At 41.6% G+C, this 72,089-nt stretch overlaps 1 pseudogene; it reads left to right on the top strand.

The window, feature by feature from the left end:
• The first annotated feature begins 27,282 nt into the window (after nt 1-27,282).
• Nucleotides 27,283-59,136, top strand: LOC131291219 (uncharacterized; annotated as a pseudogene).
• The last annotated feature ends 12,953 nt before the right edge of the window (nt 59,137-72,089 follow it).

The following is a 72,089-nucleotide window of genomic DNA, read 5'->3' as shown; positions in this document are numbered from 1 at the left end:
TCTGATCTGCTCCATTATGATCCTAGTGACGCCATTACCCGTAGCGGCATGGCATTGGAGTACGATTATGCTCTTCTGATCTGATCCGATCTTTGACTGAGAGCAAATGATCTGATCTGCTCCTGAAATTTTGGAGTTTTCTCATCACTAGGCGTCGCCGCTAACACTTTGGTGGCATTGACCTTCCAGGAGAAACTGGTTCGGTACTTTAGCATACCGGTTGCGGTGTACTTATCGCATACGTAAACCTACTTAAATTCGGAGAAAAATAAACCGTTATATAAACTAGGTCACTTCAATATCCTCCTCATGTTCTGCTTCGTTAACTGGCTAAAATTTGGAGAAAAATAAACCGTTGGTAAAACTAGGTCACTACCATATCCCACTCTTGTACTGCTACGTTTACTGGCTAAAATTCGGAGAAAAATAAACCGTTGGTAAAACTAGGTCACGGACATATCACCCTCTTTTACTGCTTCGTTTACTAACACCAATTGTATAGATCGCCCTTGAATTTGGAGTAATGTGGAGTCACCCTCTTAACAGTGCGACGGAGAAGGGGGGTGGGAGGGGGGGGGGGGGGGGGGGGGTTGAAAGGATGGAAGTTTGGTGGTCGTGGCTGGGGTCCTGCACTACTCACGGGGGGTACCTGGGCACCAGCTGGGCTCAAAACACCGTTACGACCAACCTTCCCTTAATCTTGGGCCGAAAAACTGCTTGTTGGGACAGAAATTTTATTTTATCCCCATTGACAGGAATTTAATTTTATCCCCATTGACAAAAAATTTAATTTTTCTGGTACTTAAGTTTTTCACTCATTGTTTCGTCGGTTTTGCTTCGATCCACTTGCGGTTTGCGCCAAAAATTTTGTTTTATTTTTCCGCGTCTTTTGCAAACTCACAAGACCGTAAAATCGTGAAAAACTTTTCCTAGAATTTTCCGACTGACAAGTTATCAAAAAGTTTTTCACTCGCCGTTTGGTTAATTTTCCACCGATTTGTTCGCAGTTTGCACCGAAAATTTTCTTGTATTCTTCCGCGTCGTTTGACATCTCACACGACCGCAAAATCGTGAAAAAAATTTCCACGAATTTTCCGACACGAGAGGTACCTTAAGCTTTTTTGACCGTACTTGGGTGCATACCATGAATCACCGATAACTCCACTTTGGAGGCAAGCAACCGCCTTGGCCCCAAATACTTTTTTGTTTATTATGCCACGACAAGCCTAAAAATATTCACTTCTAGGTTTCTATGTCATACCGCCTCGATGGTATTCTCGGTCCAAGCGCCATTTCCAGCGACTTGGTACCCAAGTTCCTCCATATTTGCCTAATAGCTTTGCACAGCTACATGCCAATATTTTATTTCCATTTTTACTCAGTAGTCAGTACCATTCAACACCTTTGAAAATCAGTGCCACACTTATAGCTCAGTACCATACAGGCTGGACAATAATTCATGAAAGGTACCTCACCTTGATACAAAAGTGGTCGGTCCAAACCATCAACCTACCATATGACCGACTTGCAGCCCTCTGCCCGGGTTGTCCCCAAATAATAAAAGGTGCGTCTCCGCCCGCCCAACTTTAAAATATTCTGCGATAAGCCGCTATCTTATACCACCTGGCCGCTATTCGTGATTCAAGGGTGATTTAGGCCAAGTGTCGGGAAAGGCGCATTTTGTGCACACTTTTTGTCACATACGTGTATCGGCCATATCGCCCTTTTGCGTACCTCGGATCGAAATGCCATATTTGGACGAAAGATAGGCCTCGTGGCGATAAACATTCGTGCCGAACATTGCTTTCCGCTAGCTCGTACGAAAAAGTGAGTTTTTGGGTATACGGCAGTTTACCATGCATATTTACCTCGCCTTTTGCTCACCATGCATATTAATCTTGCCTTTTGCCCAAATCCCCGAATATCGTCTCCGCGTTACCAGTTAGCGCTTGTAAGTGTTCGGATCAAAGGTCCAACATGATAAGTACTTGCCAAAACTGTGCTTGCCATGCCGGTCCGGGAATTACACGCGGTGGCGCATTTTGTGCACACTTTTTGTCACATACGTGTATCGGCCATATCGCCCTTTTGCGTACCTCGGATCGAAATGCCGTAAATGGACGAAAGATAGGCCGTTTGGCGATAAACATTCGTGCCGACGATTGCTTTCCGCTAGCTTTTACGGAAAAGTGAGTTTTTTTGCAAGAGGCAGTTTACCATGCATATTTACCTTGCCTTTTGCCCAAATCCCCGAATATAGTCTTCGCGTTACCAGTTAGCGCTTCCTGGTGATCAGAGCAAAGTTCCAACCTTGATCATGTTTTTACCTCTAGTTCAAGTATCTTATGGAAACCTTACCTTAAGTCTTAAGCACCTTGAAAAATGACATCTGTCAGAATCGACCACGAGGTAGATTCTCTTTTGCATCCGACCTCCGACCAGTACGGACGATTTTGAAAGTGAGTAACGTGAAGTGAAAAACTCAAGTGATTTGAGAAAAGTGAGTGAATGTTTAGTTAAAACCGCTTCCAAAGCGGTAAAGATTTGCCGAATCTGATGTTGATTTTGTTAGAACGAGGCAATGTCCTACCCCTCAAACTGTCGGTTGCTCACGTCACTATGACGTATGGGGGGGAATGTATAAACCTGAAATTTATGTATCTTGGTATGAGCAAATAAAACGCACGACGATCGTACGTCGCCGTGCAGTCGGAGTTGATCGACAGAACGGAAAACACCATTTGTGTCGGTTATTGCAAACCAGTATCTTAACAGGTTATGGGCCCAGTACCCCGACAACTGAATAAAAATGGTGGATATCAAAAATAGTTCTGTGGTGCCGGTGTTCAACGGAAATAACTATGCGGCATGGAAGATTCGTGTGCTGGCGCTCCTGGACGAGCAAGATCTCGTGGAGTGCATTACAGAAGAATCGACTGAAGAAGAAGTGACAAATGCTGATGACTCGGGCGTCAAAACAAAAGGGAAACTTCCCAGATCGAAAAAGGACAAAAAGTGCAAATCGTTATTGCTAGGTGCTATGTCTGACGAGCAAATTGTGAATATCCAATTTTGTAAGTCAGCATACGAAATATGGTCAACTCTGTCAGAAGTATACGACCGAAAAAGTGTAGCGAAACGATTGCACGTGGCAAGAGAATTAAAAGAATTGAGGCATGAACATGGAAGCCTCCAAGACTTCTTTTTACGTTACGACTGTTTGGTATCTTCCTTTGGAAGAAGTGAAATATATCCAAACAGCAAAGAACGGGATTACGTTGAGTGCAAAAGAACGCGGAAATATTAAAGCAAAGTGGAAAGAAGAAAACATAGAAATAGTGGACGTGCTATTATTGAAAGATTTAAGCATAAATCTATTATCAGTGTCCAAAATAGTTGGTGCAGGAAATGAAATAACTTTTGAAAATAATACTGTGACAATTCGCGATGCTTCAAGGAAGATGGTCGCAAAAGGCAGAAAAAGTGGATCCCTGTACAAGTTAGATTTACGTATTGTCTCTAATGCAATGGCGTGTACCAGCACTAGCGATAATGATATGGACCTTTGGCACCAGCGATATGGACACATCGGAAATGACAACTTTAACAGATTGGTAAGAAACCACATGGTTGACGGCATAAGCAGCATAAATACAAAATACATTCAGAAACGTTTTTGTGAAATCTGTACTAACGCTAAGCAGACAAGAAATGCATTCAACAAGTTCGGAAAAGTAAACTCCTCAAGACCTCTTGAGCTCGTACACTCCGACGTTTGTGGACCGATCACACCAGAATCTTGGAACGGGATGAGATATTTTGTGTCATTTACAGATGATTTCACACATGTCTGCAAAATTTATTTAATGCGACATAAATCAGAAGTTCTGCGGTATTTCAAGCAATATGTAGCGATGGCAACTGCACATTTCGAAAGGCCCATATTGCGACTCAGGTGTGACAACGGTGGAGAGTACAAAAGCAAAGTGATTTTTGTGAAAACAAGGGAATTCAAATCGAATACACGGTACCGTATACCCCCGAACAAAACGGTGTAAGCGATCGCCTGAATAGAACAATAATGGACAAAACAAGGGCAATGATTATTGGAAAAAGAGTTCCAAAGAAACTGTGGGGTGAAGCTATTGAAACAGCGGCTTATTTGCTTAACAGAAGTCCGACAGCTGCAATTAAACAGAATAAGACACCCATAGAACTGTGGACTGGGAACCCATAGATTAAAATGGGCTCATGGAACGTACGCACTACAAGAGACCTCGTCGCACTACAAGAGATACGCTGGCTAGGTAGTGGTGTGCAGAATAGGCGTGGCAGTAGCTACGACATCTACTATAGCTGCCACGACCGCCACCACATGCTCGGCACGGGCTTCGCCGTAGGTCAACGCGCGAAGTCCGCAGTCATTGATTTCAAGGCTATAAACGATAGGCTATGCTACCTGCGCATGCGAGGCAAATTTTATAATATAAGCCTCATTAACGTTCATGCCCCTACCGAAGACAAAGATGAAGAGGAGAAGGACCTGTTTTACGGCCGCCTCGCGAAACTCTATGAAAGTTGCCCCAGGTATGACCTCAAAATCATCCTGGGGGACTTCAATGCAAAAGTCGGTAGGGAGTCGATGTACCGCCAGTACATCGGAACCCACAGTCTACACGAGCACAGTAATGAAAACGGTAGTAGATTGGTCCAGTTCGCAGCAGCGAGCAATCTGGTCATCGGAAGTACCAAGTTTGCGCGACGGGACATCCACAAAATCACGTGGGTATCCCCGGATGGAGCCACTTCCAACCAGATCGACCACGTGTTGATAAATCGCCGCCACCAATCGAGTCTGTTAAACGTCAGAACTTATAGAGGGGCCAACATCGATTCTGATCATTACCTGGTTGGCTTAATGATAAGATGCAGGATCGCCTGCCCACGAGCCAATGTGGGTAGAAACAACACGCAGACACGATACAACACGGACTCTCTTAAGGACAGTCGAGTCCAACTCTCCTACCAGGGAGCCATAAATGAGTCTCTACTACTGCAACAAGGAGAAACAGATACGAGCGGGAGATGGGATGCTCTAAAAACAACGATCACGAACTGTGCCAAAAACATTTTAGGAGAACGTCGTGGCAACACCAGATCTGGCTGGTACGACGAGGAGTGTAGACTTGTGAATGAACGCAAAAACTGCGCATACCGAGCAATGCAGCAGAAACAAAGAACACGGGCATGCGCAGAAGAATATCACCGGTTCAGACGAGAAGAGAAACGAGTTTTCAAGCGAAAGAAGCAATTGTGGGAGGACGCCAAAATGCGAAAACTCGAGGAAACCAAAGTGCGTTACGGACCCACAAGACAGTTTTACCAAGCGATAGCAGGCCACCGAAGCACCTTTACTCCGAAGGTGACCTGCTGTCGCAGCAAGGATGGAGATCTGGTCAGCAACCAGCCAGAGGTCCTCTCGGGGTGGGCTCAGTACTTCGATGCATTACTAAATGATCAGTTTAACGAGCAGCTGGAGGCTCCACCAGCAGATGAAATCATGCTTCAGCCACCTAGCATTGAAGAAACACGAAAGGCTATCCGCTCAGCGGTTGTAGCGCCACATAAGTAAGTAAGAACTGTGGACAGGAAAAAGGCCAAATGTTCATAATTTGCGCGTGTTCGGCTCAAAGTGTTTTGTGAAAATTCCAAATAATCAAAGACAAAAGCTGGACAAAGTTTCAACAGAAAATGTGTTCGTCGGATATGGCCAGTGTGGTTATCGTGTATGGGATGGACATAAAGTACGTACAGTGCGAGATATAGTTTTCCGAGAAAATGACAATGATGAAGGTGCAAAAGAAATAAAGACTAACGTGGAAGTGCATGAAGAACCAGGAATCGATTGTGTACGTATTGATAATTGTGGTGAAGAAACATCTGTACACACTCCAGACGACGAATGTGCAAAAGAAATAAAGACTATCGTGGAAGTTCCCGAAAAACCACGCAACGATTGTGCACGTATTGATAGTGGTAGTGAAGAAACATCGGAACACACTTCAGGCGACGAAACAGTGTCGGAAAGAAAATCCGTGGAAAAAGAACAAAGCACCAGACCAGTAAGGCAAAATCGAAATAAACCTGCACGTTTTTTTGACTATATTCTAGGAATGTCTACGACGGTACCAAATGAACCAACAAACTACAAAGAGGCTATTTCTAATGTAGATCGAGAAAAGTGGAAGCATGCGATGGATAGCGAGATCCAGTCGCACAAACAGAATCAGACATGGGAATTAGTAAAGCTTCCTGAAGGAAAACGAGTAGTTGGTAGCAAGTGGTTTTTCAAGATGAAACGAAACGAAGCGAACGAAATAGTTCGTTATAAAGCACGCATCGTAGCACAAGGGTACAACCAACGATATGGAGAGGATTATGATGAAGTTTACGCTCCAGTAACAAAACATTCTACATTGCGAACATTGTTGACTTTGGCAGGAAAGAAGAATATGTTTTTGCAACATTTAGACGTCCGTACTGCCTACCTGTATGGTGATATCAAAGAAGAAATATACATGCGACAGCCAACTGGCTACGAGGTACCAGGAAAGGAGGAGTTGGTGTGTCGCCTTCGTAAAAGTATTTACGAGCTAAAACAGTCAGGTTACTGTTGGAACGCAAAGTTATCTGAAGTTCTTGGGAAACTAGGTTTTAGAGCTAGTTCCGCTGACCCTTGCCTGTACATAGCAAAGAGAAATGATGAAACGGTGTACCTTATTGTTTATGTCGACGATATTCTCGTAGGATGCGAAAACGAGAAGGAAATATCAAATGTTTATAAGCAGCTGAAAGAGCATTTTGAGATCGTTTGCCTTGGAGAGGCTGTTAAGCTGTTTTTGGGACTAGAAATCCAAAAGGAAGAAGGTGTTTACAGCATCAGTGTTAAACACTACATAGAGAAGCTCGTTGCAAAAACAGGGCTTAGCGAGGCGAAGACGGCAAAAACACCAATGGACACAGGTTTCCTGAAGATTACAAATGATAGTAAAGTGCTAGACGACAGCACCAAATACCGCTCCGTTGTGGGAGCATTGTTGTACATAGCTGTTTGTGCTCGACCTGACCTTAAGACAACCAAGCATGCCTTTTGTTCGCTCAGACGGAGAAGTTCAGTAAGCGGTCCAAGCACATCGAAACAAAAGACCATTTCGTGCGGGACCTATGCCAACGAGGAGACGCATGCCGGGCAAGTGACAACTCTGGTTTTACCAGAACACACCCTACACCCCCGCTCAAACCCAAGCCCCACCTATTTCCTCCCCAGGCCTTAGTCAAGGGTTTATCTGAGACAGGAAAAAAAATAAAGAATTGGCCTGCGTATATCGAGCAGCGTTCATGGATGCATTAAAGGCTGTTTATAAAAATTAAATGAAAAAATAAATTTTCAAAACAAAAGTTTTTCCCTAAACTAACTAAAAAATATAAAATAATGTATGTTAAATGACATATGCATTTATGTATCAGTTTTTCGTCTTTATCGTTATTCGCATTACATCGAGATTGCTCTCAGTTCGATCGCCATCTACGATGCTATGCGAATAACGACAAAAACGAAAAACTGATACAAAAATGCATATGTCATTTAACATACATTATTTTATATTTTTTAGTAAGTTTAGGGAAAAACTTTTGTTTTGAAAATTTATTTTTTCATTTAATTTATTTTATACTTTTACGTATTACATCAACAGAGAAAACAGGAATGATTCTTTTATATGAAAATTGTCATTTAGTTAGTTGAGTCGGAGTGTTATAATTCATTATCAAACTTAAGGAAGGAGTAGAAATCCACTGCCTGTTACTGCAGGATCTGGCGCAACTCGTTTTGCTTTTCTGTGAACAGGATCGCGATGTCCGAGTACCAATTATCAAGGAGTAAGAGTAGGGCTGCATTCTGTTTTAACGTTTGCTATGAGTACTGAAGAAGTACTCTCGTTCTACTGCACTGCTGCGAGAGAACACAACATGCGATCTCTCAATGTCACACAGCGCTCTCCCGAGAGAGCTGCTGAAGGAGACCAGCACGCTATCTGTTCAAGTGGGCCAGAACGGGATCGCCAACGCACAGTCATAATCTGGGAGCGAAATATGCTGGTGTTGCTGGCACACTCTTTCATTACTGATCTCCTGTCTTTTATCTCTGTCCGATTCAATTTTTGCGACATCCGGGAAGGTGAATGCATAAAAACTTTTTAATAAATACGATGATGTGTTGTATTGTAATATAATTGTTTTGTTTTTTTTTTCAGTACAACGCCAGACGAGGCAAGAAACGTAAAAAATGGATAACAAAAATGCAGAGAAGCCTGAATACGTGCCACTACAACTCAGCGAATATTATTTGCACAAATATTCCAATAAAAACGAAGCAATTTTGGTGGTTGCGTGGCGCAAGGCAGCCATTAAGCAGTATAAGGAATTGACTGTCGCACAAAAACAAGCGCTGCAAAACGAGCTCAGCAAAAAACAAGCAGCGTTTGTTACAAAAATGGCTGACTACATCGACTTGCTCCCGTCCGAGAAAAAGCCTCGCCACCAGCAAATGCTGACACACTACGTGCAGTCAATGCGCTGTGCTATCAGCAGCGATGTGCATTCAACGGCATCATCTGACAGGCAAGCAGAAACGTAAGTTTTTAATTTCAATAATATGAAGCTTTCATTGCGATGTGTTTTCGCAGGCAAAGCAAAATTGGTTCGCTAAAGATAGAAATGTTTTATACAATGAAGGCGTTCAGTAAAAACATAGAACAGTTCTCTAGCACGCTGGTGTGCAACTATGTTTTGAATGTTTCATTGCTTAGATTGACAAGTTTTTTAAAAATATTTTTAGGGTTACCGGTCCGGCACAGATGCTACACTCATCACATTTTCTTGAGCCACCACCAAGGTATTTCTTGAAAAAACGTTTATGCGTCGAAAATATTCCGTAACACAATACTAAACTGTTTCTGCCTTTTTCCAACAGCAATTTGCTTAAATTTTACAACAACTTTCTATATTTTGGTGATCCGATGGATTGCACAAAAACCTTCGAGGGGCTGTCAAGACGACTAAAGAGCATCATTGAAACAGTGAAGAATTACGCACAAATCCTTTTTCTGCAGGAGGCGCCACAATATATTGACAGCCTATCTAATCATGCTAGAAAGGAATACATACGCTTTTTAAAAGAAACACTAATTCACGAAAGGAGTGGCAAGGAACGGTAAGAGAAGTTGTTTGGTCAAGATGCTGATGAATATTAAAAAAAAATACTTCTTTTTATTAACTCATTCGTAATACGCCTGGCGCGACGTTTACAGGAACAACAACTCAAAACAGCGCAAGCTTGCGGGAACCCACCCTTCCACCAAGGTAAGAATGCCACAACGACGTGTACTTTAACATGTCGTCAAGTGCGAAACCAAATCATTCCCAAATTGTATTTCACAGAACATCGCTTGAGTTTTTTGCACGATTTATTTACACTGGGAAAGCAAGCAGTCTGCGCGAGTCATTTGAAAAGCTTTCCGATGCCTCAAAGCATATCATCGCAAAAAACAGGAAAGACATGCAGCAACAATACTTCGCCGAACTTAAACAATTTTTGAATATGCTTCCAAACCAGAAAGCGAAGGTGTATCTAAGATACCTGCAGCTGAAGGCCAAGGAGAAAATCGACTTTAAGACTTTGTTGCTCAAAAGGTTTGTAAATAGGTCTTTGCTGTTTTTTTTTTCATAATCAAATTCGATTGAAATACCATATGCAATTCTCATAATCCTTTTTTTCAAATGATTTTAGAAATGTTGGAGTCAAACTGATTCAAGACGATCCGTCCGCATCACCTAATCTAGATATTGAATTCAACGCAAAGGATGTTTCCACCACAGAAGACCTCCCCTTCTCGGACTCAATAAATCCAGTTCCGCCAGAGGGAGAAGCTCCGCCACCGCATACGATTGAAGGAAAGCAGTTAAAATCAATCCTCAAGCGAAAGCTTGATATTGCTGCTTCGGGTATGGCGGAGTTACCTAAGAAAAAGGTAACATTTGAGTTGGCGGAAAGGTAAATAACTCTTCGGCGGAAAGGATAATAACTATCATGCATGTTATTCTGAAAAGCAAATTTTGGTTTTATAAGAGTATTTTACTCTCTAGTCTCGTTTGAGAAATTTTAAAGTTTTGGAGTTTAGTTAGAAGGTTTCAGCTATATCAACAATTTTTTAAATGACAAAAACATTCACGTTTCTTTCTATTTTTTTCGTAGGGAAAGCGAACAATCAACGTCTCGCGATAATCGACATTCCGGAGTTTTGCCGAAGCGAAAAGTTACACCAACGTAGGTTTTATTACTTCAAAGGTTTTTAGACATTACGTGACTTTAACTATTATCTACGCTTTTTTCAACTTTTTCTAGCGATATTGCTGAATTCCACAAAAAATACTTATTTTTTAGGAAACCTGAAGAGCACGAAGCCGATTACGCAAACTATTCCAGCGAGTGCAAAGCGGCGATCGCGGAGTTCCTTAATAATTAGAAAACGTGGAATGCCGCACTTTGGGTTTTTAACATTAGTTTTAAAAGGCCATTTCTTACCATTTCTTTTGTATTCAATAATTATCATTCAAAATTCCCCGTTTCACCCCTTTTTTAGTTGAATTTTTAATAAGGCTTCAATATTTTAAAATGTGAGAAGTTTATACTGCTAAAATGACATTTGATTATTAACATAAAAAAATGCAAAAGAAAATTAGATGAAATCGAAACAAAGATCATTTATTATTTTAGAAATCCGAAACTCACTCAAACCCTTAAGTTTGAATAAGCTAACTTGAAAGAACACGAAGATATAGGTTGATGACCACAAAATTTGGGAACTAAGTAGCACAAAGTGCACTTTGTAGGACGATTTGCGGGGGGTAAGAGGGATCGGAGGGAAAAGTGAATAATAAGCAAATAGTCTCACCTCGTCACGATCTACAACTTAGCCGAAAACCTGAAAGAACAACATTCGTCCCGAACGTTGCTTTTTGCACAAATGAATTGCACTAATGAAATGGGACTCTGACCAAGAATACCGACAAGTTGAAGAAGAGATAGCAAGTTGACGTAGAACATTTATAGTTAGTGCGTGATATGCCCAACAAAAAAAAAAAAAGGGTCAAGGCGGTAGCTGGCCTTCAAAGTTGAGTTATCGGTGATTCATGGTTTGCACCTAATTATGGCCAAAACAAGTCAAGGTACCTTACAAGTAGGAAATTTCTCGGAAAAGTTTTTCACGATTTTGCGGTCGTTTGAGTTTGCAAATGACGCGGAAAAATATAAAAAAATTTTGGCGAAAACCGCAAGTGAATCGAAGTAAAACTAACGAAATAATGAGTGAACAACTTTAGTCCCACAAAAATTTAAATTTCTGTCAATGGGGATAAAATAAAATTTCTGTCCCAACAAGTAGTTTTTCGGCCCAAGATTAAGGGAAGGTTGGTGGTAACGGTGTTTTGAGCCCAGCTGATGCCCAGGTACCCCCCGTGGGTAGTGCAGGACCCCAGCAACGACCACCTCCCTTCCTCCCCAACCCACCTCCTCACCCACGCACCGTTGAGGGGGCAAGGGGGAAAGGCAAGGTAAATAGGCATGGTGAGCAAAAGGCAAGGTAAATATGCATGGTAAACTGCCGTATACCCAAAAACTCACTTTTCCGTAAGAGCTAGCGGAAAGCAATGTTCGGCACGAATGTTTATCGCCACGAGGCCTATCTTTCGTCCATACATGGCATTTCGATCCGAGGTACGCAAAAGGGCGATATGGCCGATACACGTATGTGACAAAAAGTGTGCACAAACTGCGCCACCGCGTGTAATTCCCGGACCGGCATGGCAAGCACAGTTTTGGCAAGTACTTATCATGTTGGAACTTTGCTTTGGACATTTGGAAGCGCTAACTGGTAGCGCGGAGACGATATTCGGGGATTTGGGCAAAAGGCAAGGTTAATATGCATGGTGAGCAAAAGGCGAGGTAAATATGCATGGTAAACTGCCGTATACCCAAAAACTCACTTTTTCGTACGAGCTAGCGGAAAGCAATGTTCGGCACGAATGTTTATCGCCACGAGGCCTATCTTTCGTCCAAATATGGCATTTCGATCCGAGGTACGCAAAAGGGCGATATGGCCGATACACGTATGTGACAAAAAGTGTGCACAAAATGCGCCTTTCCCGACACTTGGCCTAAATCACCCTTGAATCACGAATAGCGGCCAGGTGGTATAAGATAGCGGCTTATCGCAGAATATTTTAAAGTTGGGCGGGCGGAGACGCACCTTTTATTATTTGGGGACAACCCGGGCAGAGGGCTGCAAGTCGGTCATATGGTAGGTTGATGGTTTGGACCGACCACTTTTGTATCAAGGTGAGGTACCTTTCATGAATTATTGTCCAGCCTGTATGGTACTGAGCGATAAGTGCGGCACTGATTTTCAAAGGTGTTGAATGGTACTGACTACTGAGTAAAAATGGAAATAAAATATTGGCATGTAGCTGTGCAAAGCTATTAGGCAAATATGGAGGAACTTGGGTACCAAGTCGCTGGAAATGGCGCTTGGACCGAGAATACCATCGAGGCGGTATGACATAGAAACCTAGAAGTGAATATTTTTAGGCTTGTCGTGGCATAATAAACAAAAAAGTATTTGGGGCCAAGGCGGTTGCTTGCCTCCAAAGTGGAGTTATCGGTGATTCATGGTATGCACCCAAGTACGGTCAAAAAAGCTTAAGGTACCTCTCATGTCGGAAAATTCGTGGAAATTTTTTTCACGATTTTGCGGTCGTGTGAGATGTCAAACGACGCGGAAGAATACAAGAAAATTTTCGGTGCAAACTGCGAACAAATCGGTGGAAAATTAACCAAACGGCGAGTGAAAAACTTTTTGATAACTTGTCAGTCGGAAAATTCTAGGAAAAGTTTTTCACGATTTTACGGTCTTGTGAGTTTGCAAAAGACGCGGAAAAATAAAACAAAATTTTTGGCGCAAACCGCAAGTGGATCGAAGCAAAACCGACGAAACAATGAGTGAAAAACTTAAGTACCAGAAAAATTAAATTTTTTGTCAATGGGGATAAAATTAAATTCCTGTCAATGGGGATAAAATAAAATGTCTGTCCCAACAAGCAGTTTTTCGGCCCAAGATTAAGGGAAGGTTGGTCGTAACGGTGTTTTGAGCCCAGCTGGTGCCCAGGTACCCCCCGTGGGTAGTGCAGGACCCCAGCCACGACCACCAAACTTCCATCCATTCACCCCCCCCCCCCCCCTCCCACCCCCCTTCTCCGTCGCACTGTTAAGAGGGTGACTCCACATTACTCCAAATTCAAGGGCGATCTATACAATTGGTGTTAGTAAACGAAGCAGTAAAAGAGGGTGATATGTCCGTGACCTAGTTTTACCAACGGTTTATTTTTCTCCGAATTTTAGCCAGTAAACGTAGCAGTACAAGAGTGGGATATGGTAGTGACCTAGTTTTACCAACGGTTTATTTTTCTCCAAATTTTAGCCGGTTAACGAAGCAGAACATGAGGAGGATATTGAAGTGACCTAGTTTATATAACGGTTTATTTTTCTCCGAATTTAAGTAGGTTTACGTATGCGATAAGTACACCGCAACCGGTATGCTAAAGTACCGAACCAGTTTCTCCTGGAAGGTCAATGCCACCAAAGGACTGCAGTCGCGGTTCACCCGAAATCCCAAGTCCTTCTGGAGTTTCGTCAACGCTCGGCGAAAATCCCGCTCCATCCCTCCAATTGTGTCGCTTGGTACTACCACCGCGGCCGAACCAACAGCCTGTTGTGAACTGTTCGCTAAGCATTTTTCAAGTGTCTTTGCCGGACCGTCTAGTTGTGCACCGATAACTGCACAGGGGGTGCCGACTACGTCGACGGACACCGTAGATAGTGCCAACTTAAATATTGACCTACGCACTGTACTCGATGCAATCAGGAAATTAAAACCATCTTTTGCTCCCGGTCCGGACGGTATTCCCGCCGTTGTGCTAAAAAAGTGTAGCACCGTCATTGCTCCCTTACTGCTTAAACTGTTCAGTTTATCTCTAAATTCGTCATCTTTCCCAGCAGTATGGAGACAGGGCTGGCTTGTTCCCATACCCAAAAAGGGCAATCCGTCAATTGTCTTCAATTATCGTGGCATCTCCCTTCTATGTGCAAGTGCCAAGGTGCTTGAAGGGATTGTTCACTCGTCCTTACTATTCAGTTCCCGGAATTGCATCGTCCCACAACAGCACGGGTTCTGCCCTAAACGCTCAACCCTAACTAACTTACTTTCTTTTTCAACTTTTATTTCCACCAAATTTGAAGCCGGTTTGCAAGTAGATGCAGTATATACTGATTTTAAAGCAGCATTTGACCGCATCCCTCATGCGCGTCTCCTTGATAAGCTGTCCAAGATGGGATTCGGCATATCCATTGTTGGATGGCTGGAGTCTTTTATATGCAATCGTTCATTTCGCGTCAAACTTGGATCTCATCTCTCTCAACCTTTTTCCCCTGCAGCTGGGGTCCCTCAAGGAAGTGTATTAAGCCCTTTACTTTTCGTTTTATATATTAACGATATCAGTGCTGTCCTTCCCCCCGACTATTTCTTGTGTTACGCAGATGACATCAAGATTTTTATGCCAATATCATCTCCCAGCGACTGCATGAGTTTGCAAAGGCATCTCAATCTTTTCAATGTATGGTGTACAGAGAACAATCTGACCCTCTGTCCAGAAAAATGTAATGTCATATCCTTCTGCCGCTCTCGGTCCCCGATCCTTCATACGTACTACCTAGACAACACTCAAGTCAGCCGGGTTAGTACGATTAAAGACTTGGGTGTGTTACTCGATAGTAGATTAACCTTTTCGGCACACATCGACGCCGTCATCACTTCGGCCCGTAGAGTTTTGGGCCTAATTAAACGTATGGCAAGTGATATCTCCGACCCACTTTGTCTCAAAACTTTATTCTGTTCGCTGGTGCGCTCAATTTTAGAATACTGTGCTGTTCTATGGGCCCCTACTACAAGATCTGGTATCGACAGGTTAGAGGCGATCCAACGATCGTTTACTCGATTCGTATTTCGTAGGGCGGGGAACACCTCTCCTTTGCCACCCTACGAATCTAGATGTCAAATGCTGGGTTTAACAACATTGGAAGCGCGACGCACCTTAGCGCAAATTATGTTCATTGCCTCAACCCTCTCCAACGCGTTTGATGCCCCTCATATCCTTTCTGCTGTGGGTCTCGCTGTCCCTTCCCGCGGTCTACGCCCTCGTCAACCTTTATCCATTCCTACACGCCGTACTCCAGCCGGTTTTAACGATCCTCTTCTGCGCGCTCTGCGTCTTTTTAATACTCATAGCCATCTGTTTGACTACCATATCCCACTATCCTCCTTCAGAGCCTGCCTCCTAGAATCTCTTATATCCTAACCCACCCTATACTCCTATTTGTAACCCTCTCCCCTGCGGAGTTCTAGCATAAGTAAGTTGTTAAGTCTGCTGGCGGACAACTTGAATACTGAAATAAACAAACAAACAAACAAACAAAGTGTTGACGGCGACGCGCAAATCATAACGGTTCTTTTTCCGCCGAATTCCAGCCACGCAATGTGTGTACCGAGCGACCCTGACCTTGATAGAACCAATTCGATAATTCACGGTCAGTCTGCTTAGTTCATTGTTCGCTTTTGCACAAGTACTCAACGGAACAAAATTTTTTTTCCCATGAAATGAAGTCGGTCATTTGGGTCGTTGACCGATCGTGGCGCAAACTAGGCAAAAAGCGAGGTAAACATTTTCGGTGTTTCCAAGAACTCGGAAGTGATTTTCAAGCAACCCAAAAGTACATTTTCGGTGTTTCCAAGTACTTGGGAGTGATTTTCCAGCATCTCTAAAGTACATTTTCGGTATTTCCAAGTACTTGGGAGTGATTTTCCAGCATCTCCAAAGTACATTTTAGGTGTTTCCAAGTACTTGGAAGCCATTATCAAGCATCTATAACGTTAATTTTCGGTGTTTCCAAGTTCATGGGAGTGATTTTCAAGCATCTCCAAAGTACATTTTCGGTGTTTCCAAGTACTTGGGAGTGATTTTCAAGCATCTCCAAAGTACATTTTCGGTGTTTCCAAGTACTTGGGAGTGATTTTCAAGCATCTCCAAAGTACATTTTCGGTGTTTCCAAGTACTTGGGAGTGATTTTCAGTCATCTCCAAAGTTAATTTTCGGTGTTTCCAAGTACTTGGGAGTGATTTTCCAGCATCTCCAAAGTACATTTTCGGTATTTCCAAGTACTTGGGAGTGATTTTCCAGCATCTCCAAAGTACATTTTCGGTGTTTCCAAGTACTTGGAAGCCATTATCAAGCAGTCGAGTCTCCACGATTCTCCCAACCACGATGCCGATGCCACGTCAGCAATACTCCTCGACGACAGCAGCGACCAACGCGATGGCGAACTCAACGGCAGTCAGTTACAGTTAGCATCTAGACAGGAACAGTACTAGACGTACTCTTTAGGTTTAAATTTAGTTTTAGTTTTTAAAAACTTTAATGTAACAATAAAAGTTATAATTTATTTATTTACTATATTAAAACTTCTTCTCGTCGAACAAACCGGCGTTACTTGTTTTTACTTTAATGCTGTTGACTTTCTAGAATAATAAAAAATATGCTATATGCATTTACATTAAAGTTATTATTTACATTCTTTCATTTTAACACAATAGTTAAAAAAAACGCATTAAAAACATGAATTAGCACGCCAGTATATTTATTTACTATATCAAAACTCCTTCTCGTCGAACAAACCACGACAATGACCATTTTTACATACAAATAACGGTCTTTTTGTAATGTCGCAGAAAGTTGCGACGAAAACGTGCCGGCGGGAGTTTCCGCGACACTTTTGACATGCAAGATGGCCGACTTCGGCTACTTTTGATTACTTTGACACTTCCGGTGAGCACAAATCGGTCGCAGAAACCCCGGTCGCAGAATTGTCGCAGCGCCGTGTGGACGGACGGTAAGGTGTTTCCCAAATACACGGTACGGCACGTTGAAAAGCGTCGGGCCTTACCTCGGGTAGGAGGACTTCGACGTTCCGGGAGAAATCAATAAATAGACACGAGGTTTAATTTATCATTATCTCCGATGAACTGGCTCTTTTGTCCAACTATCGGTTCTTTATTTATACTAACTTTTTGAACGATTTTACACGGTTTTTATGAAAGTGTTTGTGACGGTTGCCGAAATAGTTGACTCGGCTAGATGATTTCAACTTGTGTTATAATTGGTCAAAGTGGTAAAGGGTGGCTTTCCGGTGCGAGCTAGTACGAGGGTTGCCTTTTAAGTTTCGGGATATGGAAAAACTGGTGATGCAATCTGTTCATTAACAATTTTATCGTAAAGTTTGACTTTTTTGAGGATATCCGTTCTCAGAACTTTTAGACATACGAACGCTATTTGTGTTGTTAAAAAAATGTTTAAATTTTCAATCGACACGAGTCTTTTTTGAGAGATCTTCGCTTCTTCAGGTGTTGAAAAACATTGACCTCTCAGTTTATTTTTTACGTACGGGAATTAAAAGAAGTCATTTGGTGCTAGATCCAGGATTATATGGCGGATGACTCATCAAATCGATGTTTTGAGTACTCAAAAATGCAGTTGTTTGAGCCGATGTGTGAGAGCTCGCATTGTCGTGGTGACGGGTGATCCGTCGACAGCGGTTGAATTTCCTGATTTCTTGGAAGACAACTGGCAAACAAATTGTTGTGTACCACTCAGAATAGACTGTTCTGCGTTGTTCTAGAGGTTTGGTTGCGATATATCCAGTTTTTTCGAAAAAACATGCGACCATTTGCTTAGAAGTGCATCGTGCGTGAACAACTTTGGTTGGATTCGGCTCATCTTGAAACACCCATACAGTCGATAGCAGTTTAGTTTCGGGCTCATTCGCGTAAATCCACGACTTATCACCTGTCACGATATTAAAGACGAGTTTTGAAGCACCGCAATCGTATTTTTCGAGCATTTCTTCCGACCAATGGACACGAGTCTTTTTGTGAGAGACTGACAAATTGTGTGGAATCCAACTCGAGCAAATTTTTTTGGCAGTTAAATGTTCATGCAATATTAAGTATATGCTGGTCCCAGTAATACCTAAGGTTGTCTCTATCTCACGATAAGTCACATGATGATCTTGCAATATCCGTTCACGCACAGCATCAATGTTTTTCGGAACAACAACTGATTTTGGACGACCTTCACGAAATTCATCTTGGAGTGTACTCCGGCTACGATTGAATTCACCATACCATCGATAAATACTGGTCCTTGATAGACCTTCATCACCAAAAGTTGAATTAAGTTCATTCATGCGCTACTGCTGTGTCAATTCACGTCGAAAGTTGCAAAAAATAATCGCACGAAAATGTCCACGACCCAATTCTACAATTTGGCGGACATTGACACTTTTCACATTTTTTAAACAACACAAATAACGCTCGTATTTCAAAACGTTCTGAGTATGTATAACCTCGAAAACGTTAAACTTAACGATAAAATTGTTAGTTGGTAGATTGCATCACCAGTTTTTTTCAAATCCCGAAACTTAAAAGGCAGCCTACGTATTACTTATATTTCTAATACACTACATTCTCCCCCTTAAACGGAGTTTACTTCCTATCTAGGATACTTAACTCGTGGTTGTCCTTCTAATCTTTTCGATCGTCTTAATGGTGGAGGACTTGATTCACTCCTTTTCCTTTTGTATGAAATATTTACCTCTGATGGTATTATGACATCCTTTCAACTCATCTGGTTTTTATTTTTCCTCAATTGGTTCTTATGTACCATTCGTATTATTCCATTCAGACTGATTAAATATCTTAACCCGCTTATTTTCTTTTTGACAATTGCAGGGATCCATCTCATGTGCTCTTTAAAGTGATTTCTGTAAAACACAGATTTTTCTTCTTCATATTCGACTTGATTTCCTACGATTTTAGACTGACTTTTTTACTCTTCCATAGTTGAGGTGTGTCTCTCATTCCCTTTTATAGGATTGACTTTTGCTGTTACTGTATGTGGTACGTAACAAAACACTCTTTCTGCAGGTGTGACTTTAGTTATCGTACATGGACTATTCATATTATTGAACTTTATTTGATTTAGTTTCCTCTGAAGTCTTAGTGGTTTGTGGAGCGGGATAGATCACTAACCCACATAGCACAGATCAATGTGATAAGTACTCCAGAAGTGCGCGTGTTAAAAGTTAATGACACTGTTGCAACTGCAACGTGAGTGAGAAAAACAAAGGAATTGTTTAAGAATTTCGCTAGTGGAATAAACTAAAAATTAGTCCTTTATTGGTCTATTTTTTCACACTGAGTCTGCCACGTCTGTGGCCCTCCTTTATATCCTTTTGCCCGTGAGTTCCACGGGCATAATAATCCGTTGGTACTCAGCCCGTTACGTTAAGCTGCTATCGTTACAGGGTTTCTACAAACCATTTGCAACAGGCACGGACATTGCGTTTGAGATTGATTGCGGCGCGTGTAATACAGTCATGCCGGAGAACTTGTATCGAGAAAATTTTTCTAATCTAGAATTAGAACAAACAGATTTAACATTGATTACGGCATCAGGTCAAAGATTGACACCGTTAGGCAAAATAAGTGTTGATGTTATCGCGAGCAACAGAACGGTCATGTTAGAAATAACAATAATCCCGACGGAAAACAAAGGGAACTCTCTACTAGGTCGTGATGCGTTAGACGTATTATTTCCTGATTGGAGAAAAAGTTTTAATTGAAATCTAATTGATGCGGATAAATGGCTAGTAGAAAAGAAAAAAAAATTCCAAATCTAACAGATGGAAATCATAAACAAACGATAGAAGGACTTGAAGCTAATTTAGTATTAAAACCAAATTGTACACAGAGCGTACTCAATGCCGTTTGCTCTAGTATAAAAAAGTAGAAAACAACCTATTCTGGACATTCACAGTATCACCTACATTTTCAAAATAGTTTAGCTAGTGACACATGCGTATTTATTATATCAATAAGTCCAATCAATCTATCTTTTCAAGAATATAAGGAGAGAAATGATAAAATTGTTTGGTTAAATTTAACTCCACAATGTTATAGATTTTACCGGTCGCTTGGAATGGTATATATGAATGAAACAAAAGAATTAGTTTTACGCACTAAAACAGACATTGAACAAGAAATAAGTAATTTGACACCCTTCCACTTCAAAATAAATGACGGAAATATATGTGGAAAAGTAAAATTTAATTTTGTATTAAGTATGATAGATGGTAAAATTATTTCTTATATAACTGTCATTCCCACATCGTGCTGCCCAATATGTCATTGCAAACCAAAAAAGATGTGCGATATATCGTTATTAGAACAAGGATTTACAGCACAAGAATCTGCACTGATTTACGATATTTCACCCTTACACTGTTGGATACGTTTTCTCGAATGCCTTCTGCATATTTCATACCGTATTGATTTAAAAAAATGGCAAATCACAAAGGAACATAGAGCAGTTTTTAATGCTAGGAAATTAGTTGTTCTAAAAAACTTTACGATTCATTTGGCGTGAAAGTTGATCAAGTGCGGTCAGGATCAGCAGGAACGACAACGACTGGAAACGTGTGTCGTAGATTTTTTTCAAATCCTGCGTTAGCAAGTAAAGCCTTAGACATAGATATAGAATTAATTAAACGATTTAGAAATATTCTTAAGGGGACGAGAAACGAAGCGTAATCGCTAGCGTAATCGTGTTATTCTGCTGGTCAATATGTCAAAAAGAATTTTGGCTCACCTACCCTATACTGTTCATCTCCACTTAGCGAACTCTCCTCCGACGAACTGACGAACTCAGTTCCCGCAACAGCTGGGAAACTCGTAGGAAACTGGTAGGAAACTCTTGACAGCACTAGCAAAGTCCCTCGTTCTGACGTTTCATAACTGACGGATTAAGAAGAAGCGAAGAAGACAAACGCGTGTCCACCTAGCGAACTCGGGAAACTCGAAACTCTATAAAACTTTGACAGGAGTTTCACCAGAGTTTCCTATGAGTTCGCTAAGTGGAGATGAACAGTTATAGCGATAGACTGCCAAAGACCACTCAATGCAGTGAAAATACAGAACTACTGTACTGATACGTATAAAATGTACATACAAATGTATGGATGGTATAATATGCCCTCGACAGTGCATAAGGTATCGGCACATGTAGGTGAGTTGCTTCGTCACTCTCCAGTACCATTAGGTTCAATGGGTGAAGAAGCTGCTGAAGCTCGCCATAAGTTTTTTCGTAACGACAGGGAAAACCATGCCCGAAAATGCTCCAGGGAGAAAAACTTAGAAGATATTTTCATGCGAGCAATACATACAAGTGATCCACATGTAAATTCTATTTCACTACAATCCAGATTAAACCAAAACACAAAGAAAATCTATCCGTCGGAAGTAAAAGAATTATTTGTATAAGAAGATGATTCTCTAACATAATCAAATAAAAATTGTTATTTTTTCATTCATTCAACATCCAAAATCATCTTATGCGGATCTGAAACAACGTAAAACTGTAAACAATTTGGAAGACCGGACCGCCGCTCTAGCTGAACCACTGTGCACGGGGCCGACGTAGCGCTTTAATTTTGACGGTTCCCACTGTTTGAACCGACCGTTGGTAAAGATGTAAAATAAAGGAATGTTTCATCAAAATTCATCAAAATGTATAAAACTGTATTGTGCATAAATTAATTTGTACACGATTTCAAATAAGCTGTTCCCGCACCGGTTTACTCGGTTTTGTCTATATAATAAACGTTGAAGTAAATTTAACATTTGCATTGGTTTTAACTTATGCTGAGTATCTACAGTAAGTACCCGCAGTACGCTATACTCGATATACGCGAATTCGCAATACGCGATTTTTTACAACTGACAGGTCATAGCGTTGCTTGGTACTATTTTTATCTGTCACTCTGCTCTACGTCGGTCAACCGTCGGTGCGTTGGACTGTACAAAGATCAGATCCCTCCTTTTTTGCGAGAGGCAACACTATACCTACAAGCGCTCCAAACAAATCAACGCCGAAGCCCAAAATTGACGACAACAACGATAATTCCTTGTCAAAACCCATTTCCATTGCAATCTATAATATTGCAACTATTATAGATTGTAACCTAATATTTTTCCGATTTCTTAGCAGGTTCTTTTTTCAGGTTGAAGTCCAGGTTAGTTTAGTTAGCGGTTAACTTGGTGGTTGTAGTCTTTGAAAAGTTAGTGTGACCGTATTTGCGTGTGTTTGTGTGCGTGTGTGCGTGTGTGGGGGGGGGGGGGGGGGGGGGGGATTCCAATTGCGATAAAACATAGTTCAAGAATAATCACACCGATTACATGAGAACGCATTGGCTTCTAGGAAACGTAGTGTTCGAAAAATTAAGTTCGGTGCACGCTTTGTTGCGGCCCGTAAAGTATCCGAAAGATGATGCTGGCACCGGGAACTTTAACAGTGGATAGATGGGTCATTTTTGGAAAGTTGAAACTGAAGTGCAATAGCAATTATCATAGTGATGCATAGTGGTTAATGGTAACGGCGTAGTTGTTGCTTTTGTTAAGTTATTTGCGTGCGTGTGAATATGTATGTGTATATGGTTGGTGGTTGGGACGGCGTTCGTGGGTCGCAGTTTGATGGCTGAGAGGTCCGTCCTTTGACAAGAACTTAAAGTCAACCCAGGACTCGGGATATCTCCGACTCCCGTGAGCAATATGTTAGAAGAAAAGTAAATAGAAGGCATGCCCAATTTTTGGCAACTTCTTCTTCTTCTTGGCGTAACGACCACTTGGTCATGCCCCGTTAAGGGCTTTCGAGACTTGTTTCCCTGTTGTACGTGGATAGTCAGTCTTCTCGTACAGGGGACGGTCCGGTCTCGGTTGGGATTCGAACCCACGCTGTCGAGGTGGTGAGCCCCGGCGCTCATGGGCCGATTTTCTAACCGGCGCTAACCCCTCGGACTTTTTGGCAACTTATGACTTTCAATTCTTCCGGAAGTATGGATGTTGCTGCACCAACGAGGTGCTCAACGGAAAAGATTCAAACAACAAAATAGAAACGGCCAGTTTGAAGCCGAACGGAACTGCACCATAAAACCCAAAAACATTATAACGCTACCCCCTTAAGTCGAACCACAACATAGAAAAAAACCCACCATAAACTGTAACATCTCAGTACCCGGTATGATCGTTGGTCCAAATAAAACTTTCCGAGCAGGACACGACGTACAGGAAACGAGATGCCTAGAATAATAGACAACAAACGCATAGGACAATTTCGCATCAGTTTAGGGTAGATCAGAAACCACAATTATCGATCGGCGCCACGAAACGAACCCAACATGTAAATTCTCGTTACCTCTCGCGATCCGGAACCCAAATAAACAAGAAAGCAGGCAAAGGGCGCGGCGCGCCGGTAACAGAATGTTTTGGCGATACAACGCATAAAAAAGTGGGTAGAATATTCAGGGAAAAACCGGTCGGTAAAAAACCCAAAAAAGGATCACCGATCCTCTTTACCACGCACATACAGTCTGCTGCAAGTAAAATCGGACGCTTGAAAAATGAGACGGTCTGCTGTCTTTCCGCAAGCCTACAGCATTCCCGGAACCGAATATTGACCTTCAACGTATACAGTTCTATTCATTAACTCTTTCACTATGTAAGTAAATTGAAAACGAAATCAAAATCGATTGTTTTACTGAGATACGGCTCAAAATATGCGCGAAGACCCGAAAAGCGGACACGCAAGTAAAATCGGACAGCTAGGTTTCTTTGCCGTTTGGTGCACTTCAAGTGGTCGCATGTCGTTGTACCTGCACATTTATTAGTTGGCCACTATTGTTCTTTGCACTTGATTTATAGGTACCCAAATTATCATACAAAAAACCCATAAAAAATAACGATAAGCTGACGAGAATGCAAACAAAGATTGTTACTATTTCACTGTGGATTATTTGTAATGTTTTAGTTAAAATTTAACTAAAACTGATTTTTTATCATAAGTTTCTAACACAATTCACTTTATGCAATGCAAATAATCAAAACAGGTGTTTGAAATTCAGCATTTTCTCAATTTTTCACTTGTAGCTAAAAAAACTTGTAGCCGTTTTGGCGTGCTTTCAACTTATTTTTTCTAATTTTCTTTACATAAACTCTTTAGTTTACGTCTTTCAATTATCACAAGAAGTTTTAAATTGGTTTGTAGTCGTACAACCACCACCATAAGTTCCTACAAGTGCTTTGTTACCCACAAGTGTATTGTTATTGGATGACGGTAGTGAGCAGTTTGGGCAGTTGAATAATACCCATAATCTAGTATCCAGCAATGTGTGTTTTGGATTATAGTCTTGATAGAATACAAAATATTACTTCAAATGTTAGTTATTAAGTGCTAGATTTTGACTTAATTTTGAAAATATTGATGTAATACACCTTGTTCATGATGCCGTGTATGACATGGAGCTTCCCAGGAACTTCGACGGAGTTACGATACCATATGATTGATCAATCATGTCCAAACTTCAAGATTTTTTTAACTGATATGAAAGCTAATGGTTAATACCTTTGACTGTGTTAATATATATGATGAATTTTCTTCATTTAACCATTGTTTTCTTACTTTAAGAACTCTTCTTCCCACGTTTCCAAGTGGGTTACTGGGTTATGCTTCATTGATCTCGTTAAACTCAGGGCTTCAGTAATGAAATTAATAAACTTTCATTTCACAAGATTATCCAATCCTATTCTGGTTTCCTCGTAAGTAGTTTCCCTTCATGTTTGGATCATCTTACTGATCATAATCTGGGCCATAATCCCATCTGATACTAACAAGTTTAAGTTTGTTGCTTCTGTGTAAAATTTGAGTATTTTTGTTTCTTCATTTTGTTGTCTACCTTGCAACTACAAAGAACAATAGTGGCCAACTCATATTTGTTGTACTAGAACGACCTAAAGTCACTTGCAGTGCGCCAAACGGCAAAGAAACCTAGCTGTCCGATTTTACTTGCGTGTCCGCTTTTCGGGTCTTCGCGCACATTTTGCGCCGAATCTCAGTAAAACAATCGATTTTGATTTCGTTTTCATTTTTCTTACGTAGTGAAAGAGTTAACGAAAAGAATTGTATACGTTGAAGGTCAATATTCGATTCCGGGAATGCTGTAGGCTTGCGGAAAGACAGCAGACCTTCTCATTTTTCGAGTGTCCGATTTTACTTGCAGCAGACTGTACATGTAAGCAATCCGACTATTGTACAAGCACAAATACCACGAAGAAATTCTGGTATATAAACAGAAACAATTCCTAGAATAAATCAGTGTTAAGTTGAAACTCAGACGATTCACTTCGTAGGTTATTTTGACCGCTACAATCGCTGGTATTCTGCTACCCAATCCGAAAGATCGAAACGATCAACTCTCCCCATCTGTTGCATAGGCCTCCGTCATAAGCTTGAGGCAACTAGCTTGATGGTAATAGAGAGTCAGAGACTTCGACAATTTTGTCACGGCAGATACCAGTAATCCTTTCCCCTACTTTATTTAAAAAACCGTTACCACGCGGAATAGCAAGCTAGGAGGTCTACCTTCGCGGGGCCTGATTGCTAGAACGCGCCGCAACAATGGATAACACCCCTACAACGCTTCGGAATGCCGCCGAAGAAGCGATTCGGGCCGATTCGGGCCAACTTCCGCCGTAATCGTCAGGTCAGTAGTAGTTGTATTTTTATGTTACACTTTTAGACATTCTAAGTAATGTGGTTGAATCTCTACACTTCCTCAGGTGGGTGCGGCTCCGCCCACAGTTAATACACCAACCACGGCCCCGGCCGAATGTTTAACGCGTACTTCGGCCTCGGTGACCGGTATTACTCCAATTCATGCCCGAGCCCCGGTTTCAATACCGGTCCAAACCCTAGAACCAACTCTAGCCCCAACCCTGGCTCCTACCGAATCCCAAAATCTGGCTCCGACCTTAACCACAACTTCGGCTCAGGTCCCACTACACCAGCCTATCATGGTGCACTACAATCCGGAGGATTTACGACACCGCCGGGACACGGAAGCTGCGCGCCAGCGACGGCTCATTGCTAGACATGATACCGACACTCTGCGCATTGGGTTGGGTTACCATGAGGGTTATAACCATCCCGCACTGTATCAGTTGGAAGCCCAACGGAACTGCGCTTTCTGTAGTTCGCCCAAGTGGCCAGGAGAAGCACCTACAGTTTGCTGCAATAATGGACAACTACAGCTAGCCCCATTTGACCAACCTTCTCCAGAACTACGGCAGTTGTACGATGATACATTATTTATGAAACACATCAGAAAGTACAACAATGCATTTGCATTCATTTCAATGGGTGCATCGGTCAAACCAAACGATCCCGTAAGACGAGACGTGACCGTTGCCGGCGGTGGCGTTTACAATTATCAAATTCAGGGAGCGCTCTGCCACCGTATTGGTTCCCTAACGCATCTACCCAACCATGCGCCAATATTCGCTCAGTTGTATTTTTACGACAGTAGTGACGTCGACCAATAACGCCATACTGGAGGCAAGAATGTCCTTTCGTGAAGGATTGAATCGATCCATTATGTCGACGCTGCAGCGTATGCTTACGGACCACAACACGTTGGCGGCGATGTTTAAGCATGCCTATGAGCGAATGTCGGAAGGTGCTGGCGAGAATATTCGAATCTGCCTGCACTCGCGAATCGCAGGTGTCGACCAACGTCGGTACAATCGACCTACGGTAGCCGAGATTGGAGGGCTTTTTGTTGAGGATCAAACTGCACCAGCTCGAGAGCTGATGGTGCAGTCACGAAGTACCAGATATTTGATCCCAATTTTTGAGCAACACCCCGAAAGAGATGCAATGCAATATCCACTATTGCACCCATACGCTGAAGTGGGTTGGACAATTGGGTTGCTAAAAATGCGTCGAGGCACAACGGTGCGGACAGAACAATGGAACGGTCAGCCGGCAGATCCTGAAGTATCTAGCCGGCAAATCTCCCCACGAGAGCATGCTGCATACCGGATGTGTTGGCGACCGACAGATAATACGCTGTTCCATCGGGCAGGTCGGCTTTTCCAACAGTATTGTGTCAATATGTACTGCAAAGTCGAATCTCAACGACTGATGTACCAGCGTAATAACCAACGACAGCTTCGGGCAGAACTTTATCAGGGTGTCTGGGATATTGTTGCTGGTGACCAACCCCTGCCCAACGTCGACACACAGTGCCGCCAACAACAAAATCCCGAGCAGGCCATCGTTCGGGATAATCAGGAGTCCAGCAGCACTATTGAACCAGCTCCACCACAAGCCGAAAACAGCCGCAATCTACATAACACGGGACGACGAGTGATTTTGGCGCCATCCTACGTTGACAGCGACCGGTACATGCGGGCACAGTACCAGGATGCAATGGCCATCGTACGTGCCTTTGGTAAACCGGACTTATTTATCACCATCACCTGCAATCCCAAGTGGTCCGAAATAACCCAACTCCTACTATCCGGTCAACACGCGTCCGAACGTCCAGATCTCACAGCCAGAGTTTTTCATGCAAAGAAAAACGCGATACTGGATGATCTAAACAAGGGTGCACTTGGTGTTGAAGTCGCAAAAGTTTACGTCATCAAATTTCAGAAGCGTGGACTACCCCATGCGCAAGTTCGTTTCGGCAGAAATTCCGGATCCAGCGAACGAACAGCTTTACCACACCGTAACGCAATGCATGATGCACGGACCGTGTGGGAGTTTTAATCAGCAGTCTCCGTGTATGAAGGACGGAGTATGCTCGAAACGATACCCGAAATCCTTCAGTGATCTCGCACGCTACCGAGAATGGCTATCCGGACATACCGTCACAGACAATGGAGTTAAACCCAATAGTGACAAAATAAAAGCAATTAGTTCTTGGCCAGTACCCCGCACCGAAAAAGATATAAGACAATTTTTGGGTATCCTAAGATACTACAGGGGTCCGCGACAGCCGAGCGGTAGCGCCGGTTAGAAAATCGGCCCACGAGCGCCGGGGCTCACCACCTCGACGGCGTGGGTTCGAATCCCAACCGAGACCGGACCCTCCCCTGTACGAGAGGACTGACTATCCACGTACGTACAACAGGGAAACAAGTCTCGTAAGCCCTTAACGGGCAGGCATGACCAAGAGGTCGTTACGCCAAGAAGAAGAAGATACTACAGAAGATTTATCAAAGACTTGTTGGATTGTTGGTAAAACCATTGGGCAACCTGCTACGGAAAGATACGGAAACTATAATAACTCCAGAGATAATAACATGCTTTGAAAAATGTAAGAAAATCCTAACGCTAGACCCAATCCTTATTAAACCCGATTTCACAAAACAATTTGTACTGACAACTGATGGTAGCGACTTCGCTATCGGCGCTGTCCTTTCGCAAGGACCGATCGGCAAAGACAGGCCTGTAGCCTACGCCTCAAGAACGCTAAATAAAACAGAAGAAAGATATTCGAAAATAGAGAAAGAATTACTAGCTATAGTTTGGGCACTAAAAGAATTTAGGCACTATCTCTACGGCAGGAAATTCAAATTATACACAGACCACCAACCGCTAACGTACAGCCTAACTAATGCAAATAATAAAATAATCAGATGGAGATTGAAACTAGAGGAATTTGATTATGAAATTATTTACAAACCGGGCAAACAAAACGTCGTTGCCAACGCCCTCTCAAGAGTAAAACCCGAGGAAATTAATTTCAATGATCAACCTTCAGACGAATCATCAGAATCAGGAGACACAACTGTCCACACCGCTGACACAAGCGACGACTGTTTCATACCATACACAGAAAGACCCATTAACATTTTCAGAAACCAAATAATCTTCAAAATTGCAAACATAGAGACAACGGCGTACGAAAAAATATTCCCAACATATCACAGACACACAGTGGTTAAAAGTCGATACAACTAAAACAACATAGTCGAAATTTTCAAACAAAAACTAAATCCAGGAGGGCAAAATTGCATCAAAGTCCCCAGAGAGATCGCCCAACTGGTACAAGAAACATTTAAAAAACATTTTTCATTTAACAAAATCTTCAAAGTTTTCTTTTCAGACACACTCTTAGAAGACAGAAGGATGGATAACGAGCAAGACGAAATTGTAAAGAAACCCACAATTTCGGCCATCGTGGAGTAAAGGAGAATAGAAGCCAAATCCTTCAAAAAATCTTTTTTCCCCAACTAGAGCGAAAAATAAAAATCTTCATCAACTCCTGCAGTATTTGCAAAAAAGCCAAATACAACAGGAGACCCGCAAAATTAATTCGCTCAAGCACTTTCGGCCAAAAACCCTTCGAACGCGTCCACATTGACATCTTCTTTCTGAAAAGTCAGAAATGGCTCACTGTTGTTAACTCGTTTTCCAAATTCGCCAACGCGATCCCTTTGGCAACAAGAACAATTGTTGATATAAAAAACGCAATTTCCGAACACATAAGGCAATATGGAAGACCGACAATAGTATGCGATCAAGAACCGAGCTTTAGATCCATCGATCTTACTGGATTCCTGGACGACCTAGGCATCGAAATGCACTTCGCCAGCAATTCAAACGCAAACGGTTTTGTTGAACGTTTCCACTCTACCCTTATCGAAATTTACCGAACAACCAAGTTAAAATTCAATGACCTAACGCTTATTAACCACATTAACATTGCAATCGATAACATTACAATAACACAATCCACGATGCAACTAAGGCAAAGCCAAGGGACATGTTCGAGTGTAACTTGTCCGAAATTGGTGGCGGCGGTGCAGATTAGTGGTTTTTCAGCGAAAACCGCATGAAAATCGGTGGTTTCTAGCCGGAATTAGAGATCCGGAAAGTGCGTGCCGTTCCCACGAGGCGTGACGTCACGACCATGGGAAAAAATAGTCGACCAAAAAAAACTCGAATTTCTCTGCAATATGGGTATCGGCGGATGCAGGAAATTATTTGTGAAAGTTAAGTTAAAGAACGGGCGCGATCGGGTGAAAATTGCGGAAACTACACGCGGAAAACTTTTCGTGTGCGGAAAATTAGTTTCCAAAAATTTTCCGATTTTCCGGAAAAAGTGAGTGGCAATCGACGCAGAATATTCAGACATAATTTTAGAAAAAAACGCCATCGATTTGGTGGAAAACTACCGAAGAAAACAGTGAAAAACTTTTTGACAAGCTGTCAGCCGGGAAATTAGTGGAAAAGTTTTTCACGATTTCTCGGGCAAGTGAGGTGTCGTTCGACGGAGAAAAATATTTAAAAATTTTAGGCGAAAGCCGCGTGAGAATCGGTTAAGTTTTGTGCAAACGGTGAGTGAAAAACTTTTTGGCAAAAGTGGTGCCGATTTTCCATGCGGCCCGAAGCGGCAAAAACTCGGCCCTTGAGCAAACGGCGAGTTCGAGCAAATTCGAGTGGAAGTGTTTCCACCCACCCCCTCACCCCCCCACCCCCTGGAGCCTATTTATACTGCTAGAACTGCTCGAAAACGTGATTTTTGCTGCGGTTTCGCGGTTTTCGAGGCGGTTTAGCGGATATTAGGTGGGGGTTAACGGTGTGCTGGGTAGGCAGTATCGACTCAAGTAGCTGTAGGTGGCAAGGTGTACCCCGGAAGCTGCTTTCGACTAGAGGTGTGCTGAAAGAACGAGAACCGTACGGTTCATTCAATTCACCTAAAAGAATGAACGACCTACGTTCATGTAATCAGAGTACAACGATTCTTCAGTACAACAATTCAATGTAGGTCGGGAACGACCTATCTGTGAACATTGAACGACCTACCCGTCGAAATCAAAGAACGTCCTGGTACACTAGGTCGTTCATTTCGATATTGTGAATTTCAACTGTGAGAATGAAAGACCTAGATACCTAGGACGTTCATTTTGCGAAACAAAAAAAATGTCTCGGAGAACGTTAGGTCGGGAGAATGAGAGATCAGGTAATCCTTTTCAGTATTCTACAGCAGTGGTCTTCAACCTTAAATCCGTCGCACAAGTAGAAGTGGCCCGCGGAATAAATTGTTTGGTGATTGAACCAATCTTTATTAATTTAAGCAAAATGCCAAACGAGTGTTTGACGGATTTTTTCAATCATATACATATTTATTGTACATTGCAAATGATGAGCAAATAAAGAGCTAATGATCCTCGGCTTTAAAAAGGTTGGGGAGCACTGGGCATTCGAAAAGTATCAGTGCATAACACCAATACGTGCGTTGTCCATTTATCCATCTAAACTCAAAACCAATCATACACTCAAACGATTAATTTGTTTAATTTAAGACTATTTTCAAAGCCGGGGCAGATTTATTCAGAAAAGCGGTCAAGGTTATTACCAAAAAAGTTAAAAGAAATGCTTTTTATTCAACAAAATGCATAAAACGATTAAAGAAATTCTTTATATTATCTTCCAGTTAAAACAAGTGTGGAATTAACTGTAAAACAGATTGTTTTTTTTTCTATAATTTACAACATTACTGCTATGCTCAATACTTACAAGAGTTATGAAATTATTCGAAAATAATATAAATAAAAAATACATCAGGATTTTTCTTTTATATTTATCAGAACTTTGAAAGCAATAGTTTTAATCTACTAGTTGATTAAAGTTTCGAAAAGTCTTATGTTTATTTTTGATAACTAAATGAATGAAAGAACCGCGATTCTCATTCGATTCTTCTCAATGAAAGAACTGGATCGTTCTCGTTCAGACAAAAGAATCGAATTGCCCAAGTCTACTTTCGACCCATCGAAGGCCCGATCTTCCCTGTCGAGATCACGGTACTTTGGAGGTAAGTGGTCTTACGCAGAAACTATCTGGAGCCGGGGTTGAGTGCCCACACTCCCCCCTCAAGTCGTGTAACGACCTCGGCTTCGTCCGACGATGGACGCTAGCGTTGAGGTTTTGAACGGACTGGGCAAGCGGCCCTCCGGCTCGCCCCCTGAGGGAGAAGGATCAAACAAGATGACAGTTCGATCGCATCAGCGATCACTGTCGAGAACCAGGCGCCTGGCAGTGCAGCTTCATGCATCTGATCCAGGCACTATCGTAGTGGACTCCGGCTCTGAGCCGTTGAGTCTTGAGCAGGAGATGCAAATGGAGATCTCATCTCAAGTGCAGCCGGAGCGCACCGAAGCCTCGCTGGGGCAGTGCGACTGGAGCTTTACAAGAGAAAAAACAAAGACGAGGACCGCAACAAAAATAATGAAGCACCAAAACAATTCAACACTGGCGACGAGAAATACGCCAAAATAACACAAAGGCTAACAAAAGACAAAAACCCTTTCCGAATATTCACAGTAAAGAAAGATAACAAACTAACCTTTGAGGATAACAGTAACATTAAGGTACACAAAAATCGTGTCAAAAACTAACATAAATAAGCTACTAACAATTTACCCAATAACACCTTTGTAGGGATCGAGTATAGGGTAACAGAAACATAAGGAATAGTTAAAGTAAAAAGAAAGAAGAGCGTAATGGAATTATAGTATACCCAACGGCATGCATATCAGGCAAGATCGCAAACGAAATCAGGCGAAAAGCAGGGTGACAGAAAATACGAATCAGGCGAATTAGCGAGAGAAATGAGAAAGAAAGAGAGAGATTAGGAACACGCGAGCCCCACGCGATACGTCAGTCTTGTGGTTAGCTTTGAAGAGTACAGTTGTGCAAAAGCGAAAAAAGGAAGAGATAAAGAGTTAAAATAAAAGAAATAATGGCAAGCGATCACGACAATGGCGCATGTCGGTAAGTGAACAATTAAAAGTCATAAGTCCCCTGTGAGGGCAAAAGAAGCCCCCTGTGAGGGTAAAAGCAGTCCCCTGTGAGGGTAAAAGAAGTCCCCTGTGAGGGTAAAATAAGTCCCCTGTGAGGGTAAAAGAAGTCCCCGGTGAGGGCAAAAGAAGCCCCCTGTGAGGGTAAAAGCAGTCCCCTGTGAGGGTAAAAGAAGTCCCCTGTGAGGGTAAAATAAGTCCCCAGTGAGGGTAAAAGAAGTCCCCTGGGAGGGTAAAATAAGTCCCCTGTGAGGGTAAACGAAGCCCCCTGTGAGGGTAAAATAAGTCCCCCGTGAGGGTACCAGAAGTTGAGAAATATGGAAGAGGTAGGACAATGGAAGAGGTAGCAAGTGAATGTGATTTCTGTTGAGAGTATTGCAGGTGGAACGTTTTGAAAAGTGGTGGAACGCAGAAACGGTAGAGTGTTCTGTCTGGAAGTGCAGGTGGACGCTCGTACTTGGGAAGTATTGCAAGGGGAACGTTTGAGAAGTTACGGAACGCGTAAAGCTGGTTCAAGCATACTGATTTTTACCGATCGCGATACTTGGAGCTATCAGGCGTATTTTTTTCCAGAGAAACGGTAGTGTGTTCTGTCTGGAAGTACAGGTGGACGCTCGTACTTGGGAAGTATTGCAGGTGGAACGTTTTGAAAAGCTGTGGAACGCGTAAATTTGGTTCAAACATACTGATTTGTTTACCGATCGCGATACTTGGAGCTATCAGGCGTTTTTTTTCCAGAGAAACGGTAGTGTGTTCTGTCTGGAAGTACAGGTGGACGCTCGTACTTGGGAAGTATTGCAGGTGGAACGTTTTGAAAAGCTGTGGAACGCGTAAATTTGGTTCAAACATACTGATTTGTTTACCGATCGCGATACTTGGAGCTATCATGCGTTTTTCCAGAGAATCGGTAGTGTGTTCGATCTGGAAGTGCAGGTGGACGTTCGTACTTGCCATGAAAACGGGAGTATTGCAGGTGGAACGTTTTGAAAAGCTGTGGAACGCGTAAATTTGGTTCAAACATACTGATTTGTTTACCGATCGCGATACTTGGAGCTATCAGGCTTTTTTTCCAGAGAAACGGTAGTGTGTTCTGTCTGGAAGTGCAGGTGGACGCTCGTACTTGGGAAGTATTGCAAGGGGAACGTTTGAGAAGTTACGGAACGCGTAAAGCTGGTTCAAGCATACTGATTTTTACCGATCCGAAACTTGGAGCTATCATGCGTTTTTCCAGAGAAAGGGTGGTGTGTTCGGTTTGGAAGTGCAGGTGGGCAAATCTAATTGTGGATCACAAGTAGTTTATTCTCATGCTACTGGTTCTAAGGTGGTACACTTATGTGCTTATATGTATCGTAGCCAGTCGAGTTATCAGAAGTTGAGAAATGGAAGAGCGGACAAAGCGGATGCAGTGATTCGTGGAATAGTTCGTGTCGGACGGTTTTGGGGAAACTACTTCTAGATGAACGGACAATAGTAGGTGTACCGTAGTGATTGTTAAAAGGGCGGACAAAGTGAACAGCAGAAATGGTAGAAGAAAAAAACCAAACTCCATACACTTAGAATTGCGGTATATATCGGGGAGTACGCAGTTATCCGCCAAATTGGTGTAGTGGTTAAGGGCGAAATAGGACCTACGGATACGCCAATTGTACCAGAGATAAGCATTTCTATATGTGTTATCAAAAACGGCGTTATTATAATTTACAATAATAATTACTTATTCTCGATTCTAGGATATACCAGGTGTGGTAAGGGAAAAAGGGCTCATAAGACCTACGGATACGCCAATTGTTCCAGGGAAAAGCATTTCAATATGCGTTAGCTAAAACGGCGTTATTATAATTTACAATAATAATTACTTATTCTCGATTCTAGGATATACCAGGAGCAGTATAGTGAGAAGGGCCCATAAAAAAACCTACGGATATGCCAATTGTTCCAGAGAACAGCATTTAAATATGAAAAGAAAAGCGTTATCAAAAACGGAGCGGATGGCAAAGGAGGTGTCGGATAGACCACTGAAGGCATACGAAGCTACGGATGAGTACGTTCACGTCCACAACACGCGTAAGCATCATTCTCGGCTAGGTGTTACACCCTTTGAGCTACTCGTGGAACGTTTCCAAGCTTGTGGAACGACAACACAGCTCTAGACCGCGAGGACGACATAGCAGCAAAACTACAATCAAAAAGTTTGCCGATAAACATCAGGGAGCGAAAGGAAACGACATTACAGTCGGAGATAGAGTGGTGGTAGCTATCCCTCGGAAAGGCAAGACCGACCCGGGATTTTCTAGGGATCGAGTATAAGGTTCTAACAAGAGAGGGTGCGGAGGGTGTGATCGTAAATGAGGCGAGCAATAGGCTGACTAGGAGCATAAACGACGTAAAACGTAAAGTTGCCGAGAATACAGCACAGTATCGGAAGACGGGGTGGAACATACAGAAGTAGAATCAAGATCAGATCATGCTTCACATGATAAATCCCAAAGAAACGTACGCGTCCCAGCAAGGTTCAAGGATTAAATATTGTACTAACTAAAAAAAATCAGAGCTTTAAATAACATATGTGACAAACGTTAGAGACACCTCAGAGTCCTAGTAAGGAGAGTAGAAGAGGGGAAAGATGTAGGGATCGAGTATAGGGTAACAGAAACATAAGGAATAGTTAAAGTAAAAAGAAAGAAGAGCGTAATGGAATTATAGTATACCCAACGGCATGCATATCAGGCAAGATCGCAAACGAAATCAGGCGAAAAGCAGGGTGACAGAAAATACGAATCAGGCGAATTAGCGAGAGAAGTGAGAAAGAAAGAGAGAGATTAGGAACACGCGAGCCCCACTTGGGCTCGTCAGTCTTGTGGTTAGCTTTGAAGAGTACAGTTGTGCAAAAGCGAAAAAAGGAAGAGATAAAGAGTTAAAATAAAAGAAATAATGGCAAGCGATCACGACAACCTTAACACATTTTTTCTAATTGTAGACTACTAACTGTAGCATACGATATGCACAATCTTAACCAGACACACTTTTATTGATCGATGCCAATCTATTCATACTTGATTCAACCGAAATCATAAAGACGCAGCATAACCAAATTCCGATCAAGATCAGATCACCCACATCCAAACAACTTAGAAGGTGCTACGAAGCACTTTGTACGTAATTCCACACACATCCAAACAACTTAGAAGGTGCTACGAAACACTTTGTACGTAATTCCACCCACATCCAAACAACTTAGAAGGTGCTACGAAGCACTTTGTACGTAATTCCACGCACATCCAAACAACTTAAAAGGTGCTACGAAGCACTTTGTACGTAATTCCACACACATCCAAACAACTTAAAAGGTGCTACGAAGCACTTTGTACGTAATTCGACCCGCATCCAAACAACTTAGAAGGTGCTACGAAACACTTTGTACGTAATTCCACCCACATCCAAACAACTTAGAAGGTGCTGCGAAGCACTTTGTACGTTATTCCACACACATCCAAACAACTTAGAAGGTGCTACGAAGCACTTTGTACGTAATTCCACACACATCCAAACAACTTAGAAGGTGCTACGAAACACTTTGTACGTAATTCCACCCACATCCAAACAACTTAGAAGGTGCTGCGAAGCACTTTGTACGTAATTCCACGCACATCCAAACAACTTAAAAGGTGCTACGAAGCACTTTGTACGTAATTCCACACACATCCAAACAACTTAAAAGGTGCTACGAAGCACTTTGTACGTAATTCCACCCACATCCAAACAACTTAAAAGGTGCTACGAAGCACTTTGTACGTAATTCCACCCACATCCAAACAACTTAAAAGGTGCTACGAAGCACTTTGTACGTAATTCCACCCACATCCAAACAACTTAGAAGGTGCTGCGAAGCACTTTGTACGTAATTTCACACACATCCAAACAACTTAAAAGGTGCTACGAAGCACTTTGTACGTAATTCCACCCGCATCCAAACAACTTAGCAGGTGCTACGAAACACTTTGTACGTAATTCCACCCACATCCAAACAACTTAGAAGGTGCTGCGAAGCACTTTGTACGTAATTTCACACACATCCAAACAACTTAAAAGGTGCTACGAAGCACTTTGTACGTAATTCCACACACATCCAAACAACTTAAAAGGTGCTACGAAGCACTTTGTACGTAATTCCACCCGCATCCAAACATCTTAGAAGGTGCTACGAAGCACTTTGTACGTAATTCCACCCACATCCAAACAACTTAGAAGATGCTACGCAGCACTTTGTACGTAATTCCACGCACATCCAAACAACTTAAAAGGTGCTACGAAGCACTTTGTACGTAATTCCACACACATCCAAACAACTTAAAAGGTGCTACGAAGCACTTTGTACGTAATTCCACCCGCATCCAAACAACTTAGCAGGTGCTACGAAACACTTTGTACGTAATTCCACCCACATCCAAACAACTTAGAAGGTGCTGCGAAGCACTTTGTACGTAATTCCACCCACATCCAAACAACTTAGAAGGTGCTGCGAAGCACTTTGTACGTAATTCCACCCACATCCAAACAACTTAGAAGGTGCTGCGAAGCACTTTGTACGTAATTCCACCCACATCCAAACAACTTAGAAGGTGCTGCGAAGCACTTTGTACGTAATTCCACCCGCATCCAAACAACTTAGCAGGTGCTACGAAACACTTTGTACGTAATTCCACCCACATCCAAACAACTTAGAAGGTGCTGCGAAGCACTTTGTACGTAATTTCACACACATCCAAACAACTTAAAAGGTGCTACGAAGCACTTTGTACGTAATTCCACACACATCCAAACAACTTAAAAGGTGCTACGAAACACTTTGTACGTAATTCCACCCACATCCAAACAACTTAGAAGGTGCTGCGAAGCACTTTGTACGTAATTCCACCCACATCCAAACAACTTAGAAGGTGCTGCGAAGCACTTTGTACGTAATTCCACCCGCATCCAAACAACTTAGCAGGTGCTACGAAACACTTTGTACGTAATTCCACCCACATCCAAACAACTTAGAAGGTGCTGCGAAGCACTTTGTACGTAATTTCACACACATCCAAACAACTTAAAAGGTGCTACGAAGCACTTTGTACGTAATTCCACACACATCCAAACAACTTAAAAGGTGCTACGAAGCACTTTGTACGTAATTCCACCCACATCCAAACAACTTAGAAGGTGCTGCGAAGCACTTTGTACGTAATTCCACCCACATCCAAACAACTTAGAAGGTGCTACGCAGCACTTTGTACGTAATTCCACGCACATCCAAACAACTTAAAAGGTGCTACGAAGCACTGTGTACGTAATTCCACCCGCATCCAAACAACTTAGAAGGTGCTACGAAGCACTTTGTACGTAATTCCACACACATCCAAACAACTTAAAAGGTGCTACGAAGCACTGTGTACGTAATTCCACCCGCATCCAAACAACTTAGAAGGTGCTACGAAGCACTTTGTACGTAATTCCACACACATCCAAACAACTTAGAAGGTGCTACGAAGCACTTTGTACGTAATTCCACCCGCAGCCAAACAACTTAGAAGGTGCTACGAAGCACTTTGTACGTAATTCCACCCGCATCCAAACAACTTAAAAGGTGCTACGAAGCACTTTGTACGTAATTCCACACACATCCAAACAACTTAGAAGGTGCTACGAAGCACTTTGTACGTAATTCCACACACATCCAAACAACTTAGAAGGTGCTACGAAGCACTTTGTACGTAATTCCACCCGCAGCCAAACAACTTAGAAGGTGCTACGAAGCACTTTGTACGTAATTCCACACGCATCCAAACATCTTAGAAGGTGCTACGAAGCTGTTTGTACGTAATTCCACCCACATCCAAACAACTTAGAAGGTGCTGCGAAGCACTTTGTACGTAATTCCACCCACATCCAAACAACTTAGAAGGTGCTACGAAGCACTGTGTACGTAATTCCACGCACATCCAAACAACTTAAAAGGTGCTACGAAGCACTTTGTACGTAATTCCACACACATCCAAACAACTTAGAAGGTGCTACGAAGCACTTTCTACGTAATTCCACCCACATCCAAACAACTTAGAAGGTGCTACGAAGCACTTTGTACGTAATTCCACACACATCCAAACAACTTAGAAGGTGCTACGAAGAACTTTGTACGTAATTCCACCCACATCCAAACAACTTAGAAGGTGCTACGAAGCACTTTGTACGTAATTCCACACACATCCAAACAACTTAGAAGGTGCTACGAAGCACTTTGTACGTAATTCCACCCGCAGCCAAACGAAGGTGCTACGAAGCACTTTGTACGTAATTCCACACACATCCAAACAACTTAGAAGGTGCTACGAAGCACTTTGTACGTAATTCCACCCGCAGCCAAACAACTTAGAAGGTGCTACGAAGCACTTTGTACGTAATTCCACCCACATCCAAACAACTTAGAAGGTGCTACGAAGCACTTTGTACGTAATTCCACCCACATCCAAACAACTTAGAAGGTGCTACGAAGCACTTTGTACGTAATTCCACACACATCCAAACAACTTAGAAGGTGCTACGAAGCACTTTGTACGTAATTCCACCCGCAGCCAAACGAAGGTGCTACGAAGCACTTTGTACGTAATTCCACACACATCCAAACAACTTAGAAGGTGCTACGAAGCACTTTGTACGTAATTCCACCCGCAGCCAAACAACTTAGAAGGTGCTACGAAGCACTTTGTACGTAATTCCACACACATCCAAACAACTTAGAAGGTGCTACGAAGCACTTTGTACGTAATTCCACCCACATCCAAACAACTTAGAAGGTGCTACGAAGCACTTTGTACGTAATTCCACCCACATCCAAACAACTTAGAAGGTGCTACGAAGCACTTTGTACGTAATTCCACACACATCCAAACAACTTAGAAGGTGCTACGAAGCACTTTGTACGTAATTCCACCCGCAGCCAAACAACTTAGAAGGTGCTACGAAGCACTTTGTACGTAATTCCACACACATCCAAACAACTTAGAAGGTGCTACGAAGCACTTTGTACGTAATTCCACCCACATCCAAACAACTTAGAAGGTGCTACGAAGCACTTTGTACGTAATTCCACCCGCATCCAAACAACTTAAAAGGTGCTACGAAGCACTTTGTACGTAATTCCACACACATCCAAACAACTTAGAAGGTGCTACGAAACACTTTGTACGTAATTCCACGCACATCCAAACAACTTAAAAGGTGCTACGAAGCACTTTGTACGTAATTCCACACACATCCAAACAACTTAAAAGGTGCTACGAAGCACTTTGTACGTAATTCCACCCACATCCAAACAACTTAGAAGGTGCTGCGAAGCACTTTGTACGTAATTCCACCCACATCCAAACAACTTAGAAGGTGCTACGAAGCACTGTGTACGTAATTCCACGCACATCCAAACAACTTAAAAGGTGCTACGAAGCACTTTGTACGTAATTCCACCCACATCCAAACAACTTAAAAGGTGCTACGAAGCACTTTGTACGTAATTCCACCCGCATCCAAACAACTTAAAAGGTGCTACGAAGCACTTTGTACGTAATTCCACCCACATCCAAACAACTTAGAAGGTGCTGCGAAGCACTTTGTACGTAATTCCACCCACATCCAAACAACTTAGAAGGTGCTACGAAGCACTGTGTACGTAATTCCACGCACATCCAAACAACTTAAAAGGTGCTACGAAGCACTTTGTACGTAATTCCACCCACATCCAAACAACTTAAAAGGTGCTACGAAGCAGTTTGTACGTAATTCCACCCGCATCCAAACAACTTAAAAGGTGCTACGAAGCACTTTGTACGTAATTCCACACACATCCACACAACTTAGAAGGTGCTACGAAACACTTTGTACGTAATTCCACGCACATCCAAACAACTTAAAAGGTGCTACGAAGCACTTTGTACGTAATTCCACCCACATCCAAACAACTTAGAAGGTGCTGCGAAGCACTTTGTACGTAATTCCACCCACATCCAAACAACTTAGAAGGTGCTGCGAAGCACTTTGTACGTAATTCCACCCACATCCAAACAACTTAGAAGGTGCTACGAAGCACTGTGTACGTAATTCCACGCACATCCAAACAACTTAAAAGGTGCTACGAAGCACTTTGTACGTAATTCCACCCACATCCAAACAACTTAAAAGGTGCTACGAAGCACTTTGTACGTAATTCCACCCGCATCCAAACAACTTAAAAGGTGCTACGAAGCACTTTGTACGTAATTCCACCCGCATCCAAACAACTTAAAAGGTGCTACGAAGCACTTTGTACGTAATTCCACCCGCATCCAAACATCTTAGAAGGTGCTACGAAGCACTTTGTACGTAATTCCACCCACATCCAAACAACTTAGAAGGTGCTACGAAGCACTGTGTACGTAATTCCACCCGCATCCAAACAACTTAAAAGGTGCTACGAAGCACTTTGTACGTAATTCCACCCACATCCAAACAACTTAGAAGGTGCTGCGAAGCACTTTGTACGTAATTCCACCCACATCCAAACAACTTAGAAGGTGCTGCGAAGCACTTTGTACGTAATTCCACCCACATCCAAACAACTTAGAAGGTGCTACGAAGCACTTTGTACGTAATTCCACCCGCATCCAAACATCTTAGAAGGTGCTACGAAGCAGTTTGTACGTAATTCCACCCGCATCCAAACATCTTAGAAGGTGCTACGAAGCACTTTGTACGTAATTCCACCCGCATCCAAACAACTTAGAAGGTGCTACGAAGCACTTTGTACGTAATTCCACCCACATCCAAACAACTTAAAAGGTGCTACGAAGCACTTTGTACGTAATTCCACACACATCCAAACAACTTAAAAGGTGCTACGAAGCACTTTGTACGTAATTCCACCCGCATCCAAACAACTTCGAAGGTGCTGCGAAGCACTTTGTACGTAATTCCACCCACATCCAAACAACTTAGAAGGTGCTACGAAGCACTTTGTACGTAATTCCACCCACATCCAAACAACTTAAAAGGTGCTACGAAGCACTTTGTACGTAATTCCACACACATCCAAACAACTTAAAAGGTGCTACGAAGCACTTTGTACGTAATTCCACCCGCATCCAAACAACTTAGCAGGTGCTACGAAACACTTTGTACGTAATTCCACCCACATCCAAACAACTTAGAAGGTGCTACGAAGCACTTTGTACGTAATTCCACCCACATCCAAACAACTTAGAAGGTGCTGCGAAGCACTTTGTACGTAATTCCACGCACATCCAAACAACTTAGAAGGTGCTACGAAGCACTTTGTACGTAATTCCACACACATCCAAACAACTTAAAAGGTGCTACGAAGCACTTTGTACGTAATTCCACCCGCATCCAAACATCTTAGAAGGTGCTACGAAGCACTTTGTACGTAATTCCACCCGCATCCAAACATCTTAGAAGGTGCTACGAAGCACTTTGTACGTAATTCCACCCACATCCAAACAACTTAGAAGGTGCTACGAAGCACTTTGTACGTAATTCCACACACATCCAAACAACTTAAAAGGTGCTACGAAGCACTTTGTACGTAATTCCACCCGCATCCAAACATCTTAGAAGGTGCTACGAAGCACTTTGTACGTAATTCCACCCGCATCCAAACATCTTAGAAGGTGCTACGAAGCACTTTGTACGTAATTCCACCCGCATCCAAACATCTTAGAAGGTGCTACGAAGCACTTTGTACGTAATTCCACCCGCATCCAAACATCTTAGAAGGTGCTACGAAGCACTTTGTACGTAATTCCACCCACATCCAAACAACTTAAAAGGTGCTACGAAGCACTTTGTACGTAATTCCACACACATCCAAACAACTTAAAAGGTGCTACGAAGCACTTTGTACGTAATTCCACCCGCATCCAAACATCTTAGAAGGTGCTACGAAGCACTTTGTACGTAATTCCACCCGCATCCAAACATCTTAGAAGGTGCTACGAAGCACTTTGTACGTAATTCCACCCACATCCAAACAACTTAGAAGGTGCTACGAAGCACTTTGTACGTAATTCCACCCGCATCCAAACAACTTAGCAGGTGCTACGAAACACTTTGTACGTAATTCCACCCACATCCAAACAACTTAGAAGGTGCTGCGAAGCACTTTGTACGTAATTCCACCCACATCCAAACAACTTAAAAGGTGCTACGAAGCACTTTGTACGTAATTCCACCCGCATCCAAACATCTTAGAAGGTGCTACGAAGCACTTTGTACGTAATTCCACCCACATCCAAACAACTTAGAAGGTGCTACGAAGCACTTTGTACGTAATTCCACACACATCCAAACAACTTAAAAGGTGCTACGAAGCACTTTGTACGTAATTCCACCCGCATCCAAACATCTTAGAAGGTGCTACGAAGCACTTTGTACGTAATTCCACCCGCATCCAAACATCTTAGAAGGTGCTACGAAGCACTTTGTACGTAATTCCACCCGCATCCAAACATCTTAGAAGGTGCTACGAAGCACTTTGTACGTAATTCCACCCGCATCCAAACATCTTAGAAGGTGCTACGAAGCACTTTGTACGTAATTCCACCCACATCCAAACAACTTAAAAGGTGCTACGAAGCACTTTGTACGTAATTCCACACACATCCAAACAACTTAAAAGGTGCTACGAAGCACTTTGTACGTAATTCCACCCGCATCCAAACATCTTAGAAGGTGCTACGAAGCACTTTGTACGTAATTCCACCCGCATCCAAACATCTTAGAAGGTGCTACGAAGCACTTTGTACGTAATTCCACCCACATCCAAACAACTTAAAAGGTGCTACGAAGCACTTTGTACGTAATTCCACCCGCATCCAAACAACTTAGCAGGTGCTACGAAACACTTTGTACGTAATTCCACCCACATCCAAACAACTTAGAAGGTGCTGCGAAGCACTTTGTACGTAATTCCACCCACATCCAAACAACTTAAAAGGTGCTACGAAGCACTTTGTACGTAATTCCACGCACATCCAAACAACTTAGAAGGTGCTACGAAGCACTTTGTACGTAATTCCACGCACATCCAAACAACTTAAAAGGTGCTACGAAGCACTTTGTACGTAATTCCACACACATCCAAACAACTTAAAAGGTGCTACGAAGCACTTTGTACGTAATTCCACCCGCATCCAAACAACTTAGCAGGTGCTACGAAACACTTTGTACGTAATTCCACCCACATCCAAACAACTTAGAAGGTGCTGCGAAGCACTTTGTACGTAATTCCACACACATCCAAACAACTTAAAAGGTGCTACGAAGCACTTTGTACGTAATTCCACCCGCATCCAAACATCTTAGAAGGTGCTACGAAGCACTTTGTACGTAATTCCACCCACATCCAAACAACTTAGAAGGTGCTGCGAAGCACTTTGTACGTAATTCCACCCACATCCAAACAACTTAGAAGGTGCTTCGAAGCACTGTGTACGTAATTCCACCCGCATCCAAACAACTTAGAAGGTGCTGCGAAGCACTTTGTACGTAATTCCACACACATCCAAACAACTTAAAAGGTGCTACGAAACACTTTCTACGTAATTCCACCCACATCCAAACAACTTAAAAGGTGCTACGAAGCACTTTGTACGTAATTCCACCCACATCCAAACAACTTAGAAGGTGCTACGAAGCACTTTGTACGTAATTCCACCCACATCCAAACAACTTAGAAGGTGCTACGAAGCACTTTGTACGTAATTCCACACACATCCAAACAACTTAGAAGGTGCTACGAAGCACTTTGTACGTAATTCCACACACATCCAAACAACTTAGAAGGTGCTACGAAGCACTTTGTACGTAATTCCACCCGCAGCCAAACAACTTAGAAGGTGCTGCGAAGCACTTTGTACGTAATTCCACCCACATCCAAACAACTTAAAAGGTGCTACGAAGCTGTTTGTACGTAATTCCACCCACATCCAAACAACTTAGAAGGTGCTGCGAAGCACTTTGTACGTAATTCCACCCACATCCAAACAACTTAGAAGGTGCTACGAAGCACTGTGTACGTAATTCCACGCACATCCAAACAACTTAAAAGGTGCTACGAAGCACTTTGTACGTAATTCCACACACATCCAAACAACTTAGAAGGTGCTACGAAGCACTTTGTACGTAATTCCACCCGCAGCCAAACAACTTAGAAGGTGCTACGAAGCAGTTTGTACGTAATTCCACCCGCATCCAAACATCTTAGAAGGTGCTACGAAGCACTTTGTACGTAATTCCACCCGCATCCAAACAACTTAGAAGGTGCTACGAAGCACTTTGTACGTAATTCCACCCACATCCAAACAACTTAAAAGGTGCTACGAAGCACTTTGTACGTAATTCCACACACATCCAAACAACTTAGAAGGTGCTACGAAGCACTTTGTACGTAATTCCACACGCATCCAAACATCTTAGAAGGTGCTACGAAGCTGTTTGTACGTAATTCCACCCACATCCAAACAACTTAGAAGGTGCTACGAAGCACTTTGTACGAAATTCCACACATCCAAACAACTTAGAAGGTGCTACGAAGCACTTTGTACGTAATTCCACCCGCACCCAAACAACTTAGAAGGTGCTACGAAGCACTTTGTACGTAATTCCACACACATCCAAACAACTTAGAAGGTGCTACGAAGCACTTTGTACGTAATTCCACCCACATCCAAACAACTTAGAAGGTGCTACGAAGCACTTTGTACGTAATTCCACACACATCCAAACAACTTAGAAGGTGCTACGAAGCACTTTGTACGTAATTCCACCCACATCCAAACAACTTAGAAGGTGCTACGAAGCACTTTCTACGTAATTCCACCCACATCCAAACAACTTAGAAGGTGCTACGAAGCACTTTGTACGTAATTCCACACACATCCAAACAACTTAGAAGGTGCTACGAAGCACTTTGTACGTAATTCCACACACATCCAAACAACTTAGAAGGTGCTACGAAGCACTTTGTACGTAATTCCACCCGCAGCCAAACAACTTAGAAGGTGCTACGAAGCACTTTGTACGTAATTCCACCCACATCCAAACAACTTAAAAGGTGCTACGAAGCTGTTTGTACGTAATTCCACCCACATCCAAACAACTTAGAAGGTGCTGCGAAGCACTTTGTACGTAATTCCACCCACATCCAAACAACTTAGAAGGTGCTACGAAGCACTGTGTACGTAATTCCACGCACATCCAAACAACTTAAAAGGTGCTACGAAGCACTTTGTACGTAATTCCACACACATCCAAACAACTTAGAAGGTGCTACGAAGCACTTTGTACGTAATTCCACCCGCAGCCAAACATCTTAGAAGGTGCTACGAAGCACTTTGTACGTAATTCCACACATCCAAACAACTTAGAAGGTGCTACGAAGCACTTTGTACGTAATTCCACCCGCACCCAAACAACTTAGAAGGTGCTACGAAGCACTTTGTACGTAATTCCACACACATCCAAACAACTTAGAAGGTGCTACGAAGCACTTTGTACGTAATTCCACCCACATCCAAACAACTTAGAAGGTGCTACGAAGCACTTTGTACGTAATTCCACCCACATCCAAACAACTTAGAAGGTGCTACGAAGCACTTTGTACGTAATTCCACCCGCAGCCAAACGAAGGTGCTACGAAGCACTTTGTACGTAATTCCACACACATCCAAACAACTTAGAAGGTGCTACGAAGCACTTTGTACGTAATTCCACCCGCAGCCAAACAACTTAGAAGGTGCTACGAAGCACTTTGTACGTAATTCCACACACATCCAAACAACTTAGAAGGTGCTACGAAGCACTTTGTACGTAATTCCACCCACATCCAAACAACTTAGAAGGTGCTACGAAGCACTTTGTACGTAATTCCACCCACATCCAAACAACTTAGAAGGTGCTACGAAGCACTTTGTACGTAATTCCACACACATCCAAACAACTTAGAAGGTGCTACGAAGCACTTTGTACGTAATTCCACCCACATCCAAACAACTTAGAAGGTGCTACGAAACACTTTCTACGTAATTCCACCCACATCCAAAAAACTTAAAAGGTGCTACGAAGCACTTTGTACGTAATTCCACCCACATTCAAACAACTTAGAAGGTGCTACGAAGCACTTTGTACGTAATTCCACACACATCCAAACAACTTAAAAGGTGCTACGAAGCACTTTGTACGTAATTCCACACACATCCAAACAACTTAGAAGGTGCTACGAAGCACTTTGTACGTAATTCCACCCGCAGCCAAACAACTTAGAAGGTGCTACGAAGCACTTTGTACGTAATTCCACACACATCCAAACAACTTAGAAGGTGCTACGAAGCACTTTGTACGTAATTCCACCCACATCCAAACAACTTAGAAGGTGCTACGAAGCACTTTGTACGTAATTCCACACACATCCAAACAACTTAGAAGGTGCTACGAAGCACTTTGTTACACTTCCGATCAAGATCAGATAGGGAACGATGCGCGCAAAAAAGCTTTGCGCGATCGAACTCAACAACCTATTTATTCTTGAAAAACATCAATATATCCAATCAGCATTTATAGAACCGATAAACAACTTTTGTAAAGTAGGTCAGCCTTATTACCAACACTTATTCAACCACCTGTAAACTAGCCCTAAGAAACCGTATAAATAAATTGATACCGAATAGACCACAGAACTATTCGGTGGACACTGATCGGACGTGGTCGTAATGCCCGTCGCGCATCCAGTAAGCTAAAAATTCTGAGTTTTCATCTGAGTTCAAGTTGTACCCGATGACAAACCCTCCGCTTCGATAAGTCCGCGACCGCGAGTGGTTTCACGCAGTATTCGTAGATACATGGTGACCACGAGTTATGGATACCGTATATACTACCACATAACCATTACCAAGTTAACACTTGCTAACAACTACAAGCAAATCTTTAACAACAATGGAATCATAAAGGCGTTTTAAATGATTGCAACTTTCACTTAACAGCAACTGTCAAACACTCATTTCACTCATGTGAAACCCAACTTAGCACGTCTAAACACGAAATAAACAAACAATTTGAGTTGCGCAACTAAAATTTCACTTAACGTAGCCAGGCTGTAAATTTCTTTCACAGCAATGAAAGTTTTTTGACAGCTCGTGCAACTGACAGATTTAGAAGGCGTCAACAGTATACAACCATTTAAAATTATCGTTAAACGAAATAATCAAAGTTGTTTTATGCGATTTAAGTTCACTTGCATGAGTATTATTATTAATTTTAGAGATGAAATAATACAGCTCATTTACAATTCTACATAATTTGTTTTCCGACTCATCATTGCCGGTTGACAGTTAACGTTAATTTGTTGCGAGTCGTGTAAACGTGTGATGCGTTCGGAAACTTCCAGTCCACTGAAATGAAGACGACTGAAAGTTTCTCTTGCATGAAAGTTGCTGTCATTTATCTGCAGTTATAGCGTTTAAACTGAAATCAGTAAGAATCAGAGTCGGTTATGAAAGAATAATTCATGAAATAGATTTGGAGTCCATTGAACAAAATTTAGAAACACTTCACAACATTTCGGAAACATATGAAAATACAAGCCACCTTAAAGACACTCTGAACCAAAAAATCAGAATAGCTAACGAAAAACTAAAGAGCCTCCAATTCAAGAGATCAAAGAGAGCACTCGTCAATATTCTAGGATCGGCTATAAAATACATCGCTGGTAACCCTGACAGCCAGGACCTAGAAGCTATCGAAAAAAGCCTAAGTACGCTGGAAAACAAATCTAATCAAATAAACGAGAACCAAGATAGGCAAATCAAAATCAATATTATCTTACAAAACAAAACAAGCAATATTTTGGCAAACTTGAAGAAGATAAACGCACAACTAACGAATCAATTAAACAAAAACCTAGCAGATTTGGAAAAAGTAACTTAATTCGCAACTGCGACAATATCATAAAGATCGTTGAAGATATAGAGGAACAGATAGCTTTCGTTAAACTGAATTTGATAAACAAGAACATTTTGTCAAAGTAAAATCATCGAAACCAGCGGAGCGCCGGCTCCCCAAAGTGTGCGTATTCGCAGTAGATCCAAAACGAAGAACACGCATCGCCGAATAAAATCACCACAACCAGCGGAGCGCCGACTCCCCAAAGTGTGCGTGCTTGCAGTTCATCCAAACCGAGTGAGTCTGACACGTGTACCGTAATTGTCTATCCCTTTGTTCTTCGTCCTTACCTGTGAAAGTGTGATTCCTGCTCGACCGACATTGTCGGACTTATGGAGACGGATCCCACGGGATCCGAAGCGGAGGATTTTACGCTAGTACAGCGCCCCGTGTTTCCCCGCCCCGTTTGTGTGCATCGGACAAACGGGGCGGGGAAACAAGCAGAAAACGGGAGCCTTCCGACCCTCCAATCACGGATCTGACCCAAACAGTTAAGAAGGTCCACCGGGAACCAAGTGCACTAAGACCCCGAAAATACCCTGCATCATGGGAAGGTGAATTTGTGGTGTTTTTTTATGCCAGGGAACGAATCCCTGGACATAAAAGCAATTACCGCATCGCTATATACAAATTATCCGAGAGTAAAAGACGTATGCCGTGTTCGTCCAAACAGAATACGTGTAACAGTGGGAGAACGCCTACAGGCAAACTCCATAGCGGCCAATAAGGAATACACCGACCGCTACCGTGTTTATATTCCTGGCTCAGTGGTAGAGGTTAACGGTGTCGTAGAAGAGCTTGACTTCTCGCCCGAAGAACTGATCGTATATGGAATCGGAGCCTTCGATAATGGTTGTGGCCAAAAAGACACAGGTGTCAGAGTAGTCGCTGTGAAATCTCTCTACTCTTCCTCTTTCATCAACGGAAGAAAATAATACAAGGAGAGCATGGCAAAGAAAATTACATTCGAAGGCACCAAATTACCCAACTATCTGGTCATCTACGGCTTGCGAATCCCAATAACTAGACCTTTTATCACAAAATTGGCAACATGCAGCAAATGCTCCGCAATAGGCCACACTCAACCATTTTGCCCGAACAAACCCAAATGCTCTAAATGCAAGGAATCGCACCTCACTAACACGTGCACGACCCCTGCATTCAAGTGCAGCCTCTGTAGAAACACATGGCATGAGATTGCCGCGTGCCCAACCTACCGAGCAAAAAACACTGAAAGCAAAAAGCTCCAATACGCTCGTGCGACTGTTTCATACTCAGCAGTAGTACAAAACTCAATCAGCAACCAATTCGAACTATTGGAAGATAACATCGCGGCCCCCTCAAACGATACACTCCCTACTCCCCCTATCACCCGAAAAATTAAGCACCCATATAAATACGTACCATCAAAACTTCTCAAGGACAAAAAAACAGCAATACACAACCAAAAAAGACAAACAAACTAATACGGCAACTAGGAAACACTCTCCTCAGACTAAGCACCCAAAGCATCACCAAGCAGAACACACCGAACCACTCCTCTCCCCCCCACCTAACAGAAGCCAAACTAACGAACAATCCCCCCATCTACCCTCCGTAGCAGAACTCATAGACGCATTATTACTTACCCTAAACCCTTCCCCCCCCCCCATCAGATCCCTAATCACCCTAATCCTACCGTTCCTAAAAAGTGCCCTAACACAATGGTTAGAGCAATGGCCTTCACTGCGATCAGCAATTAGACTGGAAAACAATCAAAATGTTTAACATTATTCAATGGAACTGCAGGAGTCTCATCGGCAAAATTGATATCTTTAAAGTACTTATATGGCAGTATCAGTAGAATTTCTTGGTTACATCATTACAGACAGAGGCATAAAACCAAATGAGAAAAAAATAGAAGCAATAAAAAAATTCCCTGAACCCAAAAATCTTAAGCAGGTCAGAGGATTCTTAGGAATGATGGGATACTATCGGAGGTTTATAAAGGATTTTTATAAAATTGCCAAACCCTTAACTAAACTCCTAAGGGATGGAGCTGAGCGGCAGCAGTTCCACGTGTCTATAGGGTTTTGTTTTGTATTGTTGCTCCGTTTGCTTGTCGACATAGATTGGCCTGTCGCTGTCGCTGAACTGGAACAGAACCAACGGGAAAAGACTTCAATCGAATATAATATTTTAACAAGATCAATAGCAAGGAAAATTGTAGGAGAAGCGGCAAACCTTTTGAGTACCAACGCTGTTCTAAGCGACTGGGAGACAATCAAATCTAATTTCTTCTGCACTATAACCCCAGGAGCATTAATTTATGCGTCGTGCGACAAATCGCGTACATTAACATACAAAAGAAGAGCGTACATTTAGCGTCTATTAGAAGAGATACAAACGCCTTATTGTACGCTCTCGTAACGTTTCGACCTGGCGGTTGCCTACATGTAGGCACTAAATGAAAACGGTTTTTTCGGTTTAAAAATTGAAAATTCAAATCAACAGTTACATTTTCAGTTTTTATGGATTATTTTATTATTTCTAATACCTCACCCATATTTTTACAAATGTAACGCCTAATTTTCTAAAATTAACGAGTTTTGTCTCTGATTTTTTCCGATGCACTCAAATTGTTGATTGTCTCGGTTCTGTAAAATAAAACACCATATTAATTCAAAAGCTTGGCTGAAATTTAATACCATACTTACATTGCTTGTTTATATAATTGCTAATAGTAAATCAACTATTTAGCTAATTCCGCCAACCACGTGCTGTGAGGGAAAAAATATGTATCATTCGTACCCATAAATTTGAACGGTAAGCAGTATTTACATAGTTTTGCTTACATGTAAAAACCGGTGTATTGTCGAAGATCCGTTCATAACATGCTATACTTGCTCTTTATACTTTGTGTGGGATATGTATAGTGACAGGTTGGTTCAAGGGAAGGATGCATTTTATAGAAAAATGGTATATTTTTTTATCATTAGCTATGGTTTAAATTTTCTGAAAGAAAAAAGAATCAAGGATTTGTTGATTTACTATACATATAGTATACATATATGGAAAGCATGAGAGCATATTACCTTAAACAAAATTTATCGGCACATGCACAAGTTCACACCTGATCGCTGATTTGAATCCAAATTGGCTTTTCGTGGTTCCACACCCGCTCTAATTCGTACTGCAATCCTACTCTATAACCAATTGATGTTTTCGATGAACTCAACTATTCTGATTTGGAAAACATTATTCAATTTCAAAACCATCAACATTAACAAATATTCAATGTAAATTAACAACTTACTGTTACATTCACTTGGAAGAGATGATGAACATCAAGAGATCTACCGGATGTTTTCGTTTTTACAACATTGGATGCAGACGATCCATTTCCAGCCCGGCTTCTATCGTGAATATGAGCTCTTAAAGAATATTATGTCGTTGGTAACCATCTTCGACGAGAGTGAGAGAAATGTTCGCTTTCTGTAAAATTAAAAAACTTCCACAAATTATTTGTTACTACTTACGCAATACGGAATGGCGTCTAGCTCTGTATAATGTAATACGGTAAGATCCTCGTGATACACCCCGGTTCCTTCAGTAGAGTCACTGGAACTGAGGCGTAACGGCGCCTCTTCCGTTGACGATCTCATCAAATCTGAAATAATATATTGTTGGGGCTGAAGCATACCGAAATACAATTGCATTCAACTTACCAAACACTCTGCCATGTCAGGATAAGGAAGTGGGACTGCAATGCACAATGAATTCATGACCACAAACAAACATTCCTCAATTACCGGTTCCCGTACCGTTTTGTTAAACGATTCACATTTTCTTTGTACAGAAAACATGTTTAATGTTTCGAAAACTTACAATGAACACTCACTTTTCACGTTGGTTTTGCTGTTAAAGCAAAAACAGTATTTTTTATCGACTGGAGTCTTCTAAGCACTGCGTACAAGTTTGTTTTGGATTGAAGACGTCAAACAACAACAAGACCCAAGAAGAGTTAATTTGGAGGTTACCTCATATAGCATCTAATTGAATTTGAATGTGATATCGAAGTTGAGTTTTGCCTATCGAGGTTAGTGGAAATCAATTTTTCACCATCACAACCAACAACAATTCGTAAGCAGACGACAATGAGTGCAAAAAAATACGTTTAATGTTTTCTTCTTCAATCAACGCTTTTTGTTCTAGATGAACCAACCTCCTTTTTATGAGTGTGTTGCGCTGAGCACACTAGCGCTCCTTCTGATTGTTCCTGTGTGACGCGGATGGTTTGAGAACCTTTGGGGTTATAGCCGTTATGCTGTGGTGTTATGTTGCCCATCGCATCGATTAACGAATCGTTACTATGGCTATCGTACGATCGCATCATTTAACGTAGCTGGGGAAAGATATGAGAAGTTTAGAAATTTTATGCCGGGATCTACAAGAATGAATCAATCCATAGCTTCTTCGAAAGGATTCATGAGGTTTACGAAGCAATCCGGATATTATTACAAATGGATACAGCATATGCCCTTGCCCCCTGGACCGCACTTATTAGCACTATATGCAGATCAAGCAATAATGGCATTATGTAAAGGTCTAGATGCAACATTTTTTAATAACTTCCTTTTGAATAACGATAAGCCAAAGAGCTTGGCAGATGCGTTCCAAAGGTGCTGCATGTATGAAGCTCACTGCATTATACCTAACCAGGCCTCGCACAGCCACAGTAACCAAAACAACATGGTACCACCCCAGCAGTACTAACGAAATAATTTTCACAAAGGACAATCAGGACAAGGTCGTTTTCCCCAAAACAGAAACAATGGGTATAATATGTATCCACAGACGGGAAATTTTTCAAATCAAAGATATGTTTTTCCTACAAATAACTTGGCTCAAAATTATTATACGCAGCCTTATAATAACACAAATCATGGAAATTAAAATCCTTCCCGAAATCTACAATACCCAGAACCAATGGAGGTGGATCCATCCTTAAGAACAAATTTTACAAATCAACCGGATCAGAAAAGATAAAGGCCTGCTTCTTCACAGCAAATATCAGCTTATCTGAAAGATTTAGGTTCTAATACAGGTCCACCAGCAAGGCCCGAAGCTGACTATAATCAGAAATATCAGCCACAACGGTCCAATATGCAGCCACCAAGGGACGAAGCGTATACCCAGGGATATGCAGAAACGAATTTTTTAGACCATTCCGCAAATTGGTAAAACCATTCCTCCCATACATCATTTTGCGGACAGTGTCGGAAGAATTTCCATTTTTAATAGATAGTGGATCAAACATACATTTAATATCATTTTTGAAATGAAAATGAAACATGTTAGATAATGAATGTGGCTTTGTAGAACGGTAATGTTGCCATGCCATCGATGATGCGTTGTTGCCATTATAGAGCGCAACTTGTCAGATGCAACCTGCTACTTGTTATTGTTTTGATGGGACTTTGGAATAACAAGCCGGAAAATGCTGTAAAAAGCCGGAAAATGCTGTAAGCCTGGAAAAACGAACGTTGTTGCAGATGCCTTAAGTCGAGCAGTATATTCAATGACTGCTACGCAACATTCTGCAGAAGAGAGCGATACCTTTTACATTCCTTCAACAGAGGCTCCTTTGAATGCCTTTAGACACCAAGTCATTTTAAAAGAAGGACAAGATAATGTAGAAAATTCTCACCCATTCCCAAATTTTAAACTGGTATCAGTAAAAATACAAAACACAGATGAACGAAATATACTAAAACTATTAAAAGACCATTTTAATCCATCGAAGTGGAACGGATTTTTCACTTCAGAATCCTTAATGAGTAAGATACAGGAAGTATACAAGAAAAACTTCAGCCAACAAATATTTTGAAAATACGTTTCACTCAAAGAAAACTAGAGGATGTAGAATCTAGTACCAGACAGATGGATATTATAAACAATGAACATAATAAAGCCCATCGCGGATTGGAGGAAAACAAAGCTAAAATTTTAAGAAAATAAAGTAAAGTGAAACAATTTATAAAGAACTGTCGCTTATGTAATGAATGTAAAAATGACAGAAACCCTTTAAAACAACCAATTTAAAAAACCCCATTACCCAAGGAACCTTTAGAAATAATGCACATAGACATTCTTTTCTTAGAGAATCACTACTTCCTCACGTGCATAGATAAATTTTCAAAGTATGCACAGGCAAGGAAAATAGAATCTAGAGCCACAGTGGATATCATTCCCGCTTTGAAAGACATGATAATGAAAATAAAAACACCCAAGATGTTGGTAATGGACGGCGAAAAGTCATTTAATTCTGGGGAAATGACAAATCTGTTAAACATTTACAATTTAGAATCTTATGTAACAGCAACAGGCAGAAGTGAGATGAATGGCATTGTTGAGCGATTCCATTCAACCCTTTTGGAAATTTATCGGATCACAAACTCCGAGAATCCAAGCATTACTACGATCGAAATCATGGAGCTAGCGTTATTCAAATAAGAAGTTTAAAATTATAACACCAACAAATAATAATCCCAAAATATTAGAAAAAGATTTAGAGAATATTAAGATATAACAAGAAAAAGATGTAAGATATTACAAAAGGGATAAAACAGAATCTATTGTACCAGACCAGGCGATGGCTTATATGAAAACGAAACGAAGATTAAAACATGCCAAACCGTATAAAAAAATGGATATTGATAAGATAAATAGAACCACAGTTACAACAAAGCAAGGAAGTAGAGTACATAAGAATGACATTAAAATTAAAAAGGCTTAATTATTTTTTCGCAGGATCCTGCCTAGTGCTCCTGTTTAGTTCCCTAATTGAAACACAATTCACAACGATTATCGAAGAAGAATTTACGAACGCGTACGAAATGTTGAAAAACACATTCCCTATACGAAGAACTAAAAGATGGGAAACGCTAGGTACGGTATGGAAATTTATAGCAGGTACACCTGCTGCGCTTTACAGGGCAGGCATGACCAACAAGGTCGTTACGCCAAGAAGAAGACACCTGCTGCGATTGATTTAAGATTAATAAATTCTTCCATAAATGAGCTCATAAACAATAACAATGTACATGTTGTGAAAACAACGGTCCGATAGGCAAGTTTAAATTGAACCGGTTGGAGCCGTCAACAGAAAGCAGTAGTAGTGGTGAGAAGCTGCGTCCGCTAGCTGGTCAAAGACCGTAGGGTCCATCCAAGAAAGACCAGAAAGAAAATTGACGACCAGCTGACGGGCGCGGCTGATAAAATGATAAAAGAGGCTCCATCCGGGACAATGGCTTTTTCGTTCAAAATAAATGGTAGAAGGAACACGTAAATTTTAGCGTTTGGGACTCTAGAACAAAAATAAAGAATACCACTGCTTAAAAAACGTGTTTTGGAGAAGGAAGAAGGAGAAAGAAAAAGAGTTGACCGAAAACCTGTTGCAGGACGCAACATTCTAAAATTTACGTTTAAAAAGACAGGAATTCGTTCGACAACGCTGGACGCGTGGGCGCTGCAGGACGCGGCAACCGGTCGAACGGAAAAATAAGGAGAGTGTGCATTGTTCAGTGCTGTGAAGTGTGAAAGTGTGGCTGTTGGACACAGTTAAGGCTGAGTGAATAAAAGTTCAACTGCGAGTGCAGGACGCACAAAGCAGCAGTGAACCAACATTCAGTGGCACACAGGAGCACTTTGCAGTGAAAAAATGGCTGTAGGACACAGCTAAAGTGAAGCGAATGCTGCGCGAAAATAGTTTCAACTGCCAGCGCTGGACGCGCAAAACAGTGCACGAAACATTCGGCAGCGAAGCCTCACCATTGTGCAGTGCAAAACGGCTGTTGGACACAGCTGATCTCAAGAAAGACAAATCAATGTGTTATGAGGTATGCTTAGTGAGTGGACGGGCGACGAGTACGGTGGATGGTGTGGAGGGCGACGAGTGCAGCCGATGCTTGGACGACAAGAGCCATCAGGGAGGACCAGAATCCAGCGGCTTTCGGTGCTCTCGACGACACAGCACTAAACAGAAATGAACCATGTTCGGTTGCAAATGCGGTTGCGCCATCGGATTACGCAAACAAATCCTCCTTCCAAGGCGAGATAAGACAATTTTGCCGCCTGGGCGGTAGCGGTGGAACGATCGTTGGACAAGATTCATCCCCCGGTGTCACTACGAAGACGAAGCCAGAGAGGGTGTGTGTGTATGTTTATCGCTTTGAACATGCGTTTTTTTTTGTTAACTTGTTTTATACAGTGTCCAGTGACCCTAAATCGCGACTTGCCGTAAAACCGCACGCAATCATCTTTGGTACAGATTACATCAGTACGTATTTTGCATGAGGAACGTAACTGATACGTCAGAAGGATATATTAATTTGCAGGGTAGTGAAGGTTAAGCCACAGATTACAGCCAGGAGGAAGAGTGATTAGGTCAGAAACAAACATTGACAAGTGCTGCGAATACATGTGCGGCTGCCCAACGGGAGAACATTAACTGGACCAACGGTGAGGGTAGTCAGGTTGCCCATCGGACCAACAAGGAGCGCTTGACGAAGCCAAGCACTGGGGGGACTGTTGTGAAAACAACGGTCCGATAGGCAAGTTTAAATTGAACCGGTTGGAGCCGTCAACAGAAAGCAGTAGTAGTGGTGAGAAGCTGCGTCCGCTAGCTGGTCAAGGACCGTAGGGTCCATCCAAGAAAGAGACGACCAGCTGACGGGCGCGGCTGATAAAATGATAAAAGGGGCTCCAGCCGGGACAATGGCTTTTTCAGTCAAAATAAGTGGAAAAAGGAACACATAAATTTTAGCGTTTGGGACTCTAGAACAAAAATAAAGAATACCACTGCTTAAAAAACGTGTTTTGAAAAAGAAAGAAGGAGAAAGAAAAAGAGTTGACCGAAAACCTGTTGCAGGACGCAACAGCACAAGTTAAAATTAATAGGGACCTCTCACAGCAGCTCACGGATACCTTAGATCGTATTCGAGTCAAGTTGAGAATCACGAGAGATACCTCAATAGATTTTTTTTCTCTAAATATTCTATTAAATTTGAAAATCCTGTCCGAAAATTAAGTTTAATTACAGACAGCATTGTCTTAGCGAAGTTGGGAGTAACAATCCCTCGTATTTTGAATAGAAAAGAAATGGATATGATTGTAAGAAACGTGCGAAAACAGAATCTAACTATTCATACTACAACCGAGGCGCTTTCATTTATAAACACGAAGATGGTGACGGATAATAACGAAATTTTGTTCATAATTAGCAGTCCGAAGCTAAGGATCGAATCATAAAAAAAAAAATCAAGTGTATGCGGTTACGAATAGAGATAAGAAAATACAGGTTCCACACTCCCTCTACCTATCCTCCGATAAGAAAGCATTCGTGGTAACAACATTGGAAAAAATGATCTATAAGATGGAAGACCTAGAGGAAGACAACTCGTCATGTGTTCCCAAAATCATTTAAGGCGGGAATCCAGCATGTAATTTCTTCGTTGATACCGCCGAAAAAGAGTTTATCAACTTAGATGCTACACACATTATAATCAATTCGGCCGTTGATTTCATACTGGACTCCACATGTGTAATTGAAAGGAGGAACCTTACTGGATCATTTCTCGTACGGAGTTCCCGGGATCGCCATTGAGCTTGCCAATCTACGGCGTACACATCGAGCCACAGAAGATGTTAAACCTGAGCCTAGAACATCTTCACTCCCTACATCTCGAGCTAGGCAGCGAGATGAGGCAGATACGGCTGGAGACAGACAGCATCACATGGACGGCATGGTCGCTTCCAAGCCTAATAGGTACGCTACTTCTGTGCATCATCGTCATGTCAGTATGCTACTTGATTTGAATTCGGAACAACAAGAAAACCGAATTGATCGCCAACACTCATCAAGTACATCCAACATCTCTAGTGTCCAGCGAATCCAAGAGTTCATCTTACCAGCCGCTGACAATGATGGAACTTTTTCGGAGCCTCAAATTTTAGAGAGGGCAAGTTATTGGACGGCTACCTCCCACCATCGCCATCCTTCACCGACTACCCAACACGGCTCCAGACGCACGGTTTATTCCACCACAGGCTACAGGACGGCTACCCGTCACCGTCGCCATCCTCCACCGGCTAGGCGACATGGCTCCAGACGCTCGGGTTATTCCAGCACGGGATGGTTATCGTCGCCATTCTTCACCGTCGAAATCCTGCACCGTCCAGGCGACACGGCTCCAGACACTCGGGTATTAGAATATCCTGCCTACAAGAATACCTGAGATGCATCCGGCACCCAGGACACATAGCAGTGTACCTGAAGATGAATCCTTCCCTTTCCCTCGTTACTCCGTTCCTGATAGAATGTAACTTATAAATAGGACATAAATTGTAAGCGACATCACTCTCAGTACACCAGTCGAATAATAAACGTCGTAAAGACACAGAACTCTAAGAACCTGATTTCAACCCCGAAATCCAGAATCGTTAACTCGGCTTTGCGGATGAAAATGAGCGGAAACCAAAGGTGTCTTATTTGACATCTGTCAAGCTGTTGCATACTGAGCAAAATGAATGAATTTTCCTCTTCATTACTTTTCCAAATTTTCGCTCCTCATAAAAAACAAGGTTATCAGAATTCAAAAATCCTACTTACCGAAAGCCGCCAAAAGATTGCATGAAGTGTGCTAACAGAGCTAAAAGAAACAAATTAAACTTTTGTAAATTTTAAGCAATGTTATACAGAAATTAGAATAAAGTTAAATTACGAGGGCTGACAATAAAGTAAGGTCTCCAACGCTCCAACTTCGCCGGATCACGCGCTAGGCGAAATCTGGCAACACCGCCGTGTTCCTTGGTTCCCCCACTACCACTTTGCTGCTGGGTGAGGCTTCCCCGACCGCTCAGTCTTGGCTGAGCAGCCGTCAACGATGGAGGTACCCCTCGCGTCAGCGTCCATGTGCGAATTGCGTTCTGTAATACGTTCTTTGAGTGCGAAAAAGGTGACACCTATTGAAATCCATCGTCAACTAGTTGAAGTTTACGGGGAAAAGTGTATGGACATAAAAAAACGTGCGTAAGTGGAGCCGCGAGTTCAATTCCGGGCGCACTAATGTTGAAAGTGACGCGGAGGTTCAGAAAGAGGTCAACACCTGGCTGCGCGAGGCGGACGGAGAGTGGTATTCTGCCGGCATAGACAAGTTCATCGTGCGGATGCGCAAGGTGTTGGAAAAAAATGGCGATTATGTAGAAAAGTAGCCAAGACCTTAGCCTTTCCTACGGTGTATCGCTTTTTGTAAATAAATGTCATTTTCTATGAAAAAAACAATTGGAGACCTTACTTTATTGTCAGCCCTCATGATTGAAGTGTTGCAAAAAGCATCTTATTCGTGGATTAAACAGAACTGCCTCGTATCCATTCTGCTTGTACAATAATCAACAATTGCATCATTGTCTACTTTTTTAAACCCCTTCCTTAAGCTTAACACTTTGTTGATTGGAGACGAAGATCTTCGTCTGTATTTGACTGCACAATTTTGACGGGCAGACGAACATATCCGTGCACACCGATGCACGGCTTGCTTAACACTAGAACTACCTTACCAGCCATTTTGACTGGTCAGGTACTTTTCAATCAAATTTATTTCTTAAGACTGAACAATTCTACCAATTGTTAATGCATAACTTTCACGCATCCAATGGAATGTTCATGTTTATGTATTCAAACATAAAATTTTCTTTTTAATATTGAAAATAATTTGCGCTAAGGTTTCAAGCGTAAAAATCGCGGTAGCTCTAGTGTAAATAGAACATTTGTTTTATTTGTTCGATACGTCGTTACCATTTCGATTGTTCGTTCGTAACCGATTAATATCGGCCTTATTTTTCTTTGGAATGCTCGTGTAATTGCTCGTTACCATTGCTAGTTGCTATGCTCGTGAACGTACTCGCGGCGAACCTCGGTGAGAGCAGCTAGTTTTAGGTAAAAAGCGCAAGTTATCCAAGTGTTACAACGGAGAAAAATAAAAAAGAATGTATTACATCATACTCATACACATTTTATTTCTATACTTACCATACACTCACTAAAATGATCAAACGGTCATTTCTGTTTTGAAACAGAATGGACAATGCATCTGTTTTCAAAGAAACGTGAACAATGCAGATAGACATCCTGTCCATTCGTTTCTCAAGTACACATACTTTGAGGAACGAAAAAATTAGGTTGTACTAATATGATTCAACAAGACATAAACCAATCTTCTCTCTTGTTACCAATCTCAAAGCTTCAAATCGTGTACAAAGCAATCACAGTAACCACAATCAACTTTCGTAGCTAGCGGCAATAGTAAATGAACTATGTTTTTCCACTCAATTATCTTGTAATCCAGTTACAAAAGCACACACACGTGTTAGAATGCACGGAACTATTAGTATAAGCTTGTTTTCAATAATGCCAAATAGTGTGCGCCATTTCCCGTGACAAACTTAATTCACACACCGTTCTTCACTATCACTTTTCCTGGAAGTTACACTTGCACGGCTTTGCGGATGAAAATGAACGGAAACCAAAGGTGACATTTGACATCTGGCAAGCTGTCGCTCAGTTATTTTAAATAATAATAAATACACACAGTCTGTATATATATGAGAACGAAAAGCCAATGGGCAAAATAACTAAGTGATGCCTCATTGTTTTGCTCGGTTTAAGCACAATTGTAGGAGTGTTGGCGTGCCTTAAAGTGAAACGCCAGTTAGAAGAAACAATCGCGCGGAATAAAATGTATGCTACTACCTATATGAAAAAGTACACGAACTGATGCAGAGGTGCATACCAAAATTTGCGGAATGATTCATAAGTGCATAGCCGGTTACGGATTGGAAGAATCGTCAAAAATTACAAAATTATAGCGTGTTCAAAAGGGCGGTCAAAAAGATCACAAAGATGCATTCGGGCAACATTTAAGAGCAAATTAAGTTCAAGTAAAACGACAAAAAAGTCGTTGCACTGCTGAATTTGGAAAAAATCAATGCAACTTTCATCAGCTCTAACAATTGGCGATACTATACAATTGCAATTCAAAGCAAATCAAGCAACGGGATATTAAACTAGATCATAATTTTGGATAAATCCAGATGGCGGTCTCGAATAAGTTGACAATGATGAAAAATTTCCTATGTCTCAGGAAATAAAAGCGAATTAAGTGCATCATTGTTATAATAGCAACTTGAACAGGCGTTAAATACATGTTAACATCATACGAGTAATGTTCGACAAAACCATAGTCAAATGTTTATCAGCGTATCAAAGATTGATAAAAAAATATGAAAAACAAATCCCACTCACCGTTTGTTTTCGCGATATTTGTTTTCATCGCTACATGCGATATTTGTTTTGTTCATCCATGAACCTAAACATAACTGCATCACACTGACGGAAAATAAACACTTGTCCACGTTATACAGTTATATAATCTAGAAAATAGAAATTCCTAACCTTTATTAAGATATACTAATATACAATATGACTGTATAATACTTACATCACATTTCAGCACTGAAATACCTTAAAATAAGGTAGGACAAAATAAACTGCCCAGAGAAACAAAACGTAGAAAATCCATATGAAAACCTATAAGCAAAAGTAAGATCACTAGACCAATATCACATCAAACCAATTAAAAACCAGAAGCTGAAACAGAAAAAAAAACAAGTTTTGTTTGTATTTGTATTTAGAAGGCGATTTAAAAAAGGGAATAGGCGGATATGAACCATCAATTAGTTCGATCCTTTTACTGTAACAACCCTTTTTAGTAAGTAAGTCTGTGCTTGATCTAGATTTCAGATAAACTAATTATTCTACATCTTATAGCTGAGTAATACTGCAGCTTAGCAACTTATTCACAAATCACGGTTAAAAAACTCTGAAACAAAGACAAACAATTGAAATGATGAAACCTTAAGACAAATGAAACCAAAATTTATCATAGTTTTATTTAGGAAGTTTTATCACAGCTGATACAAAGCAAAAACTGGTTAATTAGGCTTCAGAAAAAGAAATCAGACGGGCAAACATGGTGTACATGAAATACTTTTCTTTTGATATTATCAAAACTTTTTAACTTTTCTGCGGATATTATGCGCGTCGCATGGAAGTGAAACTAGGAAAACAAATCGCTCATAAAATATGACATTGTAACGAATCAGGCAAGTCACTTATCTAAGCACTTCAATGACAATTCAAACTTGCAAACTTAATCTCGGAAGCAGCAGAGTGCAACCATGCATTTTCTCTACAAGCTCTACGAATTGACCGTACAAAGTAATAATTTTCATTGACTTGATTACCCGCAGCTTTCCGATGCTTATACAATGATTAAAATTTACATACTGCTTTGAAAAGCACACTGACCATAATGAATGAATTTTCACTCTTCATTACTTTTCCAAATTTTCGCTTCTTATAAAAACAAGGTTATCAGAATTCAAAAATCCTACTTACCGAAAGCCGCCAAAAGATTGTCTGAAGTGTGCTAACAGAGCTAAAAGAAACAAATTAAACTTTTGTAAATTCTAAGCAATGTTATACAAAAATAAGAATAAAGTTAAATTACTTACTTCATTCCCTTTGATTTTCGCTGCTGCTACATGATTCAAGTGTTGCAAAAAGCATCAAGCCGTTCTATAATCGCGTAATACTTATGAAGTTCTTAATAGTTATTTCATTTAACATCCTTACTAACGAACCTTCACGGGGTTCATAAGATTTGAAAAAAGAAAGATGGAAGATTCTTGCAAAAATTAAATTTGTAATCAAATTTGGAGCAAATATTAAATTCTATGTAAATGAATCAAATTTAAAGTTTAACGATAAACATTTGAAACAAAGAAAATTATGTCATTAAAATGCTTTACGATTTCTGCGTTTAACGTTTAATGATTGAAATGATTTTCATACGAAATAGTTCAGATTCTTCATCACATCATCTATGTCACTAAAATGCTTTATGTTTTCTGCGTTTAACGATTAATGATAGAAATGATTTTCATACGAAATAGTTCAGATTCTTCATCCAAGTACACCTTTGCTTTAACCTTCATAAAGAAATCCAGTATCTAAAAAAAACAGATAAGAACGAAAAATTATTCCATAAAGTATACCTTCAGGTTAAAGAATCTGAATGAGAATGAGAAGAATCACTACTTACTTTCTATATGATATTCCGAACAGAAAAGCTTCCTTGTGAGCCCTGAGGTGTATCGGCGCTTGGGGCACGATTTGTCAAGCTGGGAGAAGAGTCCCAGGTCTATCAAAAAGAATTGATTTTCACAGTCCGCAGTTAGCTTGACCGCCCGGATCCAGGCGCCTTCGAAGTTTACCAAACATCCATAGTTATGTTCGGGCTCTCCTAAGTATTCGTTCCGATTAAACTGATCCGTTGCCTCGAGCATGATCGTTTTCACTGCCATGGGGTTGTCATGGAAAGCACTTTGGCGCCCAAAAGACACTGTGACTCGACGTAACGCAACTCCACCGTTTTAACACCCGATGTGGGACCGTCCTCCACAAGCATTAACTCAAACTGGTGCGCCTCGACCAGCTCGTTGAGGAAATGTTTCACAACCTTTGTAAACGGCGCTCCTTCACGAAGGGCAACGGCATGCGTTAGGCAGTTGGCATACTTCACAGAAGCGTCGCGAATTTCCTTCATCTTGCGCCAAGGGAGGGTTACCAAGTTTCCAAAATCAGGGAACACCACGGTACCATTGCATCCCTCGACCTTCGTGACGACGGCACGATAGAAATAACCGTCAAACGGAACGAACACAATGTCACCCTCTTGCGGTGGTTGCAGCAGTTCCTCATCTATCTCATCCGCATGCTTCATGCAACGCGTTATGCAACTCAGGAACGGATCATCATTCCCACCGTACACCTCTTGAATGTGCAGCCATTTCTTCGAAACGGACGAAATGGCCACCTTGCTGCCAACCGGCGGGAAAGGATCGAACGCAATGGTCCGCTTCGTCGTCGCTGCCTTCTTTTGCATTCTCTTCAATAGCGTCGAGGATGGTTGATGCGGAGAAGCATTGGATGCTTGTGTAGGATTGGGCCCCTGGTTCTGCTCTCGCTGTTGTTGTTGTTGTTGCACCGCTTTCTTTGTATTCTCCGGCACGGCAGCACGATTCGACGTTTTTTCCGGAGGATTTGGAGCTTGCGGTTTGTTCTGTAGCTCTTCCAAATCTTGTTTTGCTTTTTGGAGTTGCTCTTGCTGCGGCTGCTGCTTTACTTGTGGCTCGTTTTCGATATTTTTTTGCGGTACGCGTATCTCAGTCGTCGGGTTTTTCTTGGGACCATTCGACACGGCCACATTAGCAGCTCCATCGGAGTACAAACTTGGGTGCGGTCGATGTTTTATTAACAAGGGTCTGGCAATGAGAAACATTACAACATATTTTTAAAAAGTTTCCAATGTCCATAGAATCCCACACAACTAAGAAAATTGTAATTGTCACGAATGGAAACAAGGTAGGGTTGACACTGCTGACATTCGTCAACAAGCCGGCGCAAACTACGGTGTAGTTACACCGATTACACCGATTAAGGATTACGCCTACCCAAGGTAGGAGTATAAAAGCGGGAGAATTGTAAAGGAAGGCTCCATTCAAGTTGCAAATCGATTGCCAAATAAAGCACTAAATTTGTGGCGCATCCACAAGCGACCAAAATTTACTTTCGCGTAAAACGATTTGCAACAGTAACAATTATTTCCTGAATGCAAACGATGTGTGAAAGTGGGGAATTCAGCTAGCAAACCACAGTTTAGTTGTGTCGGGTTTTTGGTGTTCTTGGAGATTAGGCTTTCCTACTTCACTACCCAAACCTCCATTTGCGTGACTTCGAACTGGGTTATTATTCACTTTAAACATTCAAGTTCACATTTTAAGAGAAATACACATAAATCGGAAATTAGATTGGAAGGTGGTTTCCATTACTTACGCCATACAGATTTTGCGATGTTTGGCAAAATCAGCATCGCGGCATTGTTGGCTGCAGTACGAAGCAAAACAAATGCCGCACATGAAACCCGCATCAATCTTACGGCATTTCACGCATCCGTCCAGCAAATCTTCCCTCATGGTGCTATCTCGCGACACGGGATCTGACGATTTTGAGCTGGATTTTGATTTCTAGCATGAATAAAAAACAAAGTACAAAATAAGCAAGACTACTATAGTTTCAATTCTTCGGAAATACAAACCTGCTCACTCGACAAGGTGCGGACACTTCGTTTATGAAAGGGCCAGTTGTCCATTGGTTCTATAGAAACAACGCTTGGATCATCCGCCAATGCCCTCTTCGCATTCTTGGCAGAACTGTGAATTCCGTGTAAATCTTTTGTAGTATCAACAAAGTAAGGTTAGCCGCATCGATCAACGATCTTACCTCGCTTTCTTGTATTTCACGTTCACAACGTCAGGGGCGTAGGGTGCAACGAAAACCTGGTACGTTGGTCCGAATGTTTGCAGCAACGAACGAGCATCTTTCCCATTGTCTAACGTAAAACTGTTATTAGTCGTGGTAAATTTGAAGCACGTGGGATCAGACATAGTTGAAAACGATTTTTGGCAACACAATAAGCTTCGAGTTCCAGATTCCAAATGGCGCTGAAATGCCGAATGACAGATGAACTAGTGTTGGCAGAATCGGGACTCGGAAGATTCGAAGATTCGATCCCTAGACGAATTTCAAAGACTCGAATCCCGTTTGGCGGAAACTCAAGATTCGAATCCCATCTGACCGTCCGTCCACACGGCGCTGCGACAATTCTGCGACCGGGGTTTCTGCGACCGATTTTTGCTCACCGGAAGTGTCAAAGTAATCAAAAGTAGCCCAAGTCGGCCATCTTGCATGTCAAAAGTGTCGCAGAAACTCCCGCCGGCATTGGGTCGCAGCGTTGGACAATCTGGCCAACGTTTTCGTCGCAGCTTTCTGCGACATTACAAAAAGACCGTTGTTCGTATGTAAAAATGGTCATTGTCGTGGTTTGTTCGACGAGAAGGAGTTTTGATATAGTAAATAAATATACTGGCGTACTAATTCATGTAATGTAAATAATAATTTTAATGTAAATGCATATAGCATATTTTTGTTATTCTAGAAAGTCAACAGCATTAAAGTAAAAACAAGTAACGCCGGTTTGTTCGACGAGAAGAAGTTTTAATATAGTAAATAAATATACTGACGAATTAATTCATGTTTTTAATCCGTTTTTTAATTCAACTATTGTATTAAAATTTATAAATGTAAATAATAACTTAAGTGTAAATGCGCCCTATGGCATATTTTGGGGAATCATTACATGGGTAAGCATTCCAGAAAGTCAAAAACATTAATGTAAAAACAAGCATACATTTACAATTGTATGTTGTAACAATTGTTGCGTTGTTGCAAGTTTTGGGTACTCAACTCGATGCCTCGCGATAGGGTAGTTAGCCACACTTCATTCATCAACAGATTATCCATCTTTTACTTTTTGTGTGCATTGAAATAAGATCTTGTTTGCTTTGAAGGAAGATTTTTGAGTTAACTGAAAAATCAAAAACAAAAACCTCTTTGCGCCGCAAAGTTTTTTGAGTTTGCGGCTCGTGTAGCATGGCTCACAGAATTGGTACCGCAAAACGCGGCTACACGAACTGCAAAGATTTTGACGTAAACTTATATGGTTTTTGAGTTTGCGGTTGGAGTTTGCGGCTCGTGTAGCAGGCCGGTACTCCTTTGAAAAATAACGAATTTCGGGCGTTTCCAGACAGATAGCCGGAAAGTCTTGGCTCACCGGCATTACGAGTGTGAGTCCTAACTACTATCTTTTCCTGCAAATATGTTGGTGCCAGGCCTTTCAAAATGTTGTACACAAAGACCACAGTTCCAAAGGAACACTATCCACTGCTTAAACTGTTCCGACTGTTTCTTGGATTGGTATTCGGATTTGGGGATTTGGTTTACTTACCTGCCGGAGCAATCTAGCTTTAAAGCTTCTTCTTCTTTTCTCTTCTCTATATCTATAAAAATGAATGTTTGTATGTTCGTGATGCTAAAACTCAAAATTGGCTTGACCAATCTTGATGACGTCTTCCTATGATTTGTTCCTTTTTACCCAAGGAAGGTGTAGGAAAAAAAAAATTGATGAAAATTTGAAATTGAAAATTCCCAAGGAAAAGCCGGGAAATGGGAAAATTCGGTAAAAACTGCTTTTTTCCATATAAAAAAAAAATTACCTTTTCTAACGAAAACGGTTGGACTTATCCCAACAAAGTCTTCCGATGATTTTTTTCTTTTGGCTCAATAAAATCAATCCAAGTTAGAAAAATTCTTAGGAAAAGCCAGAAACCCAGAAAACTCGATAAATGCTATTTTCCATAAAAAATTGAAAGTTATAAAAATGAGTGTTTATTTTTAACGCTATAACTCAAAATCGGCTGAGCCAATCTTGACGATGTAATCAGATTATTTGTTCGTTTTTATTCATGGAAGTTTTAAAGAAAAGACAACTTTGATATTGTCTAAGGAAAAGCCGGAAAATGGAAAGATTTGTGTAAAGTGCATTTTCCATACAATCAAATCAAATAAACGATGTATAATTTAAACTAATAAACCGCTTGGCCAATCTTAAAGAAGTTCTGAGATTTTTTCCTTCTTACCCATACCGATTAAAATTGTGACAAATCATGAATCCGAATTCACAGATCATCGAATAATTTCATCTCGGTTAATCAACAAGCTAGTATATTTGGTTCTGATAGGCGTTGAATGTATTTTGTTGAGTGACAGAAAGAGCATTCTTGCTAAACACTTATGAATTTTGAGTATTTAAGTTCAGGGAAATCTATCAAACAAGTTTGCAAGTACGTCGCCTGATGGGATATACCGTTTTTTGGCATTGAAGGAGAGGACTAAAGTGTCTATACTTAATAGAAAGATTATATCGATGAAGCCATAAAAAGTCCCGTTGTTTGTGAGGTACGTATGAAAATGACATCTTCGAAGATATTTCACATCGCTTTTGAAAAGGAAATTTTGAACAATAAAATGGAAAAACTGGAATTTTAAAACATTCTTTGGATTTGTCGGATATGCCGCGACTTAAAGATGGATCTGTTGTTATGTGTCGACATCTTCATGCACCGAATATATGGGGCTTCCCTTGAGTTTCAATACTTTGTTATTCCAATATTAACGTATTGGTAATGTGGGACGAGGCGAAGTTCGTTGGGTCAGCTTGTACATTATATCAGCCATATCTGAGGCGCTAGGCGAAAGTGCGGAAAAACATCAAAAGGACTTGCTTCACTGTTTCAGTGTCCCACGATGGATTCAATTTGAATGATAACGCTGTCATAATTGTTTTTGAAACATAACAAATGCTACTCTTCTTGGAATAAACTCGGGTAAATCAGTTAGTCTGCATATTCCCAAAAAGGACTAGATTGTTCGTGTTTTTTGAATACAATTAGAAGAATAATGTCGACTATACTGATATTCTTATGTAAATCATTCATTGAATTAAACATATCATATGAAAACTCGGCATTAGATGAGCATGTATGATATGACGGATTGGGATTCGGATTCGAAGACCCGGATCTCTACATGGATTTAAATCTTTCGATTCAACTCCATGTAGGGATTTAGTTTTCCCACCACTAGTCTTATGTGACATCTGTCAAACTGTTGCTCAATTCTTTTCATGGTGTGACTACATAGCGTGAGCCCTTCAAGGGCTCTTTCCACGATGCGAATATGGTAGTGAGTATGGTAGTGAGTATGGTGAGTGACGGGTGCTTCGACACTCATCATACTCACCAGGCACCCATTTAGTGTGTATGGCCGTCCAAAAATGTTGGAGCTACACAGGTTTGGGTTATAGATATGAAGGGTAAAATTTTTTGGAACCTCAAATTAATATACTTAATGAATTTTTAAAATTATGAAAGTTACACAATATTTTGGAAAGCCCCCTGGAGTATGTTCACTGAAAATTTCATATCGATCCGACATCTCAATAAAAAGTTATTTGGTGTGAAGTACAGGAAAACAAAATCTACCATACAAACTGTATGGACTACCCGGGTAGTCCGATTGAACGTTCGAACGGGGTATCAACCAAAAACCGCGAATAAAACTTATTCATATTCCTAGGAAAAAAATTGTTCTTTAGCAATACGATAGAAAATAAGTTTTTCTAGCAAGTTATTTGAAAACAAAATTCCAAAAACCACCCGGGTAGACGGTTAAGTTGACGACGCGCGTTCAAAATGGCGGGTGGTCACCTAGACGATGCGCGTCCCACGCGGGTAAATGACAATTCGTCAATTAGTTCCCATTTTGAGTGATGTTCGATAACATTCAGGACGCGGACGCGTCGGACGCGCGCCGTCTATTAGCGGCCTAACACAGTGATAGTTAGACCGTGGCTCAGGCCGCATCGAAAAATTTGGCCAACAATCCATTCCAGCAGGAGCACATTTCGGACAACGGACTGAAAGATTTGCATCATGTAAATGTAACAATGGTGTTTTTGTATTACTGGATTGAAAATAAATAAAAGATCTGGCTGTTGGAAGGCTGTTGGAAAGTATTGGAATTTATTGTTTTGTAGTCGTGCGAGCGTTTGGAATATGTATTTAAAAAATACATACTCAGAATAAAAAACTTGTAACAAAATGTTCTACATACTGAATTGCATGCACTTGTTCCATTTATAAATGACAACTGACTAAACAGAATTGTCCAATCGAATGGTCTAGTGGTTAGGGGAGCTGAACACGAAATATGCAGTCGATGGTTTGATACACATGCAGGTATGTAATAAAAATTAACTAATACATATATGAAAATCTACATGCTTTCAGAAAAGGAAACTCTACAACAACACGTAGCAGTCAGAGCAATAACGAAGGACAGAGACGTGGGTGTTCGAAAAAAGGAGGGACAATTTTTTATTTCGAATTTTCGAAATCCCCACTTTTTGACATATGCGGTCTTTTAACCGTGTTATTTAGTTTCAGTCGACAGGAGGGCTTCAAAGCGACCGGACGTGTATAAAGTGCTATCGATTCGTGTACAAAGGGTTTTTTCTAGACGAGAAGACAAAAGGACTTTTTGGACGTGTGGACGAGGGTTGAGAGGACAAAGAGGAAAATACGAGAGAAAAGAGGTAGAGCGAACGATCTCAGTGGGTGGCCGAGGAAGGTGATGGGGGTGGAGGACCCCGGAGGGAGGACACTCCTAAAAATCGGCTATGCCTTATTGGCAGAGCCAAGAAAGGAAAAGAAAAAAAGGAAACAGGCATTACACATCAGCGATGATGAGGCTGTGTACGAGAACGAACAGTTTATGCTGATGGAATCTACGACACCTGGCAAAGACCTAGCTAACGAGAATCCTTTTATCCTAGCGAAATCCCATCCTAACCATCCTAACATTCAAGCTTGCTCGAGTGCCAAGAAAGGTTGATTTTGGGCTGTACCCAGTAAAAGTGGAACTGTACATACCAAGGCCAATGACTAACTGCATGAAATTGGGCCACACTACGAAATGGTGCAGAGGCGAGAGAACTTGTGCCAAATGCAGCCGTAAAGCAAGCCGTAGACGTTGCGAACTTGTACGTGCGAACAATTTGACAACCAGGCATTGCCTATGTTAAGGAAAGGAAAGGAAGATATCCTCTTATATCTTCCTTTCCTTTCCTTAACATAGGCAATGCCTAGTTGTCAAATTGTTCGCACGTACAAGTTCGCAACGTCTACGGCTTGCTTAAGACACATACTGACAGGGTGTGCCTTAATTTGACACCTGGCCTTTGGGTTTATATCTCAGGGTTGAGTTGACGTATCGAAATGATTGATATGTCATTCGATTGCTAAAAGTTGTGCGAACAAGTGTAAAAAATGTCTAGCTCCGTAAATATGTGGAACCCGTCCGAATTGTACAAGCGCGTAACGTGTGTTATGATGGTTCGTGCCGGCCATACGAATGCCGAAATTCGGAAGGCGGCGATGTGTTCGCTGAACACCGTAAAAACAATACGC

The sequence above is a fragment of the Anopheles ziemanni genome, chromosome X, assembly GCF_943734765.1.
Source record: "Anopheles ziemanni chromosome X, idAnoZiCoDA_A2_x.2, whole genome shotgun sequence".
NCBI lineage: Eukaryota > Metazoa > Arthropoda > Insecta > Diptera > Culicidae > Anopheles > Anopheles ziemanni.
Note: the sequence above shows the minus strand (reverse complement) of the source record. Positions and strands in the feature narration are given on the sequence as shown.